Raw genomic sequence first — 72,089 nt, 5'->3', positions numbered from 1 at the left:
CCACCCATCCTTTGCACGAGCCCCCGATGTTAGAACCGCCTGTTAAGATACGAGTGGCCACAATCACTGAGATTGATGATGAGGATGAGGAAGCCGTAGAGCCCACATACCTCCATATCACAGTCACTGTGCAAAACAAACATGCGCTTTCAACGCTTTAATTGATGCGGGAGTAGACTGCAATGTCTTAACTCACGATCATTGGACTCAACTTGGCAGACCACCACTTCAACCCACTAATGCAAAATTAAGCCCATATGGGGCCCATTCCTCTGCACTTCTCGGCAAGTGCAGAGCCGCCGTTTCTATCGAGTTTGAGACTGTCCCAATGATTTTTTATGTGTTGCCAAATGCTAAAAACGCAGGCACCGAGTCGCTGTTGGGGCGAACTTTCAAAAAGCAAACTCACTGCAATGTTGATTATGAGTCGTAGTACATCCACCTCGCAATAGGCAACGTTCGCATTGTCACAACTTTCAGCAAGGGCTACATGACCTCATCACTGTCCGCAACACCACCAGTAGAAATATCCGTAACCAAGTCCAAGGAGGGGGGTAGTGCGCGGCCGCCACCTCCCAAATTTCATGAATCATAGCCCACAATAGCAAAACCTAAGGCCCAACAGCCTAGATTTCAATGGCAGCCTAAGCAGCCGCAACCGCCGCCTAGGAGTCGCCGCTCCTATCCTCATAAAACCAAAAACTCTAAACCTAGGAGGCCAAGACGCAGTCACAGAAAGCGCAGCATGATTAAGCAAAGATGGGTCCCTAAAGTCCTCTTGCATGCGCAAGGCTACTACGTGGGAAACACCTAGCTATGGATCCCTAAGGCCTACACGGCCAAAGGCACTACTCATATGCCGCCCTCAAGCTTGATCAACCCAAGTCTCATAAACCCTCTAAACCATAAGCCGCAATGCTCTCCAAAACCACAGCCATCCGACTCATCCATGCCTAAACCCAAAAGAGTCACACAAGCCTATCAGCCCAAACAACAGACTCCGTCACAAGAGTCATCACCCAACCAAGTCAATCCAACTCCCCAAATCCAACCTGAATGCAGCAGTCCATCCGTCGTGGTTGCTCCTAATCCACCCATAATCCAAGCAGCCCAACCCTAGACTCAAGAACACTCCCAACCGCAACTCTTCATTGTCACAGAGGCTCTAGTTCTAGCAAACCTTGACCACCCGTCGGCCTTACACCCTCCTATGAATGCAAATCCTTTTTAGCGCTAGCCACCGACCTTGCTGAGGACACCAAGGATGACGTGGTGGAATGCATTAAATGACTAGACACACCTTCATGTCGCTAGCACTAAGCTATGACCACTTGGACTTAGGACTATTGGAGGAACCCTTTGCAACTGAAGTTAAAATAATGCCATGCTCCTGGAAGACCTTTGAATTCGCATTCACAAAAGCTTCTCGCTCCACTGCTGAATTGCTCAAAAGTGAGATCTCCAAGGAGTAAGCCATCAAACAGTGCCTCATCACGTCATACGATCAGCGAACCACTTCTGCTATCACTGATCAAGAAATCATAGCATTATCAAAGTTCGCTGATACTGACTCCCCATTCTTGAGGCATTGGTACATTCTTAGGCTGCAATGGGAAGTTGAAGGGTGCCGCATAATGACCAACGCTGAGCAACGCCGCGCTATCAAAGCAACGGAATACAACCCCACATATGTCGCGCCAACCTCGTATAGAGTGTTAACCACTCTTCAGGGCCGACCCATGGAAGAACACATCAAAGGACACCCCTACCTTGACCGCTTGTTAACTGAGGAAGAGTTACACATTACTAGCCGTGTCAACTCTGGTGACTTCCTAACAGATGTTCTCACATACATCACATAAGTGGGGATTCGACCCTTTGATCTGGATCGCGAAGCTCACTTAGAATACAACCCCCAGTTCTATGATTAGCTCCTTCACAAGTAACTCCTACACCACCATGCTGAACGCCCTTGCCCTTCTGACCCTAAATCCTATGAAGGATTCTTCTCAAGCTGGAAGAGAAGGGGGTAAGGTGAATCAAATCATGCCAATCAAATCAAAATTAGTGAAACACATAAATATATATTATGAAAAATGGATGGGGTGGGAAAAAGGGCATGGAAACTTTGAAGTAAAGGGCAAAAAGTCAAAGTCTGAAAAGGAAAATCTGCATTGGTTCTTAATGAATTCATTCAAAAAGCATAGAGTTTTTCTTTTTCATCAATCAGCAAATTACTATGTGGAAAGCACTAACGAAAATTACGGTTTATGACAGGAACATAAAATGTTGCAACAAGACCGTGCCCACCGACTTCCGTTCATGGAGGAGGAAAGAGCGCAGTATGGCATAACCCTAGAAAACCGCACCTACAATCAACTGAAGTTTCGGACCATCCGGAACATCGAAGAAGTAGTATCAAAGGAGGAAGTAGCCAAGAGAGTCATTGAGCAGTGCAACCTCACCAAGTACCTCAAGAAATTTGCACAAGAGCCTGACCACACGGAGTGTGTGAAGTTTCTCAAGACATACGACCCCGACCAGGAGTGCGGCACCGTGACGGTGGGAAGGGGAGAAAATGCTAAACAGGTACAGGTGCACTTGAACTTAGCCTTGGTGGAGAAGGCGTTGGGATTGGAACCAAAGATAGAGAAAAAACAGAAAAGGGATGTCTACACCATGCTGAAAATGAAAAGAGAGGAGGTGCTAACCAATGACGGTATCAACATCCATGACATCCTTGATGCTGAAGCCAGGCTACAGGCAAAGCTAGTGCATGTGCTCTTCTCCAACCAACGCTACAATGCCTTAATGCATCAAATCAGCATGCCTGTGCTGGAGAATGTAGCAGCCCACACCTTAGATGAAGTCGACTGGAATGGATATATCCGCAAAACCATCGACCAGGCGACTAAAGCACTGGCTTTGGGAAGTACACTAGCAAGTTGAGAGTCTCCAACTTCCAAGGCCACAGAAAGGAAGAAGGCCTCGTCCAAGGCCTCATTTATCGGCTACAGAAGATTTTGACTGTGCTCATCCAGGAGGCAGTAAAGGAGACACATAATGCAAAAGGAGAAGGAGAAACATCGGACAGTTCACCCCCTCACCAGGACAAAGAAGGGTCCACCGAGACAGAACCGAGACCGAGGAAGAAGGGGAAGAACAGAAAAGCAAGAAGACAACCAAGAAACCCAAGAAGAAAACAGCCCAAAGGAAGAAAAAGGATGACGAAGGCCGCAAGAAGAAGAAAGAGGACTTGGAAAGGGCCAAAAAAGAATCCCTTAAGGAGGCTAAGGAGAGGGAGAAGAAGAAGAAGCAGGAAGAAGAAAAGAAAAAGAAGGAATTACAAAAGGCAAAGAAGGCGTCAAAACAGGAGATTGAGGAAAGAAAAAAGAAGGAAAATGAAGAAAAAGACAAAAAGGAGGAAGAACACCGAGAAACAAAAGCGAAAAGGCAAAGAAAAGCCGCTGAGGAAGAAGAGGAACTAAGAAGAAAGGAGGAAGAAGACCTAGCTGAGGCTACATGCTGGTCTATCGAACAACAAAGCAGGGCAGATGAATTGGGGAATCTGAACCCACAAAGAGAAGAAGGGCCTGGTTCTAGCACACAGGCGCTGGAAATCATGCCCCCTGCTGTCATTAAGGGCAAGGGCAAAGCCCCAAGTCACCCGATTCCTCCCCTCATGGTGCCTCCCACCAAACCAACCACCATCACCCCCAGCATCCCGATCAGTGCCGATGTTTCGAATTTCGTGGCATGGATGCAATACTTCATCAACAAAGAAATGGCCCAAGGACAAAGCATCAAAACTACGGCCACAGGGCAAAAGAGGCCAGCCACTGATGCAGAATCAAGGCAAGACCCTAAACGGCAAAAGGTGGAAGCCTCAACATCACCAATCCACACAACGATGACGCCATCAGCTAACTACAACGAGTATGTCACCGAGCTACTCTCCCAATTGGAGAAAGCTAAGGAGGAATGAAAGATAGATGTGGCTGAGTTGGCGGCTGAAAAGGAGTCAGTACAGCTGCCTTCCAACTCGACAAAACTAGAATGATAGCCATGCAGCAAAGGGAGATCTCGGATCTCAAGCAAGAAGTGAAGGTTAAGGACGATAGGGAAGAGCACTAGAGGCAGCTACTAGGCAATGAAACACAAGAACTTGTGAAAATACAGAGAGAACACAAGCTCCTGATCATGCAGTATGAGGAGCTCATTGCAAAAATCGCCAAAGTCGAAGTGCTTATGGCTGAGCTCAATGCCAGGGACGAGGAAAGAAAACAGAACATGGAGCAGTAGTAGAACGAGATCGAGTCCCTAACCGATCAACTGAACTCTAAAAAAGAAGAACAGGAGAAACTGGTCAGAGAACGGGAAGACCAAGAACAAAGGCTCACGACCCTGGCTCTAAGGCAAGGGGACAGCCTAGAAGAGATGAACAAGAGAGTAGAGGAGTGGGCCACGTAGAATGAAAGAAGAGTGAAGACACTAGCACCGCACCTTGCTCTGGTGGAAAAAGAGAAGATCATCGCAGAGAACAAGGCAGAAGCCGCCCAAGTGGCCTTCTGTGCCCAACAAAAGGCCTTCCTCAACACAATCATGGACACCACCCGCCCAGAGGAGGGAGAATCATTGGAGGTGGCACAAAAGAAGCTTAACATTGCATGCAGAGCCCTGCATGCAGGACTGCAGATACCACCCCAACCTGCGGAGGTTAGACTTAGCCTGGAAGAGCAAAGGAAATACCTACTACTGGCCGGCCTAACCCCAAAGGAAATAGATGCCATAGGATTTGAAGAGGGAGCACAACAAGGAGATCGGCAGGGGGAGGAAGCAGAACTCGAATTTGACATGGGCAGATTCAGAGAGGATGTGACCCCACAATCCCCCTCACCACAGTCTCAAGAGCAACAACGGGAGGACCCATTTGCGGAGAGACAAAGCGCACTTAAAGAGAGACGCAGAAAGTTAGTGGAAGAAGCCAGGAAGTAGTTAAGGGCCAAGCCAGCCGTGTAGCCATCCACACCCCTCCCACCTTGCCCTGATGACATCCCAACTAGATTACACGCAGAGCTAGTGGTTTGGAAGAGACAAGAAAAAGAAAAGGATCCATTCACCTTTAGCTTTCTCTTGCCCAACAACCTGCGAAGGGTCTTGCCGCTTAAGGTGATGGAGGAGGTGATCGCGATTGGTGGCCGACTAGGGCAAAAGTGGCTAGAAGAGAGAGAGAAGACCCCCACCTCTTGGGGAACTAAAGAGGCCGACTACTGAGAAAACAAAGTTTTTGAAGTTCCACATACAGTATAGGGCTATAAAAGCCAACCCCTGTGGAGGAGGCAAGTATGCAACATTAGTATGCTCGCTTGGATGGCATTTTGTAACATGTTGCCCTTCGAGAGGAACAACCCCACATGCATGGCATACCCTTGAAGGGTAGGTGTGGATTTTGATGCCACCCTCCATGGGCATTACAACTTTCCCATTATCCAAAACTCCAAGGTAGTATCCTTCAAAGATGCCCTCCTCTTTAACTCATAAAGCCTAGATGACTCTATGACGCACTTCCTTGCAGATTTCTTGTCATGCCCCGATCCAGCTTTTAACTACCTTAGATTACTTAAGCTATTACTTAAGCAAGACCCAACTCCACAAGAGCTCGGCTTGCCTCCCCTCTTCTTCGACCCTAACGCCATTGACAGCTGTGCCATGGCTCGTCTAATAATGAGGGCTAGTCTCCTCCCCTCTTTTTGCCTAGCCCTCCTAGAAGACATGAATGACAGCCAGTTTACTAGATGCAATCACCCTTTTCTCTCCACAACCTCTCTCCACGTCTGCATGAATATGAAAGGATACATGCAAAGCTACCAATTTTTGAGCAAATCCATCCGACCCCCTTCCCCTCCTCATTCAGATGAAGAGAATTAGGCCCTGGCTATCATTCCACTACTGTAACTTCAAAAAAAAAAGTAAAAGCGAAGAAAAGAACAGCATGAAAGGAAAAGCACGAAAAACACTCTCCACTGATGACTGGACAACATAGCCCACTTGTAGAAGCACTTACCACCACATAAAGCACGATCATTGCACCTAGGGGTTCTCAAGTTAGACGTGCCTGGTGGCTTCGGTCGGCCGGCTCCACTCCTAACCCCCTAGCCCTTTTGCTCCCCCACTTCACTCTTAGGGCACATCAAGGGCAGGACATACCTAGGGAGGTAACACTCCCCTATGGTTAGACCTGTCACCCTAAGCCACTTGCACCGCACCTCCCTTGGCACAAATGGGGTCCTCAAGTGTGGGACATCACCCAGGCTTGCCTGCAGTTAGACCCACCTCCCCATTCCACTAGCATGAGCACAATGCACTAACACAATGAGGTAGGCACTCCCCTTAGGAATAGCACCGCACCTTCTCCTTTCAAGCATCACAAAAAGCAACAAACCACCAACTTCGGAGGTCCCTGTCAACCCCGCAATATCCATTTGGCTTCTCCGACAAAAATCATTTCATAGCTTCCACAAGCACATGAGTCTCCAAGTGGCCCTTACCTTTACACCACTTGGCCAATTGCCTGCCAACCTACAACAACACAGAAGTGCCATGGGACTGGCACCCATCTAGGAGGGGGGTAATGTTAACCCCAAGTCGAGATGGCGGAAAAAGGAATGAAAAAACAGAAAAAAACACGGAAAAATAGCAAATACATGCAGCCGACCTCCAAAGCTAAGCCGGGGCAAAAAGTGCAATTTTAAATGAAAGGTGCCTTAAAAAACTTGGAAAACTCTTGTAAAAGAGCGCCAAGCTCCCTCCTGTGCCAATTGTAAAATATTAGATGGGTGTAGGCTAGAGGCATAAGGCTAGAAGAGGAAAATGAAAAAATGACCTTGCCACAATGGCCGGTCATGTAAAAAAGGGATGGGTGCCCATGGGATTTTAGGGCTTGTATATAAAGTTCAAAAAATGAATGGAAGCTCATTCTTTGGTGTGTGGCTAACAAGAGCTCTCTTCTTCTTCTCTTCTCCTCATCTTCTTGCTTGTGTGTGCTCTTGAGAGAGGGAGTGTGAGAGTGTGAGGGAGCCGATCATGTAAAAAAGGGATGGGTGCCCATGGGATTTTAGGGCTTGTATATAAAGTTCAAAAAATGAATGGAAGCTCATTCTTTGGTGTGTGGCTAACAAGAGATCTCTTCTTCTTCTCTTCTCCTCATCTTCTTGCTTGTGTGTGCTCTTTAGAGAGGGAGTGTGAGAGTGTGAGGGAGTGAGTGTGTGAGAGTGAGGGATCAAGAGGGTGAAGCTCTTCACCATCTCCTCTTCTCTTCTTCTCTTCTCTTCTCTTTTCTCGCACATGCGGCTATGGAGGATGGAGTTGGAGATGGAGGAGGCTTGAGGATGCTTGAGCTCTCATCTAGGATTGTGGAGCTACCGGGGTGTGCGAGAGAGGAGGCAACTCGTATCGGCATCAAGGTAAGCTCACTACACTCATAGGATTGATGGCGCATCGGCTAGGTGAGAGATAGCCATTAGAGCTCGCTTGAAACTCTTGAAGCAATAAGGGGTCCGTGGGTCTTGCCGGTTGAGCATGAGCTCCCACTACAATGCCCATGTCTGCAAGGACATAGACACATGCAAATAATTTGAGTTTAGGATCCAACTTAGTCAAGCACTCTGTGACACTTCTATGTTCTATGAAGGCTTGCTCAGTTACTATCTCGTGCAGGTTTCTAGGAGTTTCCTTAGGCTTTAGCATAGCTGGGGTCTTAGGCTCGCAGATGAGCAAGATTGGTGAATGTTGGGATTGCTTATGTCCTCGGGGCTTTCATGTTTCTCCTGAGGCTTTGCTGTTATTGTGTCATGGTTCTCCTTAGATGTGACTAGTATAATTTTGTCAACTTGTTGTGACAATGTTGTATCCACTCCTGATTGGTCAATGTAAGTTTTGTTGTCGATGGATTGAGTGTTGCAAGCAACCATTGATGGTAATGGTTGCTTTGATTTTTCAGAACACACGGATGTATCTGAGGTTTCACCACCATTAGGAGAGATGGCAATGGGTTCATTGGTGGATGGACTCGATGCTTTATTCCTTGTCTCTTCAGTGCTCTTGGTCTCAATCTTCTTGGTGTCTACAACCGCTTGCAACGGATGTTGTTGTTTTCATTGTTTTCTCCTCTTTTTCTTAGGCAATCGAGGTGTATCCCTTGAAGTCTCGAGACCCTAAACTAGGTCGTCTGCCATTGATGTGCTTGATTGGGCCTTAGCATTCTCTTTTTTTGGCATGTCCTTATGGGACATAGCCACGGCCTACTGAACTACCTCACTAGGTTGTGAGGGTACAATTGCATCTCTTTGTGTGCTCTGGTGTTGGCCTTCCAATGTCCACATGGACTTACGCACGTGTGATGGTTGTTAGTTTGTGATCAAGCTTCATCAGGCACTTCATCTCTGGTTCATTGGTCAGATGCGCCATCTCCTTGGCCAAATCTTTAAGAGACTTCTCCTCAAGCGTAGGCTTTAGGTGCTTCAGAAGTGCTGGAGGTGTCAAGGATGTTGGCTGCAACACCTCTTCCATAGGTGAATTACTAAGGACATGTTTCACAAAAGGGGCATTGTCACGGCCAAAGGTTGTGACTGCTAAGATTCCTGATTGGAATTAGTAGTGGCCAGCTCATTGGATTGGCTACTATTGGTAGATTGCGGTGCCAAGTCCTTAGGCAAACTGGAAGTGGTTGTGTCTCTTGTTTCCCTGTGAGCATTCACTTGTGCAGCATCAGTTGAGCTAGCCATAGTGGATTGCACAGGCATATCCCTAGGTTGAGAATTAGGGGTGTTGTCATATCCCACACCTTGGACATTTGGAAGCTTAGATGGAGAAAGAGATTGGGATTGAGAAGCCGCACTTGACAAGTATTGGTGTGCTTCCTGTGTCTATTTAGGGAAAGAGGGTGTGGGAGATTTGGGACTCCTAGGTGGACTTGGCACTAACTGGAAGATTTGCTCGTGGCTATTAGATGATTCTGCCATGTGCTTTGTTGAGTAATCAGCCTTATCATGAGCAGCATTTTGCCTGTGGTGCTCATTATTCTCTTGGGGAGTCAAAGGCTCCTTGGGCACTAGTGGCTTTTGTGCAAACTTAACAGTTACATCTACTGATATCCGCTTATTAAGCACGCTAGGCTGAGGATCTACCTTCCGAATAATCATGTTTGGTTTCTTGATTTCAATCGTGAGGGGCTCAGTCACTCCAATGTTATTGACTCGAGACTTGGATTTTCATTTAGATTTCCTCTTGCGCTTATTCACTTTTGATACAATTTGGCCTTCAACTAACAGAGGTGGTTTAGCAAGGGGTTTGGATACCCAAATCCATCGGTTACCTATGTAATACCCTTGAGCATGTAGCAACACTTTGGATATCCATTGTGGCATTGTGCTAGCTCTCCATCAATACCTTTGTCTATAAGGCTTGGGCTTCTTTTGTGGTATTCTATGATATTTATAAGTCCAAAGCCTATCCTTGGCATTGTCTCCTAACCTTCTTGTTTCAAGCATAGCCTTGCTCACCGGTTCTCTCTGTTCAACATGTGCTTACATCAACTCTTTCAGTAAGTCCTTGCTCTCATTACCAGGCTTGCATGGTATGTTAGAACATTCCTTGTCTTTCCCTCGAGGTTTGATGAGGTCACCCTTGCTAAATGTTGTGATTATCCTCACACCCGATAGTGTCAAGTGTATCCTCTGTGCTACATAATCGGCCTCACACTTCGTCACCCTTTTGAAGGGTCTTCCTAGGAGGGTTTCCTTTCCACAATTAGCACTATTTGGAGGAACATGAAATAGGATAGGCAAGCTTTTAGTTTCAATAGTTACAAGGATTTTACACTTCCCTATAAGTGCTTGTGGGTGTCCCGCGTAAGGACTTATGGTTTCATTAGTCGGTGTGAGCTCTGGTTGGCCTAGTAGAGTCCATGCTTCATAGGTCAAGATATTAAAATCTGCTCCTTCATCGATGAGAGCATTGACACTATGCTCTGTTTTTGCGGTGAGTTTGACCCTAAGATAAACAAGCAGTACTATGTCTTCATCTTCTGGATCTTGGCTTATAAATTCAAGCCTTCTGACACATGTCTTTGAGTTCCCAACTGCACAACCAAATGTGGATTCTCCACTGATGTCTTGGGTCATCTATGTAGTGCCATTCAAGGTGCATCTATTGTCAAGACTGTCATGTCTAGTCATCCTCATAGTTGTAGGCTTGATGTTGTTGCATTCCACTTTGACTAGATGCAATCCGATACAACCTATACATTTTTTTGTGGTGTGGCCTGTCAAGATTGTGGGAGAGAAGGAAGGAGTCTCACTTGTAGCTTTCTTGCTTGCACAATGGGGGAATACACACAAGGGTGGAGGCTGAAAACAGTTTTCCTCTTCTTAGTTGTGTAAGCCAAAAGAACTCAAGTACAAAGAAATAGAAGAACCCTATATATGGGTCTCAAACCAAACTCAACTAACTAAGGTGGCATACTAACTGAGCCACGAACTAGAATAGATAAGGATAGCTATCATGTAGCTATTATTCATGGGCGGTGTACCAACCGCATCTGCAACTGACACGTCGGTGACATAAATGCACAACGGTCACCCTGGTGTATCACGAGTGGAGCTCGATATCTCAACACTCCCCCTCGAGCTCAATCCCAATTCCTGCACACCAAGCAGGTCTCTGAACTTGTGCAGCTTCTCTGCACCCAATGCCTTCGTGAATATGTCAGCAACCTGATCCTCTGTGCTGACATAAACTAGATCAATAAGACCTAGTAAAACCCTCTCTCGCACATAGTGATAATGCACCTCAATATGCTTTGTTCTAGCATGATAGACTGGGTTATTTGCCAAGTGTATACTACTCATGTTGTCACAATAAATGACAACTGGCCCATCTGTAGGCTCATGCATATCATAAAGTAGCTTATGCAACCAAGCTACCTCACATGCAGCCATTGCTGCACCCCGATACTCGGCCTCTGTGCTCGACAAGGCAACTGTAGGCTGTTTCTTGCTGCTCCAAGTGACTGCAGCACTCCCAAAAGAGAACACATATCCACTGGTAGATCGTCTATCAGAAATACTACCAGCCCAATCAGCATCAGTGTATCCATGCAACTGTATCTGAACCCCAGTCTCATAAAATAGTCCATACTGCAATGTGGACTTCACATACCTGAGTATGCGTCTAGCTGCATCCAAATGCGGTTTCCTTGGAGCCTGCATAAACTGACTTACCAATCCAACAGCATAGCTCAAATCTGGCCTGGTAATAGTCATATAAATCAAGCTTCCTACTATGCGTCTGTACATAGTAGGGTCTTCCAGAAGCTCACCTGCATCTGCGCTTAGCTTCACATTCTGCTCCAAAGGAACTGAAATAGGCTTACAGCCTGTCATCCCATATTTGGACAGCATGTCCAATCCATACTGCCTCTGCAAGAGCTGTATCCCACTTGGTGATCTAATCACCTCAATGCCCAAGAAATAACGCAGCTCTCCCAAATCCTTCATCTCAAACTTTTGCTTCAATAGCATTTTCACATGAAGGATATCTTCATCACTGTCACCTGTCATAATCAAATCATCAACATAAATGACAAGCAGCATAATACCTTTCTCTGTCTTTCTCACATAAAGTGAGAAATCTGCCTTGGAAATCTGAAAGCCAATAGTGACAAGATACTGCCCTATCTTGTCAGACCATGCTCTAGGTGCTTGCTTCAAGCCATACAAGGCTTTCTTCAACCTGCAAACAAACTCAGGATGAACAGCATGCACATAACCTGGTGGCTGCTCCATATAGACCTCTTCTTGCAAATCACCATCCAAGAAGGCATTCTTTACATCCATCTGATGTAAAGACCATCCCTTTGATGCAGCCATAGCAATGACTGCTCTTACGGTTGCCATCCTTGCAACCGGACTGAATGTTTCTTCATAGTCAATGCCATATGTTTGTGCATACCCCTTGACTACTAATCTTGCCTTGTATCTGTTCACAGAACCATCTGCATTGTGCTTCACCTTATAAACCCACTTACAGCCAATTGCATTCTTACCTTTAGGCAAAGGTACCAATTCCCATGTAGCATTTGCTTCCAAGGCATCCATTTCTTCATCCATGGCTTTCTCCCTTTTTTTTTTCCCATGGCTTGCTCAAAAGAAGTGGGTTCTGGTTCTTGTATCACCTTGACCATATATGCATAGTGAATGGCTGTAAATCCATCATATTTCAGCCTATCCACAGGATACCTAACTCTGGTAGACCTGCGCAAAGTGGGTTCACTCCCAGGTGCTCTCAAAACATCCCTGGTCTTCCTTACTCCAGGTGTAACAATAGAAGGAATACCCAACTCATCATCAATGCTCTGTTCTGAGCCACTGGATTCACCATCCACATAAGAGTGACCTGCATTCACATCAAACATGGGCTAATCTACCTTCTCTTTTCCTTTTCGTGATACCTGCATACCACTATCTGCATTACTTTGAGAAGATTCTCCTGATCTCAATCTACCTGTCCATGGCGAAGAATGTGAACCACTGCTAGAGGACGCTCCAGGTCCACTAATATTTTGTGACTGCTGCTGTGAATTCTGTGCAGCATTACCATTTTGTGCATCTACATCATCAATTACATTTACTGGTTTATACCAACTACTCATCTCATCAAAAACAACATCTCTGCTCACTGTAAACTTACGAGTAGAAGGGTTATAGCATCTATACCCTTTTTGCTGCAAAGAGTAACCAATAAAGATGCACTTCTCAGCTTTTGGATCCAACTTGGATCTCAGCTCATCTGGCACATGTACATAGGCAATGCAACCAAAAATTTTCAAATGAGAAATATCTGGTTTCCTACCAGTATACCTCTCCTCTGGAGTCATTCCATGTATTGCTGCAGTGGGAGTCCTGTTCATTATGTAGACTGCTGTAGCAACTGCTTCAGCCCAATAAAAATCTGGCAAGTCTTTTTCATTGAGCATGGCACGAGATACCTCTCCAATATGCCTGTTTTTTCTTTCTGCAATTCCATTTTGCTGTGGGGTATGACTGCATGAATATTGCTGCTTTATGCCATGCTCCTGCAGGAACCTTGCAAACTCATTTGAGAGGTACTCTCCCCCTCCATCTGACCTTAGGCATTTTATCTGCAGACCTGTTTCTTTTTCAACCATAGCTTTAAGAGTTTTGAAATGCCCAAAAACTTCACTTTTCTTTTTCATAAAATACACCCAAACTTTTCTGCTATAGTCATCAATAAAAGTGACAAAATAATGACAGCCTCCAAGAGATGCAGCTTTAGTAGTCCACACATCAGAGTGAATTAATTCCAATGGCTTCTTACTCTCTTGAACATGTCTAGGAAATGGTTTCCTTGCCTGTTTTCCAAACTGACAGGCTTCACATACCTTATGCATTTTTGCAACCTTCAACTTAGGCAATCCTGCAACAATGTTTTGGGCCTGCATTGATTTAAGTCGCTGTATATTAACATGACCAATGCGTTTATGCCAGATATCAATATCTGCAACTACACCGGTCCCATGTGCAAACATTGCTGCACTCAATTCAGGCATGTCTGCATCCAATGTAAACATTCTGCCCTTCTTCTTTCCTTTTGCTATCAAGCGACCTTTATTTTTCATATCCTCAACAAAGCATCCATGAGGATTAAATCTGACCTGCAAGCCCTGCTCAACCATTTGACCAACAGACACCAGATTCTTGGTGATATTCGGGACATGAAATACATCGGACAGGTATCTCTTTTTCCCATCCTGCATAGACAAAGGAATTTTTCCAATCTGCACAATAGGATGTGCAGTATCATCACCAGTCTCCACAAATCCTGGTTTTTCCATTTTCCTTGCATCCTCCATCCATTCTGCATGACCTGTCATGTGGTTTGATGCACCTGAGTCAACATACCATACATCATTGCTTTCTTCTGCACTTGTCACAGAATTGTTCATGTGCTGCACCATGAACAAATGCTCATTTCTGTCATCACCCTGTCTGCTAGAAGATGCATAATTCCCTTGTTGCAGTTTTCCATTCATGATGTCATTCTGCTTTTTATAGCAGTCTTTAGCCATATGACCCATTTTACCACAGTAGTAGCATTCAACATTACTGTTTGCATTTTGACCTCTTTGCCATCCACCACGACCTCTTTGGCTCCCCCTGCCTCTAGAATTACCACGTCCTCCTCCATAGGACTAGTTTTCTTGAGTTTGCTGCATATTCTGATTTTTACCACGGCCTCCAAATCGGCCTCCTCTACCTCTACCTCTACCTCTTCCAGCATTTGAGTAGAAGACAGCTTCTTTTGAAGTTCCTCCTGAAGAAGATGCACCACCATTTCTCTGTTCCTCAGAAATTAGAAGAGCAATCAACTCCTCAAAATCAGGAAATCTTTCACGAACTGAAATGGATGTCCGAAACTGTGCATAATCCTTTCCTAGACCATTCAAGGTCACAGAAACTAAATCATCATCTTCCACTGGTGACCCAATGGAAGCAAGTGCATCTGCAATCTTCTTCACCTTCATATGGTAGTCGTTGATGCTCATATTTTCTCTTTGCACATTGTGCAACTCTTGCTTGAGCTGCATTTTCCTGGCTTGCGTATTTGTGCTATACATCTTTGACAGAGTATCCCATGCCTCCTTTGGCGTACTTGCATCCTGAATATGCACAATCATAGAGTCTGAAATGCTGATAGACAGCCAATACATAACTTTCCTGGCTCTCTCATGCCATGCTTTAAATGCTTGCATTTGCTGTTGATTGGGAACATCAGGAAGAACTGGTTCTTCTTCATTTCCTGCAACAAATTCCCAATATCCTTTTCCCATAAGGAAATTCGTCATTCTAAACTTCCATGCTTGGAAGTTGTTCTTGTCAAGCTTTTCAGTGACAATCTGTGAAAGAGAATCAGATGCCATTACAGAATACTGCAAAAAATTATGTCACTGCAAAAAACACAGCTTCACCCTCACAAGGGCAAATCTGCAAAACTGGCGAAAGTGGTATTTGACCACACAGTCACTTCCTAGTGACGATTTTGCATAAACAGGAACCAATGATGATTCTGAAACTCCCAATGTCTCTGCGCACAAGCATACGATGCAATTTCTACAGTAACTTTTCACCGACCTGTAGAATAGTGGTCGCACAGCATAAAATAGGGTCTTTTCCTGAGTGCGTGCTGAAAACTTCCGCCTCCAAAACAGGCCCCGAAATGGCCTCAAATCAAAAAAACAAGGTCGTCGAGGGCTAAAGGCCTCACCCACAGCATATACTGCCCTCTTGCTTCACCGCGAAGGGCGTCTCAACCTGAGACAATGCACTCCTGCACTTTCCGGCTGTGCTACCTGCAGAGATCTGCTCCCAAAACAGAAAATGAAAGCAACACTGCTCCTCTTACCAGAACAGCGCGAGCTTGGCTTGCTTTCTTGAGCTCCTTACCACGAACAAGGCTCTGATACCATGTCAAGTTTGTGGGAGAGAAGGAAGGAGTCTCACTTGTAGCTTTCTTGCTTGCACAATGGGGGAATACACACAAGGGTGGAGGCTGAAAACAGTTTTCCTCTTCTTAGTTGTGTAAGCCAAAAGAACTCAAGTACAAAGAAATAGAAGAACCCTATATATGGGTCTCAAACCAAACTCAACTAACTAAGGTGGCACACTAATTGAGCCACGAACTAGAATAGATAAGGATAGCTATCATGTAGCTATTATTCATGGGCGGTGTACCAACCGCATCTGCAACTGACACGTCGGTGACATAAATGCACAACGGTCACCCTGGCGTATCACGAGGGGAGCTCGATATCTCAACATGGCCTTTTTGCCCTTGTTGGCTAGATTGGCCCATTGAGGTTCTAGGGTCTCTGTGTTCAGGTATGGGCTTTTGGTTGTTGTTTTGCAAGTGAGAATCTATGCTTGTGTAAGGCCATTACTACACTAGGATGTAATTTGGAGTACTTGTCACGGCACACATTTTCTCTCCAGCCTACTTAGGGGAGGTGCAGAGGGGGCAAAGCCCCCTCTGTGGGGGTCCAGGGGGGGCAACCCCCCTCAGCCTATAGGGCCGTCACGCTAAATACCATGCGCAATTCGAAGGATTTTTGAACTACTTGCTCTAGATTTTAGCTCGGTGATCAATCTATGGTATTCTTTTAGCTCTATACGGTCTCTGGGTTGGTTTTAGAGCTTAGATGTGTCAAATTTGTATTCTATTCACATGCCCAATTTTGACAATTTTCTATCTGATTCTCAGAGGTCTAATTCAAGAGTCTGATTATCAGAATTGGACATCTAATTCTGGGTTGGTCCGATTGCCCACTAGTGGTCCGATTATGGGTTGGTATGATTTTGGTGTGTCCGATTTTAATGCGTCCGATTCTAAGAATCAAACGTCTGATTTGATAGGTGTCCGATTTTCGTGTGTCCGATTTTGGGAGTCCAGTTGTAGGAATCTGACGTTCGATTCGACAAGTGTCTGATTTGGAGTGTCTGGATATGTAATGATCGATTTTGGTTTCGATTTTCGTGCGTCCGATTCTAGGATGTCCGATTTTCAAAATCAGATAGGAGGGTATGTCAGATCGGATAGGATAGGTTGGTCTGATTTTGAAAATCATACCATCTGATTCCAATTCTGGGAATCAGACTCCGGTAACAGTGTTTGAATCCTACGAGCGAGTTTCTAGGGATGACAAAAATCACTTGATTCTAACGATTTTGGTCATGAGGGGTCGCAAAAACTTCCAAAATGTAAGAATAAACCCTAATGAAGGATTGTATATACCGGGAATAGCAAATAAACTCTAAAATACAAATCGGCAAGCAAATCAAACCCTCTTGCCCTGTTATGATAGCAAAAATCCCAATGCATGTTTTCCTTATTTTTTCTTTGTTTTTTCCTACCCTAATGCATCCAAATTACAAAGCAAACACCTACACTACTCCAACTTGCCTTTTCAAATCCAAAAAACCCAAAACTTACTTGCTAAGGAGATCGAATACCTCTTCAAGCTCCCTCGCTTCCTACCTATCTACCTCAAGCACCAGTTCGGAAAAAACCCTACTTCAATGCTAGATTCAGAGCACGCAATTTCTTTAGAAGAAGAAATTCTTGCACAACATGGATGCTATCTTCCCAAGTGCGGGTAGTAGTAACTAAACCCCTTCAAGAGTGACCTCCCTTGCTTAGTATCCTACTAGTTAGATCGAGAGCATGATTGGCATAATGAATGACCTCCCTTGCATTGCGCCATGTTACTAATAAGATATGGAGCATGTTCCTAATCACATTGTGATAGCAATACAATGCACCAATTGTTGTAATGTATCGTGAAATTTGTTAATGATGTTTTGCAAGTGCTCATTTTAATGGTTTATTGATCATTCGTAAGATGCACATGTTTGATCTTTTAGATGATTGGATGCTAACAATGGCACGCACGTACATTATGTAAGAAAAAGTAACCAATGGCTCATTTAGAGACAATATTGAGTAGCTCAACTTTGTTGACAACATAATACATGAAGATGATGTAATATGGGCTTCTCTTGAGTTCTAAGTTGGTGTTTTCCCCACGTTTCTTGAAATATCCTATTATGAGACTTTTTTTCAAGGATCCTCTGAAATAGTATGTTAATAGTAAGAAAATGCATATTCTATCTTTCTTTGGACCACTTAAATGTGTAGCAAGGCATGTGGGTTTCCCCACACTTGTGCACATGTAGTAGAGCATGTATGTGGGCATTACATGAGCAAACCACCCACCTATAGTTTTATATTTTGGAGTGTGGGCATTTATACAAGCACCTTATCTGTATATATAATTACATATTTGGTGGAGAGAGAGAGAGGGATATATGTTTAGTTGTTAATTCTATCACATATGATAACCCATCAAGAAATAAAAGAGTTTTTAAAGATTAGGTTGAACTATGGGGGGAGGAAGGAAAAGATGGAGAAGGGGGGGGGGGTATATATTAGGTATAGAAGATGGAGTTGCGTTACTCGAGACTGGGTTTGTTGGGCATGTAGAACTTTGGGTTCTTCTTCATGGCCCCGGGGCATGACCATGTGTAGAACACAAGATATTGACATGACCAAGTGTCCTATGGTTGTCACGTTCATGGTTAAGGCTCTTGAAGCAATCACACAAGGTCACCTTCTAGCTTATTTGCATTGAAGATACACATTTATTGTCTAGAGGCTATGGGTGTATTATGTAAAGGTAATACTAAGGTGCTATTCATTCTTGGTTTTTTAGACTTGAGAAAACCTAATATAAATGAAATGTGTGTCCATATCATTTGAGGGAGTAATGGAAATAATGCCATATAAGTGGCTAATTGATACATATTGAATATGCTCAAGATCCCTTTTAGACCTATGAACATGCTCAATATCCTCTTTAGAGTGAGTGGGAGATTTTTGAATAGGTGTCATGGGGTTTTACACCCCTTTTGGAACCAATGGAACCATCAGATTTGTGGTCTGAGTAGTAGAGAATAAGCTATTGTTATGATGCATGTTTTTGGGTCTACCAAGGAGCTCCAAGAGATCTAATGCTTGGAGATTGCTTTTGAGTAGTGCCAAACAATGAATTTTAGGGTCTATCAGTACATAGTGCTTTGATTCATTGTGCTTTATCTTTATCATGTGTACCTCTTATCTATTTTTTTTCTTCTTTTCCATCTCCTATTCTCCACGTGAAAGGTCGTCAGAAGGAAATACAAGATGGAAGAACCTTCAAGCACAAATTCTAGTGGTGTTTTGCAACAATTAATGCAAAATATGAATATGCTTATGCAAGTACAACAACATTAAGAGGTAACGTAAGCTTTTGCTCAAATAGAAATTGTTGTGATGAATGCTTTGTAAGCAGTAGAGTGTGAGATGAAGTTGTTCAATGGCAGGAATGTATCTACATATGTGCATACCTATGCCCAAAAGATGGAATTCTTTGGGGTGGCTCAACTTGCATGGAGTCGGTATTTTTTACAGGTTACTGTATATGTATTAAAAGCGCAAATTACTGAATTGTACATGTCGGATGTTGATGTTGAGAAATAGGCAAATGATGTATGCTGCAGGAAGAGGTGCTCTGTATCCCATAAGCACAGTGAAGAGAGTGGAACAAGCTGGAAAGCTATATAAGGTTGTACTTGAATTTTATTTCAATGCAATGCTATTGTCCTTTCAATCAAGTGTCAATGCCATTGTCCATATACACAATAATGTGTTTATGAGTCCAAGTCTCAATATTGGAACCTAATTCACTTGTGTGACAATTGGTCTTTTTTGTGTCTATGTCCTCATGAGTCTCGTCTACATTTTCCATCCTCCATAGCTCATGCCATGCTCTAGATCTATGTCTTTTGGCATGGTATCGGAGCTCAACTGAGCATGGCCCCCAGCTTAATCTAGCTCTCCTCCTTGCTCTCTCAATCTTTCTTAACTTCAATCTAGCTCAATGCTAGCTTATAACCTCATTTTCATTTCTACCCTCATTCCAGCTTTTATGGTTGTCATAGCTAGAACAGGACATGCAGCACTTTGAGCACTTGTATCTCTCTCCACATCATTATCTCTTCACACTTTCTTCTGAAGTTCTCTCCCTCAACTCCTTGCGCCCCTTTCTGGCACATCATAGCAATACATTGCGTGTCCTAGCACCTAACATTGCAGAAATCGCAACTCATTGCCATAATCATGACTACAAACTGTCATATAGTCTAATCTCCACGTGTGTGCTATTGGATGCCTTGTAACCATAGGGATTTGGAAGCTTGGCTCATAAGCTTTTTCCTTATCAGATGATTATTCATATGAGTGCGTCTACAAGTTGCCCCAAGTGGAAAACCAATCGCTTGCCTGTTTAAACCTAATTCCACCATAGCCACTTCAACTTACAAGCTCATTTCTCATCTCACTTTCTCACTGTTTGCAATACACTGAGGCTACTACCACTCAAATTTACTCAACTTCTAGCAAGGGCAATCTCCAAGAAGAAGGTTTGGAAGTTCAAGCATCAACTATCAAAGTTCAACATCAAACTTCCACTGTATAGTATCTCTTGATACTAGCTAGCTTTGTTTAACACTACTATTACTTCTGTCTCTTGACACATTGAGGTACAACTCTTTTGCTGGTTGATTTGCTACTGATAAAAAATGGCAGAGCTTGAATAAATAGCTAAGTTCAATGGATAAGGATTTCATGCTTAGAAGGAAAAGACCTTTGGGATCTCTTTGAAAATGATGAAGGTGATGCAGATGGCGGGAAAGAAGATTCAAAAAGAGGGATCCCTGCAATAGCTCCATCAAAAACCAAAGAATGGAAGAAGATGAACAACAAAGCACTAGCCATCATTGCTTGGGGACTAAGTGATGATGTGCTACATCATATCTCTGGCATCAGAGATGCTAGAACTGCTTGGGAGAAACTTGAGGTAAAATTCCTCATGTAGCTTTATAAACTGGATATAAAAGATAGTACTTCCATGACCATACACATAAACAAGTTCAAGAGCCTGAAAACCCAGTTTGCAACTCTTAAGAAGAATATTGACGAAGATGAAGCAATAGACGTACTGCTTGCAAGTGTAAATAAGGATCCATATGAGAATCTTATGTCCACCCTAAGTAACATTCAAAGTCTCTCACTTAAAGATATTGAGCACTCACTACTTGATGGAGAAATCAAAGTTAAAAGCGAGGATGCAAAGGAACACACTACCAATAACAGTCTCTTGTATACTAAGGGCACTTATGAAGCAAGAGGTCGTGGTTGAGGACTCAGCACCAACAACAACAAGGATCAGATTATATATCATTACTGTGGCAAGACTGGCCATACAGCCAGTGAATGTTTCCATAAGAAAAGAGCACAGCAAATGTAGAATGATCACCACCAAAACCAATTCATGAATGAAGAAGAAGAAGATGCTTCCGCTACCATCAACAACTTTGACAGATTGTTCTAAAGAAAATTTCATTGTATCTTCCCATAAGGGATCTTTTCTTTCCCATAGTGGATGTTATTGTGTAAAAACCTACCAAGAATGTAAAGTTTCAAGCTTGACCTGACTAGGCTACCCAAGAGCAAGTCTCTTGGGCCATGTCTATATGTAGGAGGAGAAATGCCCACAGGTGTAGGAACTCATCATTTGAGGGGGGGTGTTGAGAAATAGGAAAATGATGTATGGTGGAGGAAGAGGTGCTTTGTATCCCATAAGCATAGTGTGGAGAGTGGAACAAGATGGAAAGCTATATAAGGTTATACTTGACTCTTATTTCAATGCAATGCTATTGTCTTTTCAATCAAGTGTCAAGTGTCATTGTCCATACACGCAATAATGTGTTTATGAGTCCAAGTCTCAATCTTGGAATCTAATTTACTTCTGTGAGAGTTGGTCTTGTATGTGTCTATGTTCTCATGAGTCTTGTCTACATTTTCCATCCTCCATAGCTCATGCCATGCTCTAGATCCATATCTTTTGATAGTTGACTGGGTAGCTTTCAAGAAGACACTTAGGGAAGAATTTTACATTGAAGACACCAATTTGATTACGCGTAAGACTTTCCAGGAGTAGGTTCTACAACCTAATAAGGGTCTTGTGGCTACATAATTATTAAGAGATTTTGAAAGTCGATTTGAGCTGTTAGATCTTGTAGAACAACAAGCTCTTGCAAGTCAGAAAATTGAATTGTTTCTACAAGCAGTAAATCCTGAGCTTCAAGAGAAACTTGATGATTTGCTAGAGGATCAGACTATAAAGACAAGTCTTAAAATAGAGTGGAGGCATGCCAAGAAAGTTGTTATTGCACTGGTGAAAAAGCATAGAAGGAGTGAAAGATTGCATGTCTCTAGCTTGCCCATTGTTACGGGTAAAACAATTGATGTATCTAGTAAGCCACCCACTTTGTGGCTAAACCTATGGTTGTACTTGTTGTTCCCATTGTTAGGGAAGATGTATTAAATTAATTGGTCAAAGACATGAGTGATCTTCAGTTGAAGGTTGCAAAATTGGATGAAAAATGACAAGAGGAAAGGGGACAGACAACAACCCTTAAACCAGGAAAAAGATGTATGTGGTGTGATAGCTTGTAGCATGAGAGGAAGGATTGTGCTGCTTATCAAGAGGCCTTGGCATGATAGCTCATCTTTTGGAAGGATTGCAAGATCCATGCACAAGAAATGGGATTGCCTGAGGTATGCAAAAGTTATTGGAAGACTTGGTTGTTCAAAATGCTTATGTAGTTGTACATGCTTCTACTTTTGGTCTACAGTTGGATAGAATGCTTGGCCAAGTGATGGTTGGTTCAAAGCCTGCAATATGGACACATGCTTTGCATGCAACTGAAAAGATGAAAGCTATTGATAGCGAAATGTCTCATGTAGGGCAAGACATTCGTGACATAACTAGTTGGGAATCGCTAGTAGATGTATATTCAATGGATGCATATTCAGTAGAAGGGTAAAACACGGATGTACTTGTGGAAAAGAAACAGAAGAGAGATGAAGATAATGTAAGGATATCTAAGAGAAGGACAAGAAGAAGTGTGGATCCTCCTAAAGTTATAAATCAACCACCTCTCGAGTATGTTATGGAAGAGGTTGGGTAGGAGTAAAAACAAGATAGTAAGCAAAAGGGCAAGCAGCTGGGATATAAGCTACAGTCTGATATTGAGACAACCAAGGATACCTTGGAAGATTCTATAGTGGAAGAGTCAGCCATTGCATCTATAGATTTTCTTAATGCATTTGAAGAGGTTTATGAAGATCATATTTTACTTGATATAGGGACTCAAAGGGAGATTGGTGACTTGTTGGATACACATGATTTTTAGGATACAATTATCATTTATGAGACAATTCATGAGCTTGAGGATATGCCTTTAGAGGATGTCAGATGTAATGCTCCATAGGTGGAAAATGTTTTGGATGCTTTATCAGAGGCCTTGATAGGCAATTCTAAGATGCTTCAAGATATGGACTACTTCACTATTTTCGGTGATCACATGAGCATGTGTTGGATGCAAGTGAGGCTTAGTTTATATTTGATGTGGTACAAAATTGTTAGTATAAGCAGATTTCCATGCATTGGACTTTGAAAGACCATGCATGTCGGTATGTATTTGTTGATGGGTGCATTGATAGCATGTATATGGAGATTCAACGGCCTCTAGTATATGATACACACCCAAGGCCTTATGACTCTAGAGAGGGCACTAGGTGTGGTTTAAGAGTTATGTAGATACTGAGTATTTTGATCTATGATCTAGCGGGATGCCTTTTTATGTGCATGATGAGTGACAAGTTGACGTTGTGGGTGTTTGATTTAGGTGGTGCATCGGTGGCACATACCGGAGGATGCACAAGTTTAGAGGGAGTGGATGTCATGTCGCTACATGGACACATTGTGAAAAACTCTGGAGTGCATTATCATCCAACTTTCTTATTGATCTAGAGAGTCAATGTCATCATAGTCATTAGTGCTAGTGTCCATAGTATGGATGGTTAAAAAATATTAGATTTCTGGACAAGTTTAGCATATTATTGATATGTTGGATATTATTTCTTGTAAATATCCTAAAAAGCTATAAAAACTTCTAGAATAGGGTGGCATGTAAAAAACAAGTTGCTTTTTTCAGTTATATTTGGAGATTTCGTGCAAAAGGAAGGATTGGCAAAGGCACGAGTGCGATCGTAGTTGATAGGCAGCAAATAGCACTCTGAACTGGGAGAAGAAGAAGAAGTGATCTGGGAGATTTTTAAATAGGCGTTCAAGGGTTTTACCCTCTTTTCAGACCCAACGGAATCATCAGATTTGCGGTCTAAGCAGTAGAGAAGAAGCTACTGTTTTGATGCACGTTTTTGGGTCTACAAGGGAGCTCCAGGAGATTTAATGCTTGGAGAATTTTGTCGTTATCATGTGTATCTCTTGTCTATTCTTTTTCTTCTCTTTCATCTCCTATTCTCTACTTCTTTCTATCTCTGATCCTCGGTAGATATGACATTTCGACTAAAACCCCTTCGACAACGTGCGCATGTAATCAAAATAGTATGTACATGTATGTAAGTATGTATGTATGTGCATGTGCACAACATAAATATGACGTGTGACCATATGATGTGACATCAAAAAATATGTTTTAAGAAAAACACATGTACGTATATTTTCTATATTACTTATAACATAGTTTTATACTTTGCAAACATACACATGTACTTATGTACATGACCATAGTGGTATATACACATAGAAAAAGAAGAACTGTCCATATTATGGATTGGAAATCTTCTCACCCACTCTAATTTTAAGTGTCCATTTTCACATAAAATATATTGCACACAATCACACATTCATTCGCACTATGTGAAAGAGGTAATTGGAGTTGAGACAAGCGATTGTGTAGGTCCTAGAGTGCTAGGATAATGAACATCCACGCTTGCACGGGTACGAGTGGAGAGTGCTAGTTATTTCCATAGGGACAAGAGAAGGTTCGAATGATTGAAAACATGGGGGAATTTCACAAACTTTAGGGTATTTTGAGAAATTTCCCAAAAAATTATATTAAAAGGAACAAAAGAAGGTCCCTCAGATTGGAAAACATTGTGGGCGGACATAAAGTCTATCACTTGGGGTCGGCTGAAACCCGCCCAAGAGTTCCCATTACCCAATCAGAGCCAGGATTACACGTAAGTGCAGAGAGAGAGAGAGAGAGAGAGAAAAGGGGGGGAGGAGTCTGTCGGAGGACGTTGAGACCGAGATCTGACAGAGAGAGATTGTAGTCCTGTTACCGAAAGAGTGATTTTCCAACATAAATTTTTCTGATCGACTATTAAGAATTGGCGATGGCGGATGATTTTGGAACTCCAGACATGGATCCAGACTTTTTTGAGCAGGTTCTCTCTCTCTCTCTCTCTCTCACACACACACACACACACATTTTTCATACGATGGACATAAACGTAGATCACTCTATGTTATACGAGCTTGGATCTTCTCACCGGAGCTGAGGAAGTTTATGGTTGTTAGGCTAATTAGGGTTCAAATGTCGATTGCCTTGGGGAAAATCTCAGAAAGGGACGTATCTGGTTGGAATCATTGGGCCAGAATGCTTATGCTACCATAAAGATCATACATGCCATGCACTTGTTTGCAATTGTGCCGATTCCGGCAGAGGGGATGAAATGACAATGGCTAGCTAGTTGCACATGGGAGCAATATTGGGGTTAACAGCTTACACATTCGGCCTTAAAAATTCTAAGATCAAATTTGTTGTTCATTCGTGGTTTCTTGTGTAGGAGTGTATAGACTCTAGCCTCTTGTTCTTTTAACAAACGGAAAATTTCAGGTTCGAATCAGACTGTGTAGATTAAATATTCAGCTCAAACGGAAGTCTTGTTAATCAGTTTTCACAATCCAGTTGTGAAACGGTGGATTTTTGCACACTTTGGGTTGGCTCTATGGGATTTTCGGAGCAGCTTTGAATCATATATTAGCTCATGTCAATTATATATCAGCTCATGGAGAACATATCAATGAAAAGTTCAGGACTAGAGCAGTTGGTATCTGACTCACCCCTCAGCAGAGTAACAAGGATGGGATGGGTGACAGCCAAAAGGAGGGATGGGAGCTGGGGGGTGACTGTTATTTTACATTGACTAGGATGCATATGCATGTCATGTGGTGGGTAGGTGTGGTTGGATGTTTGTGTGCAGTGGTGATGCTGAGTACATGTGGGCATATGCTCGTGCATGCACACCCATACATGTGTGCACGTGCTCTCTCTCTCTCTCTCTCTCTGTCTGACCCCTTGTGTGATGTGGGCTGTTAATAATACATTTGAACTTTTGTGTATGTCTAGACAAATATATTTCGATACTATGGATTGTTACACCATCACAAAACATGTGTATGCACATGTGTGTGTGTGTGTGTGCGTGTGTGCGCGCGATTCCATTTAAAAACGTGTGTGCGTGCATTGCTAGATATGCTCAATACCTTACCCTTGTAAGGTGCCACCAATGACCCATGGTGCTCAAAGTTGTAAGGCCCCAATTATTAGGAGAAGCTACGTGTGAGCCTGGATATTGTTTAGGTCTTGGCTTGTATGAAATGAGGTTTATATGGTTGGATGGAAAAGATGATGTTTGTGGATTTAGTCTTTGGGTTAGATAGTTGGTAGCAACTCATGAGTCTTAGGGGGGTTAGGGTAGTTGAGAGCTTCCCCCCAACTTGATGATAAAGCCTGAAGGGAATATTTCATGACCGACTAGGGATGGTTCATATTATGATATCCCCTTCTCAGGCTATAAAAGGGAGACCTTTCTGGAGCCAGCGCCATCTATCTTTCACCCATTCAAAGTCATTCTAGGTAGCCTAAAGCTTTTCACATGTCATCTATCTAGATCATCTAAGCTTTATAGTGGAAGAACATGGGTGGATAGAGCCTAAAGCTTTTCACATGTCATCTATCTAGATCATCTAAGCTTTATAGTGGAAGAACATGGGTGGATAGAGCCATCTTTGTATTAGTTTGTTTGGAATTTAAAAAAATTCAGTTGATTTTGATATATGTATATGTGTGAGAAGAGGGAAAAATAACACATTAAATTTTGAAAAAACTTGAAAGGTTTGAATCGAAAAAAAGAGAGATTATTCTTAGCTATCTTTGATAAGGGTGATTGATGGGACGGGGGACTGGGTTTGGGGAGGAATAGTGGATGTCCCTTGTTTTTGGATGCATCCCCTAATTTTTGTGTCAGAGATGGCATTTCTATATCTTGAGGGGTCCATACAACCATTCTTGGTACCATACTCCTTAGTCTAGCTTAGCAACAATGGACATCAACTTCCAAGTGTTATGAGTTGGTATTTTATACCGCCTAATTGGTGTGCTTGGGCGATTTATCCCAAGGTCTATAATTCAACATCACTCAAAAATTTGCTTTTTAAGGCTTTCTCTACAATTTAGGTGGTTGCTCAAAGTTAGGTTGTCAATTGCTAACTTCAATTACATGCTTAGCCTTGGTTACCTAGCTTGATAGCATGGGTATATCCTCCCTCATGAATGATTTCTGTCCTCAGTAATGAAATGCACTTGAGACTATGGCGAAATAGCCTATAAATTAGGTTTATCTTTCCACTTATTCCAATAATCTTTCTTGGAATTTAGTTGGGACCACATCTCTTTGATTTGAGTTCTTTGTGAAGTGTTCTGAAGTGTTCTTTTCTTTTGCAGTGTTTCTCTTTCTCTTTCCTTTTTCTCGTGTTCAGCAGTCTATTACAGCGGTTTTCCACGCTTCCATCATTGCATCCGCTTCTGACATGGTATCAGATTGCAGGATCATTGTTCCTACTGCTGTATTACATGGTTTTAGGTCTGAATTTTGACTTTTCGTCTGCTCTCTTGATGCTGTGCGACTGATTTACAGCATGGGTGACCTTCCTTTGCTAATTTTCGGCCTGTTTTGCTGCTATTTTCTCAGCACTTTGCAGTTTGCCATTTGCATTTATAGTTTTTTGGGGCTGTTCCAGGGCTGGGGACCTATTATTGATCCTTTCACATCCACGTTTTGGTGTTTGCTGGCTGAGGTGATCTGTTTTTTTTGCGGGCCGATTGCATTTAATGCCGCTACTGTCTGTGATTTACTGATCGGCATCTGCTTTTGCCTTTTTTTGCTTATGTGTAGGGCTGCGCAACAGGTTTCAAGCTATTTTTCCGTGTTTTTTGGTCCGTATTTTCCCTTTGTGATACATTGCTCAGCTTTAGAGGGGGTTCATGTGCATCCGGTTGTCGTGTTCTCATCACCCTGAAGATCCCTTGTCTTTCTTCCTCTTCTTTGTATCCCCCTCATGGCTCCTTTGGTATCTTCTTCTGATGGTTTGCATGTAGACATTATTTACCCATCTACACGTGCTATGTTGGAGACTTGCTGTGTTCAGCTTCAGGTTTCTGTGAGGAAGCTATCTCTTGGTGCTTCAAATGTTCCAGTTTTCGAGAGGGGTGCCATATAGCGGAAGATGAAGAAGTCTCAGTGCTCTTATTGTGGCACGAAGGGACACCTTTGGAAGGATTGCAAGACATAGCAGCTTTATAGCAAGAGTAGGTGTGGATAGCGATGTAGGGTGATGACTCTCTTGGTGTGTCTTCCTTATCTCTTGGTCCAGGTTTAGGCTCCAACTATGTGGCCTTGGCAATGACTGTAGGAGCCTCCCTTTCAAGTTGCTAGTACAGATGATGCGGTCATTCCTCATAACTCTCCAATGCTAGAGAGGAAGTGTGAGAGGGTGGTGAGTTAGGGTCGATGAACCTCATCTATGTTGAGAAACCCTTCACTTGCAGTTTGCGTTTTTGCGTTTCTGCGTTTTGCTTTTAGGGTTTGCATTTAGGGTTTGCAGCCCGAAAAAGGGGCTCCATCCTAGATTGACTGTGCCTATTTATAGGCCACTCTCTCATTTATTCCTCACGGCTGATTCATTCAGTCCTTCACCTCTTCTCTCTAGCCTCTCCACTACCCTCATGCCCCTTCAAGAGGACATTGCGGTTTGTGGTTTGTGGTTGTCTTCATCATTTTCCTTATGCTATGGCACCCTTGTTTCTTTATATCACATTCACATTCACTCCATGATTCAGAACTTCATCATTCCATTCATCAAAGTTTCTTCTCTCCTCTTCTCTTGTTCCTTTGTATCACATTCACTCCATTCACCCTTGTTCCTTTATATCACATTCACTCCATGATTCAGAACTTCATCATTCCATTCATCAAAGTTTCTTCTCTCTTCTCTTCTCTTCTCCACGTTTGCCGAGTTTACTCCGTGTTCCTCCTCGCAAATCCTATTGTCTCGCTGGTACGTCATCTTTTGACATGGTATCAGAGTTGGATCTGCTCAAACAGCGGCAAAGATTATTCTCTTTTGCAGGTTGCTAGCACACTCCAATTTTGACATTCCTCTCCGTATCCATTGCTGCCATAGTCTTCAGCTTGATCTGGTGCCCTCATTAATGTTGTGGGCTACATGTAGGGGCTGATCCATCCATTCTTTCTCTTCTTCTATATTCAATATCCATTTCAGATTCAATGCAGTTTATCACTTCACTCTCTTCTCTTCTTGCAATCTTTCTCTTTCTCTCTCTCTCTCTCTCTCTGTGTTTGTGATTCTCTTCCATTATGCACTCTCACAGCATCATCCTCATCAATTTGAGAAGCCACTGGAGCTGTAGAGGTAAAAGTAGCTGCATGTCAAAGTCGAGCTCCTCTTGCTCTAAAGGACGTATGGCTAGACCATGTTCGATGCGTAGGTGTAAACATCTCCTCATAAAGCATGTTGTAGATATCTATCTTCTCCTTTGAAATGGTAGGAATGTCTTTCACTTTCTCTGTATTAATCTTATCTACATTCGCTTGCTTTGGCTCAAGTGTGTAGGCTGAATTCTCAATTAAGCACAAGTTACAATTGTTGAGCTTTGAGGCGCGAGGATTGAGACACGCAGTGCTTGCTAGCAGGAGAGAGAGAGAGAAAGTGTGTAGAGTAGAGAGTAGAGTGAGCACGACTTGTGGGTACAATGACGAGTGTCCCACTTTAGGTTTTTAGATAGATATATATATATATAAAAGTACAAGTCTGCTAAGGGTGTGTTCACACCCGAGCACATATAAAAGGCACGAGGGCCCTTTATTCCCAACAACCTCCCATCTTAAGGCAATGTGTCTTAAGAGGAGAAAAGAATCGGCTAAGTCTAGGTATGTACAAAGTTGAAATACATATATCTATCCAACTCCCATCATCTGTCGGCAATGAGCAAACCGCTCTGTTGGAAGACCCTTTGTGAGAAGGTCTGCAGGTTTATCATGTGTATGCACTTTGACAAGCTTAATGCTCTTGCTGTCAAGTACATGTCTAATGAAGTGGTCTTCACATGTATGTGCTTTGTCTTTGCATGAAAGACGGGATTTCGTGCTAGCATGATAGCACTTTGACTATCATAATGAAGAACATGTAACTTTGTAATACCAAGCTCTCCCACTAGACGTGAAAGCCATAAAGTCTCCTTGCATGCCTCAGAGGCAGCCACATACTCTGTCTCTGTAGTAGACAATGCAACACACTTTTGTAGCCTGGTGATCCAAGAGATTGCTCCTCCCGTGAAGGTAAACACATACCCAGAAGTGAACTTTCTGCAATCCACATGACCAGCATAGTCTGCATCCGTAAAGCCAACGACTGTAAACCCAACGACAGATGCCTTCTGCTTTTCAAAGTAGATGCAAAAATCCTTTGTGCCTTTGAGGTATCTCATAATACCTTTCACTGCTTCCCAATGCTTTTTACCAGGGCTTACCATGTATCTGCTAACCACTCCCACCGCAAAGGCAATGTCAAGACATGTAGCAACCATAGCATACATCAAACTGCTAACAGCTGAAGCATATGGTATCTTGGCCATTTCAGCCTTCTCATCATCAAATGTAGGGCTGTTTTCCGCATTGAGTTTCACATATGGAGGCAATGGAACCTCAATTGTTTTTCCCCTCTCCATATTGAAAAGTTGCAAAACCTTGGAGATATTCTCCTGCTGAGATAGATAGAGTAATCCTTTCGACCTATCTCTGAGTATTCGCATGCCAAGAATGTGATTTGCATCACCAAGCTCCTTCATGTCAAAGCTGCCATCATGAAGACTTTGCTTCAGTGAGTCTAAGATATGAGTATCCTTGCCAACAATTAGCATGTCATCTACATACAGAACCAAGATAATCAGGCTGTTATCTGCTACCTTCTTGTGTACAAGCAATGATCCACTTGACTTCTATGAAAACCTTGAGACTGCATTAATGTATCAAACTTATGATACCATTCTCTTGGTGCTTGTTTTAGCCCATACAAACTCTTTTTGAGTTTACATACCATCTTCTCTTTCCATTTTGCCACAAACCCTTCAGGCTGCTGCATATATATATTTTCATGCAGATCACCATGTAAGAATGCAGTCTTTACATCCATCTGTATGAGCTCCATATCTTGAGTTGTAACCAAATCCAAGAATAATTCTCAATGTAGTCATCTTGATTACAGGAGATAAGATCTCATCAAAGTCAACTCCATGTTTCTGCTTGTACCCCTTTGCAACCAATCTTGCTTTGTACTTTGGTGAGGAACCAGAAGTGACATTCATAATGTAAACCCATTTGCATGGAAGGGTTTTCTGCCCTTTAGGCAATTGCACCAAGTCCCAAGTGCCATTTTTCTTAAGAGATTCCATCTCTGACAACATGGCTTTATACCATTTCTTGCTGTCCTGCCTGTCCATTGCTTCCTTGAATCAAGACGGTTCACCACGGTCTGTCAACATGACATAATCAGCCACATTGTTTGCACCAGTAATGAATCTATCAGGTTGTCTAGTAGCCCTAGACGATCTCCTAACCCAATGATCATTGTTTGCTGCTGGTTGTTGAGCATTTTCAGCTTGCTGTCCTGGCATTTCAGCCTACAAATAAGCATTAACAGCTTGCTGTACTGGCTGTTCCTCCACATGTAGTGGCTCATTATCATGGGCAATAGCTGGCTGATCATTTCCAACATTATTTTTTGCATTTGCAGGTTCATTTACAACAGGTATTTGCTGCTGTATAGTGGGCACATTTTGCTGTCCAAAAGGTATTTCTTCCCGGAATACAACCCTACGGACCTCCTCAGTCTTTTTGGATTGTTTATGCATGCGATCTTCCCAGAAGATAACATCATTGCTGCGTACTACTTTCCTTTTCTTGCACAAGTGGAGAAAATCCTAGTTGCAGCATATTTTTTGATTTCTTATAGGTAATGTATATGCTACGGGGGATCGTGTAGTTTGAGATGATTGAGATTGACCACCATTCTAACACTCTTTCCCGTTATATTCTTTTGGGGCGTCTAGTCCCTTATTGGCATTGATGACATTTCTTGAGCAAGTGCTAGTCCTACCCTCTCTACCGGCATTTGACAAGTTGGATGGGACAAACTATCCTCTATGGTCATGATGTATGGAGTGTCTCCTCAACAATGGTGACCTTTGGGATTTTACTACTATCCCTATATCTCGACCTACTATGGATCCTCATGATGATGTGATCGCAGATTCGACAGCTTTATGGGATCGATTGAATACCAAAGCTCACTCTTTCCTCTTATTTAGTTGTACAGATTCTATGCTCATGCATGTTTGACTCATCTGCACTGCTACAGAGGTTTGGAGGAGATTGACATCTCTCTTTCGAATCCAAACATTTGGGCATCGATTATCTTTTGAGTTGAAGCTACAACAACTTTATGTTGTAGATTTTACCATGATGAGAGATCACATCCACAGGATAGAGGAAATTCGGGATGAGCTTGCATCCCTTGGTATGGACATTTCTTCAGAGAACCTAGTTGTGACACTTCTCTCATATCTTCCATCATAGACATATGATGTGTTCTATATGAGTCTTATCACTTCTTGTCGTTGGGAGACTCTCACTTGGGAGGAGCTGGTTCCATTGTTGCTTAAGCAGAATGCCCATCACAGTGAGCGAGATTCTTGTGGAGCCCGTGCACATGGCCGTGCTTATACAACTTTACCTTCAGGTACAAGACAAGCCAGGTAGAAGAAAGGGAAGATGGAGAAGTTGGAGTCATCTTTTGACTCTGATATAGATTTTGTGGGGAAGCGTAGAGGATATCTCATGTGTCTTCATTGTGAGAAGACCTTGCACCGCGAGGAGAAGTGTTGGAGGATATATCCTCACCTTTGTCTGGGAGCGAAGAGTGGATCTACATCGGAGCCTTCATCTACCTCTTCTTTGTCACTTGCTATTACCATGGAGTTAGTGTTTCTATACATTTATGGGGTGTAGTCTTCTTCAACTATCTCATCTTTTGAGTAGCCTTGACTCATTGATAGTGGTGCATTGAGTCCTATGACTCCTTGAGGTGATTTGTTACAAAATCTTAGTCCGGGTCAGAGGGTATCATCACTACTGGTGACATCTCTTTGATTCCTATCAGTGGTGTTGGCACCTTGCCTTTATTGTTTGACTGCTATCCATCGAGCTCCGTTTCTAAGGCCCTACATGTTCGGAACTTGGGCTTCCATTTTCTCTTAGTTTATAACTTCATGGCCTTCCTAGACTTAGGACCCGTGTTGTCTTTACCAAGCTGACTATCTTTGTTGAGGATTGTTCTATAGGAGTCACTTTTATGACAGGTTGGCAAGAGAGGAGACTGTTTATGCTCCATTCCTCTTTCATTGTACAAGGCCCTTCGATGCAACTTTTTATTGCTGCACCCGTTCCTGATTGCGCACGATTTATCCTACAAGTTTTATCCCTTTCCCCACCATCTTCTTTGGTGGTTTCCTCGTACCTTCTATTAATAGTCATGTGTGTCTTGTGTGGTCATCTCCTACCTATGAGTCTCAATCTGAATCAGTTGAGGACATTAGGAGCTTTGACATTGTCTTTATTTGTCATTTTATGTGTTTTATACTCTCTTTAGATGGAGGACACATTAGTGCATTTTTTAAAATGCACTTTTGACTATTTTTTAGGGGTTTGATCACATTTAGAGTTTTTTTTATTTTTTGCCTATACATAGGTAACTTGCCCTTCCACTTTGATTATCCATCATTGATTCTTCGCGATTAGCTAGCTCTCCTCATTTTCTCATTCCTCTACTACCATTTGGCGCCTACACTCATATGTAGAGCTACATATTGGGGTTGACCATTACAGCCTTGTAACAAATCTTTTGTATACCAATTATTACCAAGACATATTGGCTCAATGATTTCAAATTAATTTGATGCTCACATACTTTGAAAGGCATTTTGTATTATTTAAGTGTTTCAAAAAATGATTAAGTGTTCATTGGTTACAATTTTTGAAAGTTACTCAAATGGAAATTTTGTTTATGTGAAAGGCTTGGGAATTTCACAAGGAACAATTTTGGAACAATTTTGTCTCAGGAGCTATCTCAAATTCTTAACCATTTGAGAAATTTCTAGAGCAGAAGGTTTGGAAGCTTCTTTCTCTAGAAAAGTGACATGTATCATTTGAAGAGACAAGTGTCCCTATACTTGTCATTTTCAGCAAACACTAGTCATTTATACCCTCTACTTTTCTCTTTTTTAAACACCTAAGCTCCACACCTATATATTGGAGGTCTCTCTTTTCATTTGAAACAAGCTCTTGTATTGAAATATCAGTTGCATGCTTTGTATTCTTCTATCTATCTCTCATCCAATAAACACTTTTTACTTAGCTTGATCTAATTCAAGCACTAAAAAAGAGAATCAACTTGTTGTTTGGAGTTTGAAGAAATTAGGGTTTTAAAACCCTAGTTTTTAGAATTGCAACAAATCAACCCTTTTGTATATGGTTCAGATACTTGGTGCTCGTGGTTTTGTTTCAATAAATTCTTGAAAAGGGGGAGGGGCGGGTTCCCCTCTCAACGTGGTTTGACTCTTTTCTCTCTCTCTCTCTTTATCTTCTAATTTTTCATGGTGATAATTGATCAAGTTGCTTAAGTTCAAAGTATTGTCATTCTCATATTCTTCCTTGCACTTACATTGGTATCAGAGCAAGGACTTCTTCTTTGCAAGAACTTATCTCGGTGATAAGATCTTTGGACGACCTAATTGTCTCACCATGTCAATGGACGAAGAGCATAATTTTGATGAACAACTAGAAGGTTTCCAACACTCTGTATCTGTATGCTTCTCTGATTATGAGAAGACACAAAGATAGAAGAAGCCGGTAACCGATCCAAAAATTCAACCTTTGATGGAGAGAAGGGCTTAAGCATGGACTGAAGCAAAGGTCTTTGAATATTTCCTTATTGAGAAGGCTCTTAAGACAGATGATATTACGGTTGCGAAGGCCTATATGAGCATGAAAGGTATCAATGTTATTGATGCAACTAAGTCTATGAAAGGTAATATATCACCTATTGTTTGAGGATCCACCCAAGCAGTGACTTCAAAGTCTCATCATACACAAGCTGCCTTCTTTTATTCCAAGAATCCTTCCATGGAGAAGACTAGAGAAAGTCAAAGAACCGACTATTTCCATGATAGTTGAATCTCCAAAGATGCTTTTAGCAAAGGAAAATGATACTAAAAGAGACTTTAAGCCTGGAAAAAGAGTGTCAAGTTTGATGTTTTCTATGATAAGAGAGATTCTTAGAAAGCTATGTTTTTTACTAGACAGTTTGATACTGCTTTTGGTGGTGAAGATTATACAGAAAAATAAAAAATTAGAATGATTTAATTGCATCTAAAGGATGTCGCTTTGAATTAGTGGCTCAAAGTTGTTCGAGAGAAAAAAGAATCCAAGTCTTAGAAAGAGTTTAAGGAGATATTCAACATGAAGTTTTTGTCTTCATCTTTTGAAGTTGATGTATCACAAGAATGGGATGAGCTAAAGCAAAGCCATGGAGACAATGTTGAAACATATATTAAGAGGTTTGTAGTCATTTCTCGTAACTTTACATCTCTTAATGAATTTTCTTCCAATATGAAGATGAGAAAGTTTATCCATGGATTACATCCGATGGTATGGCAAGATATCAAGATGACAAAGCCTGCTACTTTGGAAGCAGCCCAAGATGTAGCCTTAGAAGCTGAAGGAGTGCATATACTATGGATGCTTGGTAAAGTCTCAAAAGAAGAACCACTAAGGAAAAGGATCAAGATGTTTGATCAAAGGAAGACAAATAAACAAGAACCAAAGCATAAGAATGGAGGTAGACCACCTTTACCATCCAAAAAGAAGCTAACGTATTAGCAGTTAGCAGAATATATAAGAGAAGGACGATATTTCTCTTGTGGAGAAAAAAGACACATGGTTGGTCAATGTCCTAATAAGGCAAAGAAGAAAAACCAGTTCCAAAAGACACCTCAAGCAAATCCAAAAATATATCTTTTGATGTGGGAGTGGGAGGAAACTCTATTCCATCTTATCCCATGTACAAATTTGTAAAGCAATGAAAAAGTCTATTTCCTCGTATTTATTTTTTATTAACGATTCTAACAAAAGAGTTTAGAATTGAAGAGTCCATCTCAGATATGAATGGGACCAAATGAGTTTCTTAAAGGAGTACGAAGATTATTTTACAGACACTTTACCTAATAAGTTACCACCAGAGAGGCCACAAGTTCATCACATTGATCTCATTCTTTGGAGCTCACCTTCAAATAGGCTATCTTATCATGTGAGTCCAATACAACAAGAGGAGATCATGAAGCAAGTGAATGAGCTCTTGGAGAAGGGTCTAATAAGACTTAGTTCCTCATCTTTTTGCTCTCTAGTCCTCTTAGTGCAGAAGAAAGATAGTTCTTGGTGCATGTATGTGGACTATAGGGTCCTTAACAAAATCACAATTCGGAATAGGTTTTCCATTTTAAGAATTGATGATATCTTGGATAGAGTGGATAGATCCAAAGTATTCAGCCGGATTGACTTGAAGAGTGACTACCATCAGATAAGGATTGCTCCTCAAGATGTTTATAAAATAACATTTAGGATAACTTTTGGTTTATATGAGTTTCTTGTGCTACCATTTGGTCTCACCAATGCTTCTGTCGCCTTTAATAGAACGGTGGAAAGAATCTTTAGTCCACATTGAAAGTTTATAGATACTTTTTTTAATGATATATTGGTTCATTATCAAAAGATGAAGAAGAGCATAAGCAACACTTGAAAATAGTGTCTACAGAACACTGCAAATACAAACTTTATGTCAATGGCAAAAAGAGTGAATTTTTCCTAGAAGAGATTCACTACTTGGGCCATATTGTATCCAAAGATGGAATTTAGATGGATCTAGAAAAAATCAAGGCTATTGTGGAATGGCTAGAATTGACCGGCGTTCACGAAGTTTGAAGTTTCTTGGGATTATGCTCTTATTATAGGAGATCGATTAAATGGTTTGCAGTGATTGTTGGACCATCGCATGATTTAAGGAAGAAAGCAGTGGCATTTTGATGGACCAAACTAGAGAAGTAAGCTTTCGAAGCTCTAAAGTTTTATATGAGTAAAATACCTGTTTTTATTTTTTCTTTGTGGAATGTAATGCTTCAGGAGATTGCATTGACCCAGTTTTAAACTAGGAAGGGCATGTAGTTGCTTATGCAAGCAGAAGATTGCAAAATGTAGAAAGAAATGCTACTACTTATGAAAAGGAGTTAATAGCCATCATTCAAGCTTTAAAAGATTGAAGACATTATCTTTTAGGTGGAGAATTTCTCATCAAGAGAGACCATAATAGTTTGAGACATTTTCTCAAGCGACCAAAGATTTCTGAAAAGCATATTCGATTGGCCAATTATTTAGCTCAATTTAACTTTCAAATACTGCATATTCTTGAAAAGCAAAACAAGATAGCTGATGCCTTGTCAAGAAGACCTTAGATTCATGCAGTGTCCATGTTACTAAAGATTTCAGGTCTAAAGTAATGAAAGAATGTCATGCGGCACTTATATGGCTCATCATGGTATTATGGCCACAACTAAGGCACTTAAAATATATTTCTTTTGGCCAAGTCTTCGACAAGATATTAAGCAATTTATCAATAAATGTCTTGTGTACCAAAAGATTAAGTTTGATTGCTAACAACTTGCAGAGCTTTTGAAACCATTATCAATTCCAAGCTAAGCATTGCTATGGATTTTATTTTTAGCTTGTTAAAATCAGCAAACGGTAAGATGACATATTGACTATTATTGACAAGTGCAAAGAGACTCATTTTATTTCAGTTGAAAAGACTATCAAGTCTCAACAGATGGCTAGAATATTTATTCAATAAATCATTAAGTATCATAGGTTCCAAAAATCCATTGTGGGTGATAGAGATCCACGAACCACTAGTCTCTTTTGGCGAGCTCTTTTTGAAAATTTAGATGCAAAGCTTATATTTTCTGCATTTTATCATCCTCAAACAGATGGTCAAAGTGAGATAGCCAATTTCACAATATTGGATATGTTAAAGTGCTATTGCCATGAAGCCAACCAACAATGGGAAAAGTATTTGTCTTTGGTAGAATATGCCTATAACAACACAGTTCATATTTCTACAGATAAAGCACCATTTGAGATCATATATGAAAAACTGCTCTTATTATCTATTCTCAAAACCAAGGAGGAGATATTTTATGCCCATGAGTTTGTGCATGATAAGGATACAACATTCGTCCAAGTTAGACAAGCTATTCAAAGATCCTAAGTAAAGCAAAAAAAGTAGCAAATAAGTATTGAAGGCAATAGATTTTACAGAAAGGAGATTGGGTGTGATTGAAATTTGACAAAGCTCGTCTAAGCAGCTCTAACAAGACTTCATTCCAAATGACTAAGCTCACAGCAAGAAATTATGGGTCATTTTAAGTCACTGAAAAGATTAATGATGTTTGTTCTAGGTTACTACTTCCAGAGTATTGGAGAATTCATAATGCTTTGCATATCCATCTTTTAAAGCCTTATAAAGGGCCTCCACAATTGAAACTTGTAATAGAGGATCTACATGAAATAGATGAATAGGAGAAAATACTTCAACCAGAGAAAATAGTCTTTTATATGATTAGAAAACGGGGAAGAAATATTTCTAAAAATTTTATTTTGAAATTTACAAATTACTCTCATTTAGATTCTAAATGAATATCAAAAGAGTATTTTAAAGACTATCAAAAAATACTTGTAACTTATGAAGAAGTTGTAGGATTAGAAATACTTTAAGCAACGTCTTAAGGACAAGACGGATTTTAAGAGGGAGGGATGTAACAAACCTTCTGTATATTAGGTATTACCAAGACATATTGGCTCAATGATTGTAAATAAATTTGATGCTCATGGAAGTTTAAAGTCAATTTGTATTATTTAAGTATTTCAAAAAATGATTAAATGTTCATCTTTCTATTTAAGGGTGGCCAATGGCCAGAACGCCCTATAGTTATACATGGGTCATCATTGACGAGATGCCTAAGAGAAATTAAAAGTTTTAGTCAGGTGGTCAAATTGACTAGAAAGCTCAGATGACTAAGACTTTTACATTCAAATAGTCACATTGACTAGAAGCCTGTTGTCATAACTCTATAAAAACAGAATTTGTATCAGTTTTCATTAATTTGTCTATATAATGATTTATTAAATTTGTTTCCTTTGCACTAATTAGATATAAAGAAAAGTGCATTGGAGCTGGCCACTGATGAGTGGTCACAGGTTATGGTGGACCCACGCGGTGGGTTAGAGAAAAGATAGTTCACACTTCCACCTATATGGCCCGATTGGGCGCCTGTGACCAGAACTCACGCATATCAAGGTTAGACTCGCACACAGAAAGGATTGATGCCTTGAAGTGTGGGCTAGATCCGCCAGAACAGACAGTTACAATCAACAAGATGGCATGATCATGAAATGCTTGTACAATGTGCATGTGTGGGCTGAAAGCTTGAAATGCACATTTCTTTGCATAGGAAAGTCACATGAAGATTCTGGTACCGTTTTTGCGATGTACACGGAAAAAGCTTTCATATGACACCCATATTGGGGGGTCCCTAAATTTTAGGAGTCTCGAATTAGCCTAAAAATGCTAGTCCTAAAAAATAGGGATGTCATTTTAAAAATAGTAAATTCTGTACTCTGACTGTGCTTACTAAATTTGGTTGTTTCTATTCTTGACAATATTCAGCCCAAAAAGGAAGGCCATAGAGAAGAGAAGTGTCAAGACACTTGTCATACAAGTTTCCAAGTGTCCCACCACTTGTCACATCTCATGACATGTGGCTGGACACTTGTCTTGTGCTACTCCACTTTCCCCTTTTGTACTAGCTCTTCCCTCTCCTATAAATAAGAGCTCGTTTTTCTTCATTCAGCATCATTTTTCTTTGCTGTAAACTCATGTACAGCACCAACAACACCCACAGATAGCCAGAAATTGGCCCCATCCATCCCCATCATCATCCCCCACTTCTCCATTATCAAATTCCTCCATATTCCCTCTTCTATCACTGCTGTTTTACAGGACAGCAAGCCTGTAAATTCATTACAGCACCTCCTTCTCGAGCTCTTTCTTCCATTTTAGCAACAAGAAGCAAGCCCTATCCATGTATTGCTGATCAATGATCGAGAAAGGCTGATTTCCCCTCTTTCTTCTCTCATACTGTAAAGAAATCAGTTCTTATCATTGCATAATAGATAATGCATGTGTGTTTGTACATCTTTGCATGATCTTGTGAGAGTGAGAATTACTTCTCCTCACTCTCAGGTTGATTGTAACTGAGCTCCTCCCTAAGGGACTTGGGTTGAGCAGAAATACATTCCTTCGGGGGGAGGTTGCCCATCTTCAACCCTCAATCTTGTCTCCATTACTTTTACATTTTCATGGCTGTAATTTTGTGAGTAATTTTCATTTTCTGCTTTAAGTGTTCATTCTCTTTTATATTAAATCTCGAAAACAAGCGAATATCATAATTGTTAAGCATACTATGTTGTTCGGGGCATTTACACCTATACAATGAGTGGTTTAAAAAAGTGAAACCAGATGCTCATGATCAAAGAAACAAACCATGAATTGGTGAACCTATATAATAAAGCTCTTCAAAATCTAAATTTAGTAATTTGATAATCGGTGAACTTATATAATGAAGCTCTTCAAAATTTAAATTTGGTTATTTTTAAAATTTTGAAGGTTACTATTTTTTAAAGTTGCTCAAATGAAAATTTTGTTTGTGTGAAAGGCTCCGAAATTTCGTAAGAAATAATGTTGTCTCCAGCAGCTATCTCAAATTCTTAAGTATTTGAGATATTTTTAGAGTAGAAGGTTTAGAAGCTCTATACCTATCCTCTACTTTCCACTTATGAGCACCCAAGCTCTGCATCTATATATTGGAGATCTCTCTCTTCATTTGAAACAAGTTCTTGTGTTGAAATATAAATTGTATGCTTTGTACTCTCCTATCTATCTCTCATCTAAGAAATACTTTCTACTTAGCTTGATCTAATTTAAGCACTAAAGAAGAGAATTAATCAACTCAGTGTCTGGAGTTTGAAGGAATTAGGGTTTCAAAACTCTAGTTTTCAGAATTCTTGAATAGAAGGAGAGGCGGGTTTCAATTCTGAAAAGGAGGGGGGGCAGGTTTTCCTCTCAATGTGGTGTCAACTCTTGGTTAAGTTCAAAGTATTGTCATTATTACGTTTTTCCTCCACTTACAGCCTTGTATCTTCAACCATTGTAGTCACATTGTTTCTTCTTTCTCCTACGTTTTCTCTTTGTCTCCTCTCAGTATTCACAATCCTCTTTCCGTTGCACACTCTCACATCGTATTAGAGCCATGTGTGTGAGCTAGAGATCTCAAAGAGGAGCGTGTTGTTGAGACTAGCCTTTCTCCTTGGATAGGGTGGTAAATAACCATATTAAGTACTAATTATAGCAAGCATAAAATTCATGTATCATTTAATCTTGTACATTGGACACCCTGTTGGTCCAAAAATTGGTTCTTTATCTTGTATTGCAAATGAAAGGAGTATAATTGGGATCCTCTAATCTCCTCTACTAATCTAAGTGTCTCTTGCTGTCAAAATTGACCAGCAAGCCTCCAAACCAATTTTCCCCTTGGTTTACTTCGGGATTGGTCTTTACCCTACTCCTTGAAAGACAAATTCAGCCCCAAATCTGATATTAGTTGGTTGGCCTCCTGAATCTTCCTAAAATTTCTCAATTTTAAGCTAAAATTCAAGTCCTAGGCTCTCAATTTTGAGTACACATATGGAGGTGGTTGTCAAAATCCTAATTTTTGTTGTAATTAGGATTTACATCAGAGATTGATTGAAATATCTTCTTCTGATGGCTCAAACTATTGGAAAATGTTGAGATAACTTAAGAGATGACTGGTGGATGAGAGAGAATGGTGTAGAGAGAAGTTTCAGAATTTAATCTCGAGAAAGGTTGAAAAACTATTGCTGCCCTACTCAAACAGCCATGGAAGCTGTCACCTATAGCTTAGGACCCCACTAGTGACTGCTATCCCCTCCTGAATATTGTCACCTGTACCAAAAGAACCTTAGGCTGTTGTCATCTACTCCTATAGCTTAGAACCCCACTAGTGACTGCTATTCCCTCCTGAATATTGTCACCTGCACCAAAAGGACCTTAGGCTGTTGTCATCTACTCTTGGAGGGCTCCAAACTATTGTCACATGTTATAGAACTGATCGATGGTAGTCGCAAATCACCCGGCAGCCTCTCCTTGCTCTCTAACAGTCTCCTTCTCTCTCACAATGGTTGGAATAGAATTCTATCAGCCCTTGAAAACTTTTTTCCCACTTGCATGGGCAAGTTTTGCCAAGTCGCAGTCTTCTAATGCCATTTTCAGCATTATTCAGCTTACTAAATTAATTTTCAAAATATTAATTTTGAAAAGTAATTTAATAATTATTCTAGTGCTCAAAAAATTAATTTCACTAGCCAATAAATAAATTCGCTAGGCCACTTTGTCTTCTAAGTATCTTGGGCAATTATTAGCCCTTCGACCGGCATTAATTAATTTATTAATGCCTAGTCTCTAATGTCACCATCAATAGAGCTACCTCCTTTATTAAAACATGTGACAAATAGGTCAAAACTCCTAAAGCCCTTGTTTGATTCAGAAGGAGGCTCATAGGTAAGAGATGACAAGGCATGACAAATATGATTGCGAATAGGCCTTGCTCCTTGGCTAACTTTCTATATTGATGGACTTCATTGGCATTGGCACTCTTCTTGGCACCCTTGGATCCACATCTTCTTTGGCCTTCTGCCACATCCAGGATCCGAGAGGTAGTGTTAGCAGTTATATGTGTCTTGTGTGGTCATCTCCTATCTATGAATCTTAGTCTAAGTCAGACGAGAACATTAGGAGCTCCGACATTCTCTTTATTTGTCATTTTACATGTTTTAGACACTTTAGATGGAGGGCACATTAGTGCATTTATTTTTGGGCACTTTTGACACTTTTTTGGGGTTTGTAGGATCCTTCTACTTTTTGCCTAGGTGGCCTAGTTTCCCAGTCTCGTTATCTATTATTGATCCTTCGTGATTAGCAAGTCCTTTCTCATTCTTTCATCCCCCTACTACCGCCTAGCATCCACACTAATATATAGAGCTATGAGTTGGGGCTAATTGTTGCAGTCTTCTACCTTCAACCATTGCAGTCACATTATTTCTTCTCTCTCATGTGTTCTCTCTATGTCTCCTCTCTGTGTTCACTTTTCTCTTTCTATTGCACACTCTCACAGATTCCCTGTTGGTGGATGTTCTAGAGTCCTCGATAAAGGCAAATGGTGAGGGGAGTATTAGCCTCTTCCTCGTTGTGCTCATGAGGCACCCTATGATGTAGGGATTGAGGGGCTTTTCGAGTTGTGGTAGCCACAAGATGGCCTGTGGTGATCTCAACGGAACCACACACATTTCATCGAGCTTGCTTGTACTAACTATGGTTTGGTGACTTGTTGTCACGAGGACGTAAAAATTTGATGCTTTGCTTATGTTTAATTGACATTTGATAAAAGGATTAATCAAATGTGCAATTAAAAGATGCACATGTGTTGCACATGTGAGGTGCAAGCTACTTTTTCACAGTTGAAGGCCGAAGGACCCTGTAAAAAAGATGGGTGTCAAAGGCAAAAGTTGTAACAAGTTACACTTGTTAGATTCTAGGTGAATTTTGGTGTCAGTTTGTCCCTAGGACCATTAATTGGCCATTAAGTGTCAGTGGTAACACTAGGGACTAGGCATTAATTAATGGATTAATGCTTGTCCAAGGGTCAATTAATTCATGGGATCACTTTGGGTTGCAAATGGCCTAGCCAATTAATTTTTGGATGGGCAAGGTCAATTTTTTGGGCATGGATTAAGGGCTGAATTAATTTTCAGAATTAATTAATTCTGAAAATTAATTAAATAACTGAAAATCGCTGAAAATGGATTAAGAAAGCTGCCACTTGGCAAAACTTTCCCATGCAAGTGGGGAAAAGGCTAAATAGGGCTGAAGGGAGAGGGAAATCTCGTTTTTTCATTTTGGAGCTGTTGGGAAGAGGTATTGGACTGCTACTGCCAGCTTTTGGGGCCATTTCCCAGCCACTAGAGACCATTTTGGTGATGGGGATTGCATATTCTTGACCTTGGGAAGCTGACAATTGCTGCTGATGCACTTTCTCCTGAAGATCACAGTCTCTGATGCTCCTATTGTTGTTGGTGCATCCGTTTGGGGTTGGTACAGCAGGGCAGCAACTGATTTTGATCAGTTCTTCGCAACAAATCTCAGAATTTTCTCTCTACAGCATTTTCTCATCTCCTTCAGCCTATGCTCAGCCATTCTCAGCAATTCTTAGCCATTCAGAGGAGATCTCAGCCATTTTCGGTGGGCTGATCTGTAATTTTTGTAGTAAACCCTAATTTACAGCAGAAATTAGGGTTTAGCAGCCACCTTGGGATCCGTGCTAGAGATTGAAGGCTCAAGGGACTGAAATCAGCAGCTGATAATTGAAGATTATCAAAGGATTTCAGGAGCCAGCCCATCCCGAATTGATTTGGGGCAGAATTTGGCCAGCCAAGGGTCAAATTGGAGAAGAAGTCCTGGGTGAAACAAGGGGCAAATGACCCAAAAGGCTTGCTGGACATTTATGACAGCAAGAGCGATTGATTAGTAGGAGGAGATTGAAGAAGCTCAAGTTGTACTCCTTCCAATTGAATGAAAGCTAAAGAAATACCGCAAGGGGCGCCAATTTTGGGGCCAATAGGGTGTCTATTGCCAAAGAATGTTATGGTAAAGTGTGTATTTTATTTTATGTGCATTTATTTATTGCTGTAATTAACTCTTAAATCAGGTTATCACCACCCATTCCAAGAAGGAAGGTTGGTTTCATGGTTCCATTGCCGGGATACATAAAGTCTCTTGATTTGGTGGGCTCGAGGCACCTAATTGCAAGCCAAAGCTTTGTGCTAGTGTTGATCTTTGTGCTCAGCTGAGAAATTACAGCAAGATGTCTTCATACAGTGGAATGCAATCAAGCAGTAATGATGCCTCTCATGATGCACATTCACATTGGGAAGAAGGAAATGCAATGCTTGATCTTGGACAAGGCACGAATCATGGACAACATGCTGAAAATGTGGCTGAAGGCCAAGATGTTGGACCCTCAATGCAGAAAGAGGATGATGATCAACAAGGAGAAATGGAATTCGATGATGCATTCAAGAATTGAATGAGGGCAGCAGCCAATATCTTTGCTGAATTGGCAGATATTGGCAAAAGATCCTGAGTTTACTTGGTTTTTGAACACTCCTACGAAGGACAACAAGGGCAAGAAGAGAAAATCCTCTTCTAGAACTTCGGGACAGCAAGATGCACCGAAGAACAAGCCAAAGCCTTCTCAAGATGCTCCTACAGATGCTCATGGTGAAAAGTAGTTAGTGCTAGTTGGGTAAGAAATGCAAATGCAAGTTCATGATGTAAATGCTAATCCTATGGTTTTTGGACAGCAAGGTTTGCATGAGAATTTGGGGCAGGCAGCTTACTTTGGTGGTAGCACAATTTTTCATGCTATGGTGGGTGAGCAACTGAATGTGGGAATGTATGGCACATCTCCCCATAATTTTCAGCAACCAATGCATGGCTTGCATAACCCAATGTACTCGGGTATGGCTCATGGAATGCATAATCTGATGTATGGCGGCATCGGTATGATGCCTGGTGTGCAAAATCACGCATATGGGCAAGTATCGGTACCCCGTCATGCTTTTGGGGCTCAAGGAATAAGTGCTGGTCATGCAAATGCTCCGTTTAATGTTGGCTATTATGGAAATTGCCTCTACACTAGCGGATACACTATGCCTTTCATGTGAGCTTGTTGCGGCCTTTTTATGTTGATGTGTCTAAGGATGTATCTGCTGAAATTCAGTCCAATGTAGAGGAGCTGAATGAGATATTGGTATCTGAGCAGATTTTGGTACATAAAGAGAAAAGGTCAAAGGTAAAGCTTCCATAAGCTATTGGGTGAAGTTTCACAACTGTTCACCAATGGATGCTAAATGGATGGAAGAGGATGACTTGGCAGACCATCCTCAATTGTTGCAACTTTACCTTGATGCCTTTCACTTAGAGCCGACTTTGGATTGGGCTCTTTCAGGTTCAGCAGGGCAAGGGTTCAAAGTACCACCTGATACTCAAGGGGAAGGTAGCACTTCCGACAGTATGTCTGCCATGAGGTCACTATTCAGTGTACTAGTCACTGTGGTATGTATGTAGATGGGTATGGTTTTCACTGCAGCTCTGAAACTGTACATTTGCATCAAGTTATGATCATGAGAGACTGATTACCGAGTGCTAGTTTTCAGTGTATGATCATTAGTTTCAGTGGTATTCAGCTTGTTCTATGGATAGCAGCATGTGTACTGAATGCCATTGACAATTCAGCCATGGTTTCGGCTCGGTTTATGCTTTACTATGGTTGTGTAGTCAGCACTGTTGAGAAACAAGAGTTTGGGATGCATCCAATGAGTTTCTGGCAACAGTTTTGAACTATTGTCGAGCTTTATGTTATGTTTATGCTGGCTGGAAATTTTCAGCAAATGGTGGGTATATGAGATAGTTAGCCAGCAGTGGTCAATGTTGTATTGACTATGATGCCTTGTGAAAATTCCAGTGCAATATTGTTTGCTTTGACACATTACAGTGTAATCGAGGATGAGTGTAAGGATTTCAAGGGGGTGGTTTGTCACGAGGACGTGAAAATTTGATGCTTTGCTTATGTTTAATTGACATTTGATTAAAGGATTAATCAAATGTGCAATTAAAAGATGCACATGTGTTGTACATATGAGGTGCAAGCTACTTTTTCACAGTTGAAGGCCGAAGGACCCTGTGAAAAAGATGGGTGTCAAAGGCAAAAGTTGTAACAAGTTACTCTTGTTAGATTCTAGGTGAATTTTGGTGTCAGGTTGTCCCTAGGACCATTAATTGGCCATTAAGTGTCAGTGATGACACTAGGGACTAGGCATTAATTAATGGATTAATGCTTGTCCAAGGGTCAATTAATGCATGGGATCACTTTGGGTTGCAAATGGCCTAGCCAATTAATTTTTGGATGGGCAAGGTCAATTTTTTGGGCATGGATTAAGGGCTGAATTAATTAACTGAAAATCGCTGAAAATGGATTAAGAAAGCTGCCACTTGGCAAAACTTTCCCATGCAATTGGAGGAAAGGCTAAATAGGGCTGAAGGGAGAGGGAAATCTCGTTTTTTCATTTTGGAGCTGTTGGGAAGAGGTGTTGGATGCTACTGCCAGCTTTTGGGGCCATTTCCCAGCCACTGGAGACCATTTTGGTGATGGGGATTGCATATTCTTGACCTTGGGAAGCTGACAATTGCTACTGATGCACTTTCTCCTGAAGATCACAGTCTCTGATGCTCCTATTGTTGTTGGTGCATCCGTTTGGGGCTGGTACAGCAGGGCAGCAACTAATTTTGATCAGTTCTTCGCAACAAATCTCAGAATTTTCTCTCTACAGCATTTTCTCATCTCCTTCAGCCTATGCTCAGCCATTCTCAGCAATTCTTAGCCATTCAGAGGAGATCTCAGCCATTTTCGGTGGGCTGATCTGTAATTTCTGCAGTAAACCCTAATTTACAGCAGAAATTAGGGTTTAGCAGCCACCTTGGGATCCGTGCCAGAGATTGAAGGCTCAAGGGACTGAAATCAGCAGCTGATAATTGAAGATTATCAAAGGATTTCAGGAGCCAGCCCATCCCGAATTGATTTGGGGCAGCATTTGGCCAGCCAAGGGTCAAATTGGAGAAGAAGTCTTGGGTGAAACAAGGGGCAAATGACCTAAAAGGCTTGCTGGACATTTATGACAGCAAGAGCAATTGATTAGCAAGAGGAGATTGAAGAATCTCAAGCTGTACTCCTTCCAATTGAATGAAAGCTAAAGAAATACCGCAAGGGGCGCCAATTTTGGGGCCAACAGGGTGTCTACTGTCCAAGAATGTTATGGTAAAGTGTGTATTTCATTTTATGTGCATTTATTTATTGCTGTAATTAACTCTTAAATCAGGTTATCACCACCCATTCCAAGAAGGAAGGCTGGTTTCACTTGTGCTAGGCAAGATAGGGAGCCAATATTAGTAAGAGAGGCACTATAGTTTATCATTGGCGGAAAGCCATGTAGTAGGAGTTGGAGTCTATTGAATAGAATGGCACTTGATACCTCGTGCCTAGGCCCACTCATTGCAATGTGATCAGAGTCAAGTGGGTCTTTAGGACTATCTCAGCAATGGCACATTCGACAAGTAGAAGGTACTGCCGGTTGCCACTATTTGGATAGTCCTTGCTCTTGCCAACCCGATGGATGTCAAGTCCCCATTCTTGAACGGTGACTTAAAGGAGGAGATCCACATTGAATAGTCTCTTGGCCTTTCTTCCTTAGATGGTAAGGTATACAGGTTAAAGGCGGCCTTCTATGGCCTCAAATGAGCTTCTTATGCTTGGAATGAGAAGATAGACACATTTCTTTGTTAGAGTATTAGAAATCTATATCTAATCCAAATTTGTATATCCATGTCTATTGGAAGGCAGTGGTGTTGGTGCTCTATGTGGATGATCTCATATTGACAAATGATTATGCCTAGATGGTCAAGCAAACTAAGGAAGCAATCCATGAGAAGTTCTAGGACGGATATGGGGCTTCATTTCTTTCTAGTTCATGAGATATGGCAGACTAAGCGGAAAATCTTTATCTCCCAATAGCAATATGTGCAAGGGCTCTTGACCACTTTTGAGGTGCAGGAGTGTTGGACTATTTCTATGCCCATGGATGCGAATTGGAATGCTGCAACTTCGGACTTTACTGATATTGCGGTTCTTAAGGGAGGCCCCCAACCTTGGCCTATTTTATCTAGTAGGTGTAGATGGTTTGGCTTTAGTGTTATGAGGCTGGACGGACTCATCATCAAAACACTTGACAGACTAAGTATCGAATCTCCTAATGTCCCAATTTGACTCAGACTGAGGCTCACAACCAAGAGATGACTATGTAGGACACACGTGACCATTAACAATCACAATTGGTAAGTGGCTAGGCCCTTAATGTGGATGTCTAGGACAACCCATAACACCCAAAAAGAAATGCACTAATATAGCCTCCATCTAAAGTGCCTAAAGCACATAGAATGACAAAGAGCTTTTAGTGCCTTGTTTGACTTAGACTGAGCCTCATAGGTAAGACATGATGGTCCAAGTCACACATGTATGCTAACATTACAACACTATGGCCTGAGATCCTCTCCTCTCCTCTGAGATCTCAAGTAGTGTTTTGTAAAGGTTGCTATTGTAAATTTAGTAAGTAGATAGCAGAGTGGATGAAATTTGGTGGTCTACAGGAGGGACGATTTGCATGCAATTGAAGAAGATTGAATTTGGCTCTTCAAGACATGTAATCAAGGGACAAATTGAAAATTAGGCTTTCTGGTTGCAAAAAACAGCAAGTTGTTCTGGAACTGTGAGAGATAAGCCTTGGCCCTTGATTGTTGAAATTGAAGGGTATCTCAGTTGATGAAACTTGGAGAAATTTTGAGTTCTCAGCCTGGTCTCCTAGGGGAGAGTTTAGTTGAAGGAACTTTTGAGGGGTTTTGAGTTTTTGGCCTGGTCTTCCCAACTTCAAACTTAGCCTAGAATAATGTGAAAAGAAATACTGCAAGGGCGCCACGGTTTTTTGGGGCAATCGGTGTTGTCTCATCTTGTTTCTTGAGGCCAATCTAGCCCAAAGTAGTAAAGTGTTGAAAAACAATTTGTTATTTACTTTATGCATTAATTGCTCCTTGTAATCAATTGTAAATCATAGTTCCACCACCCTTCTCTGAAAGGAAGGCTGGGTTCATGGTTCCATTGCTGGGATACATGAACTCTGTTAAGTAGTTGGACTTGAGGCACCTGATTGTAAGCCACAAGTGCAAACAATTTATGGAAATTGTTCTCAACTGTCACAAAATTCAGCAAGCATGGCTTTGAGCAGTGAAGAATCATGCTATGATGATGCATCACTCTCGGAAGAGTTTGAAGCTATATCGTTGGTACAGCTTGTTTCATATCTCATGTTCAGGTTGGATCCCAAAGACTTTTCAACACCATCCTTTGGGAAATCCTCCAAAAGTACTAGAGATGCAGAACAGATCTGTAAAGTCAAGACCTTGGTCCCTGCACGAGGGAGAGATATCAGCAGCTGACAATCACATTGTCTCGAGCAAAATCTTAGCTCTTAAAGAAAATTGAAAAGGAACATGCTCAGGCCATGGTGAGTGATACACGAATCCATAGAATAGAAGTGCCATACTGAAAAGATGATATCCAAAGTGAAAAGCTGTGAATGGAGTAGAGAAAACGAGAGATGCCTTGAAGCCAACAATCAAGATACAAGTTTGACAGTCTCGGTGAAAAAAGAAAACCATAAAATCCTAGATGCATACAATGCGCGCACACAATCAAAGACAGCCTCAACAATGCATGGAGCTTAGTAGAAGCACTAAATCAACGCGTGACTGCTCTCTCTCAAAGAACAAAAGCAAAGTGAACAAGGGTGTACTACACATCAAAACATGAGATGTGACTGCATATGTGCGATTGCAAGGTAACTCCATAAGACTAAGGCTTTAAACATTAAAAAAGAACAAACATGTGAAACACATCACCAATCAAAGTACACTGCCACATAACCATAGCAAAGAAAACATAGATTGTGGTTCAAGTCAGGCAGCAGAAATAATCAAGCAGGACATCCATCACAAATGTGTTGCCTCAAACATAGTGAGCGGGATGGACAAGAACCCAACATCTGATACCATGTGAGAATGCACAATGAAGCTATGAACATAAGTGGAAGCAATAAGGATGTTAGACAAGAATATAAAGAACGCAGGAACAAAAGTGAAGACAATGAACAGAAATTTTCAATGACAGTCAATGGAGTTGATATCATAAAGTAGAGATGTAAAGTATAACAATGGTGAAGGCACATGGCTTCAAGGGTGGAACTCTCTAGCCCTCTTGGCTCTCCCCCTGCCCCCAATGATGTGATAACTGAAAGTCATTAGAGCCACAGTTTTATAGTGTGATAGACTGGGGCACTGAAGCCTGCCTGAGAACAGCAAGATCAGCCCACTCTAGTGGAACTAAAGGGCCCATAAAGTGGCCATACAACTCGTATACTAGGCTGAGGAAGCCAATAAAAACTATGCTAACAACACTCTGTGTGTTTTGTGGTGCCAGTGTTTCATAAACCAGTGTTAGCACTCAGGTCATTGCTAAAGAATGGTTTGATGTACGTTTTCATGGGCCAGTGTATTCCTTGTTTGATAAGCAGGAAGTATTGAGATTATGCTTCTGTGTGATTAGTGTTGTATCTCTTGTTAATCTAAGATAAGTCAGAAAGTTAGCTATCAAGGCTGTCTGAAACTTCATTTTCTTATTTGGCCTCTTAACAGTTGATCGTATTGGTTTACAGGACGTTTTCAAGTCAAGGCCTGCTGCTGGTGGGTTCAATCCTGTGCTTACCGTACTTGTGGTTGTAATTGGTGTTGTTCTTCTATTCACAGTAGGCAATTATGCTTTATATATGTATGCACAAAAGAATCTACCCGCAAAGAAAAAGAAGCCAGTCTCAAAAAAGAAAATGAAACGAGAGAGACTGAAGCAGGGGATTGCACCAGCAGGTGAATGAGTTGATAGAAACTGCAGTTATAGTTTAACCAGAAGTAGTCTACTGTTGTTTGGGTCATGGACATGCTGTATCCACTACAGAAGTGCTAAGCTATCATCTGTGCAGCAGTTGCTAAATTGTTCAAGTAGAGGAGCTCTTGTAGCTTAAGCAACTCTAATTTTGTAAGCCAGAGTCAGGAAAAACAGTTTAGTCTATTTAATTTAATTGTTCTACTGTTCAAGTTGGTGGCATATGTCTGAAAGAGTAATGTGCATATGCTTATTAATCCTAAGTTTTGCTTTTGCAAATAAGAGCAGAATAGGATGAGCATAGACACTACGTCTTCAGATGTGAGACAAATTTCAGAATGGTAGGTGTGGATATTGGAACATTGCAATTACACCAGAGTAATCTTCTGCATCAAGGTTAGGACCTATGGTTCAAAAGGTTACCAGAAACGATGAATGGTTTGTGTTTACCATTTAAAAGTAGAGATTCTTATCAAACTCTACAGTAATTAACATTGGTCAAACTATTATCTCTTAATGTCATGTATTATTATCTTCCATATAGCTGCAAGGAAACAATGAAGTGCATCTAATCATGTTTAATTTAGATTTTGGAGGCTTTGAAAGAATGTGGATGAAGTTGAAGCTAACGGACTAGTGAGACTATCTATCACCCAAATCTTCATTGCATCTTTTGAGTATCCACACCTCTCTTGCATAAGGTTGCAAGATAGTGTAGCTTAGCTTTTTGAGTCCTTACAGTCCTTTAGGCATTTGACATGCCTTAAGTTGAGTTTTGTTCTTCGTTCCTTGCAAGTCCTTGAGGGGACTTAGCTTTTGTCTCTTGATGACTATAGTTTTGTGGGAGCCCAAATATGTATTATTATCGTGGTAACTTTGCACTTGAGGGCATGCATAGGGATCCATTGAGATTGAGTCTTAAAATCAAGAGCTTTAATGTTCTTTATTTCCTTATTTTAGTTTTGGTGCTTGTTTATTAATGTAAACATAGTTAAGATGAATGCTATTGTTGGAGCCAAATTTTGTTAATTGTTGCATGCACTTGGAGGAGAAAATCCATAGCATTTTTATGTCATTGCTTTTAAATTCATTTTACATATACTAAATGTTCCATGTGTTTATTTGGGCTAATCTTACATCAAATCAAACAAAATAGTTGTCCTAGTGTTTGTTATCTATACTCAATTGTGCATGCAACCATTATTGCGTACCTTTGAAAGATTACCAAATGCATTGAATTAGGTTTCCAACTCCTTATTAACATGATTACTTGTGCAAATGGTAAGGTTTTCATCAAGTGACATTGTAATTCCAAGAAATTTAATATGATCCACTTGAATATGGACACAATAGCCATTAAAGCATTTGTTAACTTACCGGCATAGAGGAACCCATGTCAAATGTAGCACAATAAAGTGATGGGATTATGATTACCTTTTCTACACCTCTTTGATCATGTGATGATTGACATGTTCTATTTTTGCCATGTTTGGTTTATTCTTATTTAGAACTAGAGTATTGATATTTGTAGAGATGAAGCACTAAAAGATCTATAGTATTGAAAGAACTGGATAGTTGAAAGAATGTTTAATTCAAATTAATCAATCGAGAATGTTTAGTATGTGGGGTTTTAAATGTTTAATAAGACAATAGAGTTTGCTATTCACAACCCTCTTTCTAGAAATAGGTGTGGATCCTCAAAATTGTGGGTTTTGAAATGTTTATTAAGGAAGATAATAGAGCTTGTTATTTACACCGTCTTCCTAGAAATGGGTGAGGATCTTCAAAAAAACTGCTCAATATTCATTCACTCTCAAAACTTCCTCAATTATATGCATTTTCCATCTTTCTTTCACTCTCTCTAATACTCTTTGCCCTCATGCCCCAAAAGTGTTGTGTGTGTGTGTTGGGGGGGGGGGGGGGGGGGGGGGGGGGGGGGGGGGGGGGGGGCGGGGGGGATAAACCTGCACTCGTTACGCACTCAACACGGCACAGAAAGGTAACACGATATGAGCTCAAGGTATACGCTTGTATTATTCAATCCAAAAGCGGGACAACATAGACACATCCCAGGACTACACCCTCGTGACGCCGCACATGAGAGGGTTCACCACTGGGTATAGGGAATCACACGTAGAGTGGAAACAAGGCAGGGCTTTGAGTCACTACTACTCCCTATATAGGTGCAATCGGTAGCAACGGCATGGTATAGCTACAAAGCCCTTACACAGTGTAAGGGCTTTGTAGCTATACCATGCCGTTGCTACCGATTGCACCTATATAGACTGTGTAAGGGCTTTGTAGCTATACCATGCCGTTGCTACCGATTGCACCTATATAGGGAGTAGTAGTGACTCAAAGCCCTACCTTGTTTCCACTCTACGTGTGATTCCCTATACCCAGTGGTGAACCCTCTCATGTGCGGCGTCACGAGGGTGTAGTCCTGGGATGTGTCTATGTTGTCCCGCTTTTGGATTGAATAATACAAGCGTATACCTTGAGCTCATATCGTGTTACCTTTCTGTGCCGTGTTGAGTGTGTAACGAGTGCAGGTTTATCACACTTGGTATCAGAGCAACTTTTGCTCGGAGTGAAGGAGTGCTCACGGAAGCAAGAGGAAAGATCCAGTGCCCCGAAGAGATCGAAGTCGGAACGACCCACATCGCGACGCCCCCACGTCGTGTCGCCCCACGTCGCGTCGACCCACGTCGCGTCGCCCCACGGCGCGACGCCCCCACGACGCGTCGTCCCACGGCGCGACGCCCCCACGACGCGTCGCCCCGGCGTGACGCCCCAACCTCGACATCCCACCGTCTGAAGACGTGACGCGGCTTCCCCGCGTCAACACCACCACCAATCACATGGAGGAAGAAAGGGAGACCATCACCCTCCCGACATTGGAGGAGAGGAAGAAGAGTAGGGGACAAGAATGGAGAGTGGCCCAAGAGGAGAAGGTGGCCGGACTAGAAAGACAATTAGATGGTATGTCAGGCATGCTAGAATCAATATGGAGGAACATGCAGATGAAAGAGGAAGAGGAAGAAAGGAGAAAAAAACTAGAGGTAGAGCAGGGCTATAGAGAATGGGTGAGTCATCAACAAGGAGAGGAGAGGAGACACCGAATGCAAGAGGAGATGGATAGAACGGGTAGAGAGGAGTCATCTAGGAGGGCGCAAGATACAAGGAAAGAGAAGGAGAAAGTAGTAGAATTAGGAAGCAAAAAGAAAGACAAGAAGAAGGAGAAGAAACACCATCGCAAAGAAGAGGAAGATAGCAGTAGTTCAGAAGATGATTATGGAAAATTTAAGATGCCCCAACCCGCCAAGTACAAGGGAGAGAGAGATGGGTTGGTTCTGAAGAAATGGATCGCAGAGGTGGATAGGTACTTAAAATATTCAAGAATCACCGAAGACAGGAAGGCGGAAGTGGCAGCCATTTACTTGGAGGAGGACGCTGCCAGTTGGTACTTGTTAGAACAGGAGCAGGGCCACACAATCTGTGCATGGGAAGAACTCCAGGAAGAACTGAAGGACTACTTTATCCCAAAGCTGGAGAAATTCAAAGTGAGAGATGAATGGAGGAACCTCAAACAAGCACAGGGAAAGATGAAAGAATATGTCAGCAAATATAGGCAAATCATGCTACAACTACCAAACATGGATACTGACACTAAGCTACATGGATTTTTGTTTGGAATGCAAGAATGGGCTAGAAGAGATGTAGAGAGACAGGAGCCAACAAGCTTAGCAGAAGCCATGAGAATGGCCGAACGACTAGTGGACCTGGAAGGCAGAAGAACAGCACAAGGGAATCAAAACAGGTTCAACAACAACTTCAACAACACCTTCAACAACAGCAACTCCTGGAACCAAAGGCCTAATGCTCCTAGAGGGGCATTCACAGATACAAGGAGTCAAAACACCGCTAACACCACGGCCGTATCCCAAACCGCACTAGTACCAAGAGGAGCAGCAGGGAGATGGGGAAACAATCACTACAGGCCAACCCCTAGCACATCATATGGGCCCGCAAGATCAAACACATCATGGTGGAGACCCCCAGGCCCTTCCACCGGCATCAGATGCTTCAAATGCGGAGGTCCACACTACCAAAACAGATGCCCAATAGAAGACACAGCTTCATCAAGTGGATCAAGGGTGAATGCAGCTTGTGCATATGGAGGAGAAGAACCACAACCACCGCGTATCCAGGAAATTCCAAATGGGAGTGAAGAGAGCATGGACCACCCAAGGGTAGGGTCAGTTAGTGCCCGACCCCATTGCATGGCAGCCAGAGTGGCGGCAGTTCATCATCTATACATCAAAGGCCGAGTGGGCGAAGGAAACCAACCTATCATGGTGGACACAGGAGCAACCCACAACTTCATGACACCACAATGTGCAGCAAAGCATGGATTGAAACTATCCAAAGCCCCAGAAGGACTGACAGTGACATTTGCACAAGGAGAAGCCAAGGAGGTGGAACAGGTCTTTGCAGTCCAAGTAGCAGCCGACAAGTGGAAGGCAAGACTCAACTTCTTAGTAATCCCCATGGATGATTTTGAAGTGATACTGGGATTGGAATTCTATGACAAGTATGTCATTGCAATGTTTGGTAAAGGTGTAAATGAAATGATGTTAGACATGCAAGGAGAAGGCGTCAGAGTACCATGTGAAAGAATGCAACTACCTGGCAGGACCCCAATCAAAGTGCAGATGAAGGAAAATAAGCCAGGAGTAGCTTGCCAAACAATGAAGCAAACGACAACCCAACCCAAGGGCCAGACCCAAAGCGTACCGGTCCAGGGGACCGTCATCAGGCCACGCATCATGACTTGCAGTGCAAAGCAAGTCGAAAAATCAGTCAAACAAGGAGATATGGTCTATCTATGCATGATCCGACCGATTGAAGAAGAAGAAAGTGGTAAGAAACCTAGACAACAGAACAAGAAAACAGAAGTAGCAGAAATACTGGAAGAGTTCAAAGATGTGATGCCCGCAGAATTGCCCAAGGGTCTACCACCCAGGCGAGATGTAGATCACAAAATCGAGCTAATCCCCGGGTCGGCCCCACCAGCCCGAGCTCCCTATCGCATGAACCACACCGAACTAATGGAGCTGAAGAAGCAACTACATGAGTTAGAAGAACAAGGATTCATCCGCCCTAGCAAATCCCCCTTTGGTGCCCCAGTATATTTGTAAAGAAGAAGGATGGGGGACTCAGACTCTGTGTAGATTATAGGGCCCTTAACAAAATCACCATAAAAAACAAATACCCCATGCCCCTAGTGGAGGATCTCTTAGATAGGTTACACGGGGCCAAGTACTTTAGCCGAATTGACCTTAGATCCGGATACCACCAAATCCGCATAGCAGAAGAAGATATCCCCAAAACAGCATTCCGTACCCGATATGGTAGTTTTGAGTGGCTAGTACTAGGATTCGGCCTAAGCAATGGGCCAGGCACATTTTGTGGCCTTATGGATGGAGTCTTCAGACCGGAGATAGATATCTTTGACCTCTTAGTATACAGCAAAACCTTAGAAGATCATAAGCAACACCTACGCCGAGTTTTTGAGAAACTGCGGCAGCACCAGCTATATGCCAAGCCCGAAAAATGTGAGTTTGCAGTAAAGGAGTTGGAGTTCTTAGGCTTTATGGTAGGAGCAGATGGAATCAAAGTGGATCCTAAGAAGGTCGAAGCCGTCCAAAGATGGCCTGTACTCAAGAATGTAAGAGAAGTGCGGGAGTTTCTCGGCTTCACAGTGTTTTGCAGAAGATTTATAAAGGATTATAGCCTCATCACTGCCCCCCTCTCCCACCTCACCAAAGAAGATCACCCTTTTACTTGGGGGAATGCGCAACAGGAAGCTTTTGAGCAGATGAAGAAGTGCATGAGCCAAACCCCTGTCCTAAAGGTGCCCAACTTTACCAAACCCTTTGAAATTTCCACAGATGCATCCGACTACGGCATAGGAGGTGTCCTAGTACAGGAGGGTCACCCCATTGCTTATGAGTCAAAGAAGTTTACTGGTGCTGAAACAAGGTGGAGCACGCATGAGAAGGAAATGCTGGCAGTCATACACTGCCTTAGAAAATGGAGGCATTATGTTCAAGACAAGCATACAGTCGTCTTCACCGACAACATCTCCCTCAAATACTTCCAATCTCAGCCCAAGTTATCGGCAAAGCAAGCCCGCTGGCTAGACTTCCTAGCCGAATTCGACCTGGAGATTAAACACAAACCCGGCTCCACGAACAAGATAGCAGATGCATTGAGCCGAAAAGTAGACCTCAAAGCTGTCAGTGTTGTCAGCAACAACTTCATAGAACTCGTCAAAGAAGCCCTAGAGCAAGACCAAGAAATGCACAAAATAATCAAAGATGTGGAAGCAGAGAAGACCCCACACGGGATGTATACCTTAGAGGAAGGCATCCTCTTTCTAGGCAAGAGATTGTATATCCCCAACAATGTGGAATTGAAGAAACTCATACTGCATGAGATACATGATGGCAAGATTGGAGGCCACAAAGGGCAAAGTAAAACCTTGGAGGCCCTCAGGAAGCAGTTCTTCTGGCCAAACATGAAGGAAGAAGTAATAGACTACATCAAAACTTGTCCTACTTGCCAAATGGTCAAAGCACCACGATCAAGACCAGCAGGTCTACTGCAGCCATTACCAGTACCCAGCCGCCCGTGGGACGTCATCAGCATGGACTTCATTGTGGAACTACCTGAATCCCATGGGTACACAATCATCTTTGTAGTGGTGGACTATTTTTCCAAACAAGCCCACTTCATCCCAGCCAAACCACCACTAAACGCCAAGGAGGTAGCACGCCTCTTCTTCACACATGTATTCAAGCTTCATGGCTTACCGCTGGCTATTGTATCAGATAGAGATGGCAGATTCATGAGCGACATGTGGAAGGAACTCTTCAAGACTCTGGAAACACAATTGAGATTCTCATCATCCTTCCACCCAGAAACAGATGGACAGACAGAACGAGTCAACCAAGACATCGAAGATTATCTCCGAAGCTATGCCCGAGTCGACCAGAAAGATTGGGCATTGTACCTTGATGTTTTAGAATTCCACTATAATAGCTCCATACACTCGGCAACTGGGTACACCCCCTTCGAATTAGCAACAGGAAAGGAAGTCATAACACCATTGGCCTTAGCATCCGGAGCGGCCAAAGCAGAAGATCAAGATGCAGAAGAATTTTTGAAGAAGTGGAGAGACCGCAATGCAGCAGCAAAACAAAGCCTCGAGCAGAGCAAGATCACCATGACAGAGCAGGCAAACAAGAAGAGAAAGGCTGTACTATTTGCCAAAGGAGATATGGTCCTAGTGAGCTCTAAGAATATGTCACTTCCCAAAAACATGACCCCCAAATTCAATCACCGTTACTATGGACCCTATCGAATCACTCAAGTGCTGAACGAAGTCACCTACAAGCTGGACCTGCCAGATAGTGTTTGTGTTCATAACGCATTTCATGCTCGTCTTCTGCGCAGGTTCTATCCCGACAACCAATGGGGACGGCGCGTACCAATGCTCCATTCCAACGGTCCCTTCGAAGTAGAAGCCTTCCTCCGACGCCGGGAACAAAGAGGCTTCCCCAAATACCTCACCAAGTGGCGCGGCCGTCCACTCAAGGAAGCCACTTGGATCTCAGAAGCGGAGGCCTGCGAATGCGGAAAGGATGCCTTCGCCCTTTGGCTCGAGGAGAACCCACCAGCGCCTTCCAACGACCCTTGAGCCTTCCCAGCACTTCAACAATAATGCGGTTCTCAAGCATAGACCCAAACGTGCCCCACTCCTCAAATGTAATCGAGTCGAGGGTGGACCCGCATGGTAGCAACCATCCAACAAACAACCCTAGTAAATAAAAAGCCCCAATGTCCTAGTGCGGCAGACACTGGCCAGTCTGATAGCATAGACTGTGTTAAGACCCCGCGGTCCTCTAGACCGGCAGACACTGACCAGCTTGATAGAAGAAGCTGCGTTAAGACCCCGGATGAGTCAAATAACAAACGCTACCCTTAGATTGCTGAGGTCAGCAATCCAGTAAGCGGGGGTGAGTGTAAGGGCTTTGTAGCTATACCATGCCGTTGCTACCGATTGCACCTATATAGGGAGTAGTAGTGACTCAAAGCCCTGCCTTGTTTCCACTCTACGTGTGATTCCCTATACCCAGTGGTGAACCCTCTCATGTGCGGCGTCACGAGGGTGTAGTCCTGGGATGTGTCTATGTTGTCCCGCTTTTGGATTGAATAATACAAGAGTATACCTTGAGCTCATATCGTGTTACCTTTCTGTGCCGTGTTGAGTGCGTAACGAGTGCAGGTTTATCACGGGGGGGGGGGGGTGTGTGTTACTTTTTAGATGGTGAGATGCATTGGCCTTCACCCCATAAAATCACCTACACCAAGACCTAGAGACATGAAATATTTGTTTTACCAATTGCATCAAGGGATCAGATTGAGGGTGTAATGTCTTGTGTTCCTTATAAGAACCCCACATGTGAATGGGCTTTAAACTCAAGGGGTTTTATACCTTGATATAGGTTTTTTCAATCAAAATGTTAAAAAAGTCATTGGGAACATGTTGATTGCCACCTCAACGTTGATATCACCATGTCTACATGCCACTCTTCTATTTAAAGACAACTCCTCTCCCCCTCCTAAATGGCATAAGGAGAACCCACTGGCTACCCATTACAATGGTCATCCTACTCGACGTCTAGACCACCATGTCTACATCCCATCCTCCTATTTAAAGATGACCCCCCTCCCCTCCTACATGGCATAGGAGACCTTGTAGGCTATCCATTACAATGGCCATTCTATTCCTACAAAGAAGAGAGGGTTGTCTCTCAATCACCTTGTGCTACGCCTCAAGTTTTATCCAAGTTAGTCTTATTGTTGAGAGGGTGTTGAGCCTTTATAAAGCTTTGCTTTAACCTTTACAATAAGGCTATTTAAATGTTTGATTCATAAGCCCTTAGAGATAAACTTCTATGCATATATCTATAATATATCATTTTAATTATACCTTCCATAAGATCTCAACCACTAAAGCTTCTCTAGAACCTCCAACTTTTCCCAAAACCTCCCATGCTACCTCAAATTTGAATTTGAAGTTTGTTTGAATTCTATAATGATTATATATTTTATAATATTAAGAGGAACGCAACGGGGGCACATGGCACACTCACATCCCCTCTCATGCTTGCTTGAGTGGGTGCTAGGTGGCACTATGATCCTCCGCCTGTTGTGACCGTGAACGACTTGTGATGCGACCTCCCTAGGCCCTACCCATCTGACGTGCGACAATGATCGTTGCTTTTGCCAGGGCCTACGTCAACCCCCATCCCTGCCCACTATCTAGTGCATCGAGTGCATGTGTGTGTGTGTGTGTGTGTGTGTGTGTGTGTGTGTGTGTGTGTGTGTGTGTGTGTGTGTGTGTGTGTTATCAATATTACATATAATATTAGTACATGTAATATTATAGATTATATATTGTATAATTTTTAGTATGTATTAATATATATAATATGCATTTATTTATTTATTTCTATAATTATATATATAATGTATTTATAATACATTAATCATATTATATATGTGTGAGCGTGTGTGTGTGTGTATGACCCTCCATTAAGTTTAATTCCCCATTTAGAGGATAGTCTCCCTAAGTTTTGATGCCCTCCTAACCCAAAACTCAAGTCGTGAACCCCTGACCCTTGAAATGCCAGAACCCTAACTCTCCCCAAAATGATAATCCCTCTCTTAGATCCATCTATCCCATCCAGCAATCGTAGCTTGCTTCCCCTAATACCCCTTAGCCCCTAAAATGCTAGTTCTCCTAGCTTGATCTCTGCAATGAATCTTAATCACCTATCAAATACTTAATGCTCCCTCCTCTAAACAAATATAGAACATATAAAATATAATGATGATATTCAATCATTCTCATGGTAGAAGTATGTAAGTCGACAAATATATTGCAATCAAATGCCATATAGAATTATTGGTAAATTTTAAAATTATTCATGATTTTATTTTTAATGGTTGATGTGTGTGTGTGTGTGTGTGAGGAGAAAGAAATAGAACTCTTTATATAGCTTATGGATTGTCAAATCCATGTACTATTGGCATCTTGCCACATTAAACATGCACCTTTGAACCTTGGTATGAAGTATTAGCAAAACACCTAGTCTTTTTACTAATATTATTGAAAGGTGGATGGGGAGAGGAGGCATGACACATTGCGTACACTCACTCCCCTTGCCTTTGTCATCATGGGTGCCATGTGCCATGCCTACTTGACCCTCAATTGGCATGAATCTACTGGTCACCCCCGCCCTGGCTCCCTGCACCTGCCCAACTTTGACTAGCTTGAATTTGGTGGCTTGGCTCCATGTCTGATGACCTACCCAACTCCTTACCTATCCCCACTCCCTAGCATCATGACTCCCTACCCATCTGCAAGGGACATCTGTGACCCCCACCATGTGTGCCTTGGGGTGAGTTCCTCAAATTGTTGGAGGGTGATTGACCACGAATTAATGCAATGATGACCTTCCCTTGCTCCTATCTATCAAGAACAACCTTCGATTGATAGTGACTTCTCATTTTACACTTCAGCTCCTTCCAGTACTCTCTCTCTCTCTCTCTCTCTCTCTCTCTCTCTCTCTCTCTCTCTCTCTCTCTCTCTCTCCAGGTAGTGGAGAGCCCCTCCCCCCCACCAAACCATGGCAACCACTCCATGCCTCCCCTCCCCACCCCCCAAAAAACAACGTCCACACCTCTCTCCCACCGTAGCCACATCGCCACCCCCCTGTAAGGGCTTTGTAGCTATACCATAGCGTTGCTAACAAAAAAGCCTATATATAGGAAGTAGTAGTGACTCTAAGCCTTGCCTAGTTTCCACTCTACATGTGATTACCTATACCCATTAGTGCACCCTCATATGTGCGGCATCATGAGGGTGTAGTCCTAGGATGTGCCTATGTTGTATCGTTTCTTTCATTGAATAATACAAGAGTATACCTTGCTCTCACATATCGTGTTACCTTTTTGTGCCGTATTGAGTGAGTGAATGAGTGCAGGTGCATCACACTTAGTATCAGAGCAACTATTTCTCAGAGTGAAGGAGTGTTCACAGAAGCAGGAGATGAGATCCAGTGCCCCGAAAGAAATCATGCGAAGATAACCCACATCATGATGCTCCACGTCGCGACACCCCACGTCACATTGACCTTGTCGTGATAACCCCTAGTGTGACGACCCCTGACACAGCGACCCTAACACCAACCAACATCTGAAGACGTGACATGGCTTCCCCGCGGCATGGCCACCATCCGAAAAGGCAAGGCTTCCCTGAGTCGACAACACCACCATCCAAAGGTGAAACGTAGCTTCCCCACATCACCAAAAGCTGAGGTGTGGCTTCCTAGGATCACATGGAGGATGACAAAGAGAATGCACCTGTCCCAACAATGGAAGAGAGGAAGAAGAGCAAAGGGCAAGAATGGAGAGTAGCTCAAGAGGAGAAGGTAGCTGGACTAGAGAGGAGGGCATGTCAGGCCTATTGAATTCAATTTGGAGGAACATGCAAATGAAAGAGGAAGAAGAGGAGAGGAGAAGAAATCTGGAAGTGGAGCAAGGCTACAGAGAGTGGGCGTTACAGCAGCAAGAAGAGGAGAATAGACACAAATTGCAAGAGGAGATGGATAGGTTAGGAAGAGAGGAGACCTTTAAGAGAGCACAAGATACAAGAAAACACAAGGAGAAGGTAGTGGAAGCAGGCAACAAGAAGAAGGACAAGAAGAAGGACAAGAAGAAGGAGAAGGTAGTGGAAGCAGACAGTAAGAAGAATGACAAAAGACACAACCATAGGGAAGAGGAGGAGAGCAGTAGTTTAGAAGATGACTATGGCAAGTTCAAAATGCCCCAACTCACTAAGTACAAAGGAGAGAGAGATGGGTTGGTCTTGAAAAAGTGGATCACAGAAGTAAACAAGTACCTGAAGTATGCCACAATCACAAAAGACAAGAAGGGAGAAGTGGCAACCATCTACTTAGATGAAGACACTACTAGTAGGTACTTGCTAGAAACAGGAGCAAGGATGCACCATCTTTTCATGGGAAGAACTCCATGAGGAACTCAAAGAGTGTTTCATCCCGAAGATGGAAAAATTCAAAGTTAGAGATGAATGGAGAAACCTCAAACAAACACAAGGAAAGATGAAGGAGTATGTCAGCAAATTTAGGCAGCTCATGTTGCAGCTACCCAACATGGACATTGACACTAAGCTACATGGATTCCTATTTGGCATGCAAGAATGGGCTAGAAGAGATGTAGAGAGACAGGGAGCCAACCAATTTAGCTAAAGCCATGAGGATGGCTCAAAGATTAGTTGACCTAGAAGGGAGGAGAACAACCCAAGGGAGTCAAACCAAATTCAACACCAACCTCAACAACAACTCTTGGACCTCGAGACCCAATACCCCTAGAGGCCCATTTTAAGGCCGCAGAAGGATCAATAGTAACTTTTGCACAAGGAGAATCCAAGGAGGTTAAATAGGTCTTTGCAGTGCAAGTAGAAGCAGGGAAATGGAAAGCCAAACCAAACTTCTTAGTCATTCCTATGGTTACACCATCATTTTTGTAGTGGTGGACTATTTCTCAAAGTAAGCTCACTTCATACCTGCTAAGCCACCATTGAATGCCAAGGAGGTACCCTACCTCTTCTCTTCATGCATGTTTTCACATTACATGGCTTATCTTTAGGCATATTGTCAAATAGTGGTGGAAGATTCATGAGTGACATGTGGAAGGAACTTTTTAAGACTCTAGAAACACAGTTGAGATTCTCATCCTCCTTCCACCTCGAGATAGATGGGCAAACACCTTTAAGACAGAGCAAGTCAACCAAGGCATTGAAGACTATCTCGGGAGCTATGCCTAGATGGAACAAAAAGATTGGGCCTTGTACTTCGATGTGCTCAAGTTTCACTACAACAACTCAATCCACTCTGCCACATGCTACACACCCTTTGAGTTAGCTACAAGAAAAGAAGTCATCACACCACTTGCCTTAGCCTCAAGAGCTACCAAAGTTGAAGATCAGGATGTGAAAGAATTCTTAAAGAAATGGAGAGACTGTAATGCCGTAGCTAAGCAGAGTCTAGAACTTACCATGACTCATTGTTGAGTATACTTGAAAAAGGAAAAAGGAAGTGCACTACTTGGGGGTGTGTCTACCTCACTGTGTAGTGTTACATGTTGTCCATGCTAGTGAAACAACTAGGAGTTGGGTTGAGAACCTTAGGGAAGCCTGTGGTGTTGTCCCACACTTGAGGACCCAGTTTGTGTAGAGGAGAAGTGTTGTGGGTGTCATTTAGGGAGATTGATCTAACCATAGGTGAGCACAAACTCCCTAGTGAAAGGTGAGAAGGATCGAAGCTTGCACGCGAGCTATGGCGGGAGAGCAAGAGCAAGAAAGAGAGAGACAAGAAATGGGAACTCCAACAGTCACAATGTATGACCGGGCCTTCCTTTATTCAAACTGTCACTAAAAGAATAAAGAATAAAGTGATGTGACGGGCGCCCGCCACCTGCAGTGTGCAGTGGCGGGTACTGTCAGTGCAGTAATACACGGGGCGGCACGACGGAGGCGCCTTTACCCCCAACAACCTCCCACTTAAAGGCGAATCTGCCCTAGTGAGAGAGAAAAGAAAAAAGAAAAGACAGTACAAATGTACATAGGTACAAGGGATGAGGAAAGGCGACATCTCATCCAACGCCCATCAACCTCCTGAGGAAGGCAAAGCGCTCAGTAGTGAGGCTCTTCGTGAGCAGATCTGCAGGATTCTCGTCAGTGGAGATCTTGACAAGGTCAACAGACCTGTCCTCCACGACACCACGTATGAAGTGATACCTCACCTCAATGTGTTTCGTCTTCGCATGGAAGACCGGATTCTTAGCCAACTGAATGGCACTCGTAGAATCCGAATGCAGTGTAGGTGTAGCATCAATCCCAAGGTCCGCAACTAGACGGCCTAGCCATATGGCCTCCTTGCAAGCCTCAGTGGCTGCAACATACTCGGCCTCAGTGGTAGACAAAGCCGTACACTTTTGAACCCTGGACATCCAAGAGACAGCCCCTCCAGCATAGGTGAATACATAGCCAGAAGTGGACTTCCTACTATCTGCATGTCCTACATAATCGGAGTCAGTGTACCCCACGACCCCTGTATCCTGGCTGCCATAGCAAATACACATATCTGCTGTGCCCTTCAGGTACCTCATGACACCTTTCACGGCATCCCAATGTCTGCTGCCAGGTGTAGCCATATAGCGTGCCACAACACCAACTGCATGCGCAATATCTGGACGAGTGGCTATCATGGCATACATCAAACTGCCCATGGCTGAAGCATAAGGGATCTTGGCCATCTCGGCCCTCTGCTCATCTGTCTGCGGACAATCGGCCTGTGATACCTTCACATAAGAAGGTAATGGACAGCCAATAGGCTTTACGTCCTGCATGCGGAAGCGCTCAAGGACTTTATGAATGTACTCCCGCTATGAGAGATACAAAAGCCCCTGATGCCTATCGCGCTTAATGCGCATCCCAAGTATATGTGAGGCCTGTCCCAAATCCTTCATCTCAAAGCTCTTCTTCAGCTGGATTTAAGAGCATCTAGCTCATCATGAGCTTTCCCTGCTATCAGCATATCATCAACATAGAGTACCAAGATAAGCAAACTGCCATCACGGGCTTTCTTCTTGTAAAGACACGGATCCATAGCACTCCTGCTGTAGCCCTGTGACTGCATAAAGGCATCAAACTTATGATACCATTCCCTAGGTGCCTGCTTCAAGCCATACAAGCTCTTCTTCAACTTGCACACTAGGTGCTCCCTGCCAGGTTCTGCAAAGCCCTTAGGCTGATCCATATAGATCTCATCATGCAAGTCCCCATGTAGAAAAGCCGTCTTGACATCCATCTGATATAGATCTAAGTCAAGCTGTGCAACCAAAGCCAAGACTAAGCGCAGGATGGTCATCTTAACCACAGGAGAGAAGACCTCATCAAAGTCCACACCATGTTCTTGCTTAAAACCCTTTGCTACCAATCTAGCCTTGTATGCTGACTTGGGGTGTCCAGGGGTACTTTTCAGCTTGTACACCCACTTGCATGGCAAAGCCTTCTTGCCCTTAGGCAAGGCAACCAAATCCCAAGTCTCATTCTTATGCAGGGAGTCTATCTCAGACTGCATAGCCCTCTCCCAGGAGTGACTGTCACCCCTGCGCATAGCCTCATCATAAGTGAAAGGCTCTCCCGCATCTGTAACCAAAACATAATGCATAGAGGGCTGAAATCTGTCAGGTGGACGTCTGTCTCTAGCAGACCGTCTCATTGCAGGCTCTGCTGCCTGTCTAACTGCCTGTCCAACACCCTGGCCCTGTGGAGAAACTGCTACAGGCGGTACTACTGGCTGTGCTGGAGCTCTAGGCTCCTCCTGAAAGATCACTCTGCGGATCTCAACCACCTTCTCAGGCTGCCTGTGCATCTTGTCTTCATGGAAGACGACATCATGGCTGCGTACTATTTTCCGCGCCTGCGGATCCCATAGGCGATAGCCCATCTCTCCTGACTCACCATAGCCAAGGAATATGCATTTGATGCTCTTTGGATTCAATTTACTCCTCTTGTCCTTGGGCACATGGCAGAATGCCTCACATCCAAAGACACGGAGATGCGCATAAGAGGGTGGCTTACCAGCCCAAACTTCCTCTGCAACCTGGAAATCCAATCCACTGGAAGGCGATCGGTTTATGACATGCACTGCCGTACTAACTGCCTCAGCCCAAAAACTCTGGGGTAGGCCTGCATGGCTAAGCATAGAGCGCACACGCTCCTGAATAGTCCTGTTCATGCGCTCAACCAAACCATTCTGGGGTGGGGTGTAAGGGGCGGTCAACTGACGCTTAATACCCCTGTCATCACAAAACTGCTCAAAAGCACGTGAGACATATTCTCCCCCATTGTCAGTCCTAAGGCATTTCAGCCTATACCCAGTCTGGTTCTCAACAAGAGCAAGCCAACGCTGAAAGACTGCCAAGACATCTGATGCCAGGAGGCATATTCCACGGTGGATTCCGTGAGGTTTTACGGTGGATTCCGTAAACTTAGATTCCCCGCGGCTCATACGCAAAGAGGATTCTTTGTGCGAGAAGTTGATGGGGACGCCTGTCCTTTTCGGGCGTTTCATTAATTTAGTGTGTACATGGGTGATTCCATAGCGGGTGATTCTGCAAAATGCATATTAAATTAATAAACGTTTATGAGTTTAGAGTGCGCACTCGTAATAAATTAAGGTTAGGATTTATTTCTAACCAGTTGATTTATTTATGTAGCTGAAGACTGCTAGGTATTCACTTTTGTCGGTTTAATTGTATTATTTTACTAACGATTGTGAATGCTTCAGTTGATGTGTAGAGATAGCAGCAGTGGCGGAGGAAAGCATTGGAGTCTAGCGGGTATTCGATATTTGGACTATATTTTGATAGGCGCCACGCCTATATTTTGTTATGTCTATTGAGACATCGATTATTTATTATTATTTTGTATGCGCTTATGCGCCCGGATATGTTATTTCTATTTGGACATTGAGATTGGGCGTGCCAGACACTATGGGCACCGTCCATTAGCTTTATTTTCCTATTTTTGTAGAAAGCAAACTCAAAAGCTAAAAAGCTTGTCATATTTTTGTAATTGGGCTATTATTGAGTATGAAGATTGGAAATATACATAAAATACATGCTTTGTGAAGCGCTCACACAAGGCATGGGGGAGATTGAACCCAATTTGTCTCTTGCCTCTTGTCGTGCATGCTTTTACATGGGTTTTTGTGCAAAAAGGTAGAGTACTTTGTTCTTGGGGACCTTCCGGGATTCACCACGTGAGCTTTCTGCGTCCGATCTGCGCATCAGTGGTATCAGAGCGGAGCAGAGATCAAGAGCTTCCAATCGCTACCAATCTCGGGCGAAGGCGGAGCTCCAGGAACAAACGGGCTCTACAGTCAATCTCGTCGCGAACCGTCGATACAGGCAGACTTCTGGCGATCAAGAACCCCTGTTTCCACTGTCAGATTGCGAAGGACCAGGCTCTGCAGGCGGAGGACCACGCAATCATCTCCATCAACAAGTCGTTGAAAAACAGTGAGAAAAGTCTTAATCCTCTTCACTCAAAGCTTAATTACAAAGCTTTAAAAGCTTAAAAGAAGCTTAAGCTTCTTCAAAATCTCCTCGGCGTATCAGAATATAGGCCCGAAAATCTCGCGCGGCCAAAAAAACGGCCCCCCCCCTCACGAAAAAAAACGACGGCCTGTTAGTCCTCCTTAAGCTCATAAGCTTAAGCTTAATTACTTAAGCTTAAGGCTTTCTGCAAGTTACACAGGTCCGACAAGTTCGCAAACTCCGGGTCTCGCACTTCTGAAGTTAAGTTCCGCAAGTCGACAGTAATCAAGTTCTGCAAGTTCTGCAAGTCGGCCTAAGTCTAGCAAGTCAACAACTCTGCAAGTCTGCTAAGTCTGCAACTCTGCAAGTCAGACTAAATCAGAACTGACTAGTGCTTAAAACTCCTAGAAGACTTGTTCGTATGCCAAAACTCTGAACTGGAAAGTTGTTCGCAGCAAGCTGTTCTACCTATCTACAAGTTCGTTGAAGTACTTTCAGCAAACGGAGACAGAAATATTGCAGAATTTCTGAAAATTGAAGAAGAAATACCCAAGAATACATAGCCTTGTAACCCCAAATTTGAGCTACGCTCATCCCACTAACTGATTTTGAGTGAGAAAGGTTTGTTGAGTTTTACAGGATGACTACCCCACATATGGATGATCCTATGGCTGAAGACGACCTACCTGAGCCTACCATGGAACAAAAGCTGGATCTAATCATGCTACAATTGGAAGAAGAGCGAAGAGCTAGGCAAGCCTTGCAAGCGCAATTGACAAAGCTACAAGGAGCGTCCACTGATAAAGAAGAACCTCAAGCTGAAGATTTGATTCGCCGTACCATCGACGCCACTCTTGAAGCACAAACCATTCGCAAGGAATCCAAGATAAGTAAACAAAGTTTCAAGTTTCGCACTTTCAATGGCATAAGAGAAGGAAAGACTGTTTTATCATTCATTAGCCAGTTTGATGAATATTTCCATGAGGAAACTTATCCCGAAAAAGATAAAATCAAGTGTGTTACTAATCATCTGATAGACAGAGCATCACTTTGGTGGACTGTAGTCCGCAAGAGCATAGAATGTCCTGCTACATGGGAAGATTTCAAGAAGAAGTTCATGCAAAATTTCCTTCCACCGCAATTTCATGAGAAGGCTATCAAGCAATGGGATTTACTTCAACAGCGCGATCGTGAGCCTATTCCACAGTATACAGAGCGTTTTTGGAATGCACTCTTACAGTTACGCATGCTTGAAGACGTACCAAAGACGACACATAAGCGGAAGTATATGTCTGGACTTCTTGGACATTACTACGCTGAAGTGAACATGTTCAAGCCTGCTACCCTTGAAGACGCCATCTCCTTAGCTCACGACACTGAAGATAAGTTACGCGAAAGAGATAGACGACCACAGCAATTCCAAGCAAACGGTAATTATGGATCTAAACAATTCAATTCCAATTTCAGAAGGTTTAATCCATGTCGTTTCTCATCACCATCTTTCCGCAAGAATTGGCCTAAACCACCTGCATTACCATCCACTGTCAATCCAAATCCAAAGCCTATTCCACAAGCAAATCCAAATATACCCAGACTCCCAGCCATTGCAAATAATGTGACCAAAGCCAAGCCAAGCCAATCGTATGCTACAAGTGTCACCAGCCAGGGCATCTCGCAGCAAATTGTCATTCAAAGAAGCCACCAGCACATATCAACTACCTTGGAGCCATGGACGAAGACGAGCATGAGGATATGCCAGATTTCACTGAAGAAGAAGATGATACTACTACTACTTCCGACACTTTACCAGGTATGCCTACTCCACATTCATTGTTAACTATGAAATGTATGGTGCATGGAAAAGAAAGAACTATATTGCATGATGACGGTAGTACCCATGACTTTATTTCAGCAAAATTGGTAAAGGAATTGAAATTGCATACTGTACCTACGCATTATCGCATAAAAGCTGCATTTTTAGGCACTAGGTACAATGGCACACAAGAAGTTCAAGATTTAGAAATTCAAATTGGTTCATATATTGAAAGAAGAAATTTCTTAGTTGTCCCATTACAGTCAAGCGACATTATTCTAGGAATGCCATGGAGACACCAACATAATCCCAATATAGATTATTCTACGCACACAATGAATATTAATTTTCAAGGAAAATCTATTACATTATTTGGTATGCATGCATCTCATATTTTTCCACTGCTTTCGCATACTCAAGCAAAACGTGCACTACGCAAGAATACTAAATCATATCTCATTTGGGTGAATGAATTGCACGCAAAGGAAAATCATCTGCACCCTAGGCATAAGGAATTTCTTGCATATTTTAAGGACTGTTTTGCAGAAGACCTACCACCAGGTTTACCACCATCACGTCCAGAAGACCATAAGATTGATCTAATACCTGGCACACAACCACCTTGCAAAGCACCATATAGGCACAATCAAATAGAGCAAAAAGAAATCCAGAGTCCAGTTGAAGAATTACTAAATAGAGGCCTAATTCGACCTAGCAGTTCTCCATTCGGTGCACCTGTGCTCTTAGTCAAGAAAAAGAATAATACTTATCGTATGTGTATTGACTACCGAGCATTAAATAAGATCACTGTAAAGAATAGGTATCCTATACCTAGAGTTGATGACCTTATGGACAAACTGCAAGGATCTTCTATATTTAGTAAAATTGACCTTAAGTCTGGATATCATCAGGTGAGGTTAGATAGATCCGACATATTTAAGACTGCATTCAGAACACAGTTTGGCCATTACGAATTCTTAGTCATGCCATTCGGATTGACCAATGCACCTGCTACTTTCAGTAGAATGATGAACCGTATTTTTCTAAAATATCAGTATTGTGTGATTGTTTTCTTTGATGATATTTTAGTGTTCAATCAAAGTGAAAAAGAGCATTATGAGCATTTATCATTAGTTTTTCAATTACTGAAAGAA

The 72,089-nt window shown here is 42.3% G+C and overlaps 1 protein-coding gene across 1 annotated transcript; it reads left to right on the top strand.

Annotated features, from left to right (window-relative positions):
* Window positions 1-24,762: 24,762 nt before the first annotated feature.
* Window positions 24,763-52,072, top strand: LOC148036651 (DNA-binding protein S1FA-like). Its single transcript, XM_087679181.1, has 2 exons — window positions 24,763-24,987; window positions 51,637-52,072. The coding sequence occupies exons 1-2, from the start codon at window positions 24,937-24,939 to the stop codon at window positions 51,850-51,852; spliced, it is 267 nt and encodes an 88-aa protein (XP_087535307.1). The 5' UTR covers window positions 24,763-24,936; the 3' UTR covers window positions 51,853-52,072.
* Window positions 52,073-72,089: the final 20,017 nt, after the last annotated feature.

Source organism: Lygodium microphyllum, chromosome 5, assembly GCF_053477565.2.
Source record: "Lygodium microphyllum isolate KBCC chromosome 5, Lygodium_microphyllum_v1.1.10, whole genome shotgun sequence".
Lineage (NCBI taxonomy): Eukaryota > Viridiplantae > Streptophyta > Polypodiopsida > Schizaeales > Lygodiaceae > Lygodium > Lygodium microphyllum.
Note: the sequence above shows the minus strand (reverse complement) of the source record. Positions and strands in the feature narration are given on the sequence as shown.

Bases quoted from the DNA above. Each gene is read 5' to 3' on its own strand.
- LOC148036651 (XM_087679181.1), top strand. From the start codon at position 24,937: ATGGCGGATGATTTTGGAACTCCAGACATGGATCCAGACTTTTTTGAG. The intron at 24,988-51,636 runs GTTCTCTCTCTC...ATTGGTTTACAG, and splicing joins ATCCAGACTTTTTTGAGCAG to GACGTTTTCAAGTCAAGGCC.